This window comes from Anoplophora glabripennis, unplaced genomic scaffold (genome assembly GCF_000390285.2).
Source record: "Anoplophora glabripennis isolate ALB-LARVAE unplaced genomic scaffold, Agla_2.0 scaffold92, whole genome shotgun sequence".
In the NCBI taxonomy this organism is placed as follows: Eukaryota; Metazoa; Arthropoda; class Insecta; order Coleoptera; family Cerambycidae; genus Anoplophora; species Anoplophora glabripennis.
Window position 1 is genome coordinate 788,103 of NW_019416269.1, and position 60,981 is coordinate 849,083.

General features: G+C 33.1%; 2 protein-coding genes across 2 annotated transcripts; one reads left to right on the top strand and one right to left on the bottom strand.

The window, feature by feature from the left end:
* Positions 1–3,447: 3,447 nt before the first annotated feature.
* On the bottom strand, positions 3,448–8,729 carry LOC108903294 (tryptophan--tRNA ligase, cytoplasmic). Its single transcript, XM_018705420.2, has 3 exons — positions 8,488–8,729; positions 7,713–8,124; positions 3,448–4,246 (listed from the first exon to the last, which is right to left on the bottom strand). Exons 1-3 carry the CDS (start codon positions 8,618–8,620, stop codon positions 3,562–3,564), a joined length of 1,230 nt encoding a protein of 409 aa, XP_018560936.1. The 5' UTR covers positions 8,621–8,729; the 3' UTR covers positions 3,448–3,561.
* A 756-nt stretch (positions 8,730–9,485) lies between these two features.
* Positions 9,486–57,643, top strand: LOC108903293 (autophagy-related protein 2 homolog A). The gene is made up of 27 exons (XM_018705416.1): positions 9,486–9,731; positions 14,722–14,890; positions 15,552–15,698; positions 15,941–16,043; positions 16,101–16,506; positions 16,559–16,716; positions 20,649–20,803; positions 20,862–21,020; positions 21,072–21,342; positions 21,402–21,692; positions 26,316–26,528; positions 26,580–26,855; positions 31,675–31,856; positions 32,067–32,381; positions 32,440–32,787; positions 35,403–35,593; positions 35,650–35,837; positions 35,917–36,160; positions 36,227–36,527; positions 39,358–39,950; positions 44,983–45,150; positions 45,219–45,384; positions 49,263–49,485; positions 49,595–49,869; positions 53,495–53,649; positions 53,715–53,858; positions 57,279–57,643. Exons 1-27 carry the CDS (start codon positions 9,561–9,563, stop codon positions 57,507–57,509), a joined length of 6,243 nt encoding a protein of 2,080 aa, XP_018560932.1. The 5' UTR covers positions 9,486–9,560; the 3' UTR covers positions 57,510–57,643.
* The last annotated feature ends 3,338 nt before the right edge of the window (positions 57,644–60,981 follow it).

The following is a 60,981-nucleotide window of genomic DNA, read 5'->3' on the forward strand; positions in this document are numbered from 1 at the left end:
TGTATTGCTGGTTGCCTATTTGCTTACAGCCCTCCTAAGGGGGGAAACCAAATTAGGTTAAAAAAAAATGCATTTTTTTAATTGTATAAATTGTTAGTATAACTATTACGCTGCCAAAATTTCAAAACAAAATTCCTATTCATTCCGATTTTATGAGCCTAAAACCAAATGTCCATCGGGTCAGCGCTCGGGCGAACAGTAGATATGGTGGAGCGCTTGTTCAGGGAGTCACTTATTAAGCAAGAAAAGAAAAGATGTAAGCTCAGAATGATGCTTATGAGGCAGAAGAAGGAGTATTATATGGTCCTGGAATCCCTGATTGATCGGTAAGCACTCTACAGGGTGTTTGGTAAGTCGATGCATTCCTTGCAGGAGGCTATAGTACAAGTGATTTGTGATGTATTTCCTTAATATACTATATTCCGAAAACGCATAGTTTCCGATTTACAAGGTGTTAAAGTTTTAATAAAAAAATGCAGATTTATAAATATTGCGGAAACCGCTCAAAATATTTTAATGAAATTTTACAGGCTTTGACAGTGAACAAGAATACATGTTTTGCGATAAAAATATTGTTTTCAGTTCAGTTTTCAATAAAAATTATTTTTGAATTCATTATTCAATTTGGAAGAAAAGAGGTATCTTAACTGTTTTTCTTATGACTCATCGTTTTCGAGTAAAAAAAATAAAATCGATTTATTGCATGGCATAATTCGCTTTCAATAATTTGAAAAATAGCAGAAATTATGCACTTAACTGCCTCACACTCAAACACTCAAAGTGACAGCTATTATTAATTTTGTCAAACAATAACAAAAACGAGTGCACAGCCAATTTGCTAATTTCTGTTTAGATAGTAAATAGTGAATCTAAAAACTGATAAAATTTTTTTAGACTGATGTTGTTAACTGCGAGGAATATTTTTTTGTCGTAATTGGTAAAAAAAAAAATGCTGAGTGCATAATTTCCTATTTTTCAAATTATTGAAACCAGATTACACCATACAATAAATCGATTTAAATTTTTTTACTCGAAAATGGTGCGTCATAAGAAAAACAGTCAAGATAACTATTCTCTCTCAAATTGAACAAGGTATTCAAAAATAATTTTTATTTTAAGAAAAATCAGTGGCGTATCATTTTTTTCATTAAAAATATCCAAAGATGTGCCTGTGCGCACGCCACTGGTGAAACTAAAAACAATATTTTTATTGCAAAACATGTATTGTTGTTAATTGTTAAAGCTTGTAAAATTTCATTAAAATATTCTGAGCGGTTTCCAAAATATTTATAAATTTGCATTTTTTTATTAAAACTTTATCACCCTGTAGATCAGAAACTAAGCATTTTCGGAATATGGGATATTAAAGAAATATATCACAAATCACTTGCAATCCTGCAAGGAATGCACCGACTTACCAAACACCCTGTATATTGTTGATAACTATTTCAAATACCTAGTTTTTGGAAATTTTCAATCACGTTTTTCTCGAAAGAACATTTTTTTGATTCATGAGAATTCTAGCTCAAATTGTTATGAACCGATTATTATGAAAAGTGTGTTTCTTTATGAAATTACTAAAAACATGAACATTGAATTGGGATATCATAATTTTAAGTGTTTTTTTATTCAAAATACAGTGTAAACTCTTTATAACGTCGTTAGTTATAACGAAAAACTTCCTATAACTTAGAAATTAAGTCAATTTGGTTGGTTTACGTCAAAACTCATACATTAATACACTCTCTATAGCGCAACAGCCATTCTCTATTACGAAGAAATAATATGTTCATATTTAGACGCCAGCAAATATTTACAGAAGTATTTAATAGTGTAATTGTTTTTATAATCAGCTTATAAAAGGTTCCGACTAAATCTTTGAGGTGCCGAAATTTCTAAGAAAGACCCTGAGGTCGTAAACAACTGCCTTGCTTTTGTTATTGCTAATTGCCTCGAACACGTGTGTCATTACTCTTGGATTACATTGTTTCTAGGAAATTTTACATTCAGTTACTAAACGCACTAGGCACCTATTGTATATTATCAGTCGTAAACCTATTTTGAAACTGTCAAGATGGCCAGTAAAAGAACAGCCTTATGTGTTAACGAAAAAAAAGTTTGTTTGATATGTGCGATAGAAAAAGGAGAAAAGTAATGTTGGAAGATGTTTAGGCCTCAATCCATCTACTGTTGCTACCATTTGGAAAAACAAAGAAGCAATTCTATAGGCGGAATTGCAGGGATTGTCTACTAAAAAATTAAAGAAGACAAAATTCGAAGACTTAGATCAAGCAATGTTGTCATGGTTTAACAATCAGCGCCAGAATAATGTACCCATCTCGGGGCCAATTGTTAAAGCCAAGGCTGAGAAGTTTGCCGAAAAACTAGGCATTATTGACTTTAAAGCATCAGAAGGTTGGCTTGGAAAATTTAAGCACCGTCATAATATTACCTACGGTAAAATGAACGGAGAGGATTTTTCCTTCTTCCCTCCATATAACAAAAACTCTCTAACGAAAAAAAATCCCCGGTCCCTTAAGATTCATTAAAAAGAGTTTATACTGTAAGTGGAAAAAAAATGGTGAAAATCAATAATTTTTTTTTCAAACATGTCAAAACTTCAATTTTCACAATTTTTACCCACAATGAGGTTCATATTCTTAGAAAACATATGAGTAATGCAGGAAAACAACCATTTTGCTTTCAGATCAAAATTGTGACCTCCACATTTCCCGTGAACAACCAATTCGGACGACCTTCAGCCCATAATTTTGGCATTTTTAACACAAACGACTTGAAAAAATTTGTAAATATACCTAGTTCTTAATATTAACAAAATAATGTCAAAGTTTAATTAAATATTAATTCATTTGTCCCACTCAAAATAATTCATGAAAAACACCTGAAAATCAGCCTCCTAATGTGGCTTTCCCCGTTAAACGAAGGTCAATTTAAATTTAGCTTAATTTCAAAACTATGTATAAAGTACATATTTAACATTAATCATAAGCTTATTTAAAAATGTGCTTTGAAATAAATAAATAAATATTTTATAATAGTTAAAAATGCTGGTAATCATTAAATATTAAAATTTAGTTTCCGAGGTGTCATATACTGCTTCAAAACCTCATCCGTAATTTTAGCTCTTCTCCGTTGTTGTTCAATTAACAGAGGTGTGAGAATGTCAATAAGGATTTTCTTTAACTCGCCCGTTAACAAGGCACCACTGGTATANCGACCTTCAGCCCATAATTTTGGCATTTTTAACACAAACGACTTGAAAAAATTTGTAAATATACCTAGTTCTTAATATTAACAAAATAATGTCAAAGTTTAATTAAATATTAATTAATTTCTCCCACTCAAAATGATTCATGAAAAACACCTGAAAATCAGCCCCCTAATGTGGTTTTCCCCGTTAAACGAAGGTCAATTTAAATTTAGCTTAATTTCAAAACTATGTATAAAGTACATATTTAACATTAATCATAAGCTTATTTAAAAATGTGCTTTGAAATAAATAAATAAATATTTTATAATAGTTAAAAATGCTGGTAATCATTAAATATTAAAATTTAGTTTCCGAGGTGTCATATACTGCTTCAAAACCTCATCCGTAATTTTAGCTCTTCTCCGTTGTTGTTCAATTAACAGAGGTGTGAGAATGTCAATAAGGATTTTCTTTAACTCGCCCGTTAACAAGGCACCACTGGTATAGTCCCTCCTTATTTGCTCCAGTTTCTCATCATCTTCGAGGAAAAATTTCAAATACTGATACGATATATCAATATCACAGTTACCGCCCAACTTTCTATGATCCTCCACCGTCGCTTGGCCGCCGGAAAAGGCGTGTTTGTTTATTTTATTTTTTACTTGTTTGGGTGTGTCGTTACAGAAAATTGTGGTATTAGCGTCAGAGGCCGACATTTTAGTCTGAGCTCCCTGTAAGGCCGGGAAGAATTTCGAATGTAATAATGCAGGCTTCTTGAAACCTAACCGTGGACTCACATCTCGGGTCATACGAAAGTATGGATCTTGGTCTATTGCACATGGTATAAGACACTGTATCTTTTTATTGCCAAAGATATCAGGGAATGAGGTAGATAAACATGGAGTTGCTTGCACAGCTGGAAATCCAATTTTACCAATGACGGTACTGTCATCAAAGCCGAAGATCCCCTTCACTTGATTGAATGTTACACATTTTTGGATTCTGATCATATTCCTATAGAATTCTGGACACTGTCTGTAAATAAAATAAAGTTTATTAGTACTATTGATATCATATGAAAACATTTTTTATTGTCTGGAAGTAGGTACATACCTATTAATGACATCTTTTAAGAAACATTGTGCAATAAGGACAAGTCAGGGGTTGTTCTTAATACACCTGGTTTTGCTTACTTTAAAACAACACATTGAGAAGTAAATAATACGAAAACATGCTATCTCAAATTAAGCTTGGAAAACATACTAGCTCGGATCTTTAAGTAAAACATGCTATCTCAGTTTCACTAGAAGTTTAACTTGGCACATTGAATGATTGAAACTGTGCATTTATAATAAACTTATACAGGGATAGCCAGAAGTACGGAATAAAATTCATATCTTTTGAATGAGTAAATTTTTTTTTAAATGCCGAAACATGTTAACTGATTTTGATTTTTTCCCATCTTTCGGTTATATACAATTAATTTTTCTTCAACCCCCTTACCCCCAGCTACCCCTACTTTTTTTTTCAAATGGAAACATAAGGCATGAGGGGGCTTGTTGAATAGCTTATAGAAAACTGAATCCAGTCATACCAAATAAACAAGTTTTATTTTTTCAATAGCAAGGTTTTTAGGGTTGTATAAAACACCTACTTACACAAGGGAAATAAAATTTAATTATCTTCAGTGTTATCCTCCATGAATTTGCACAGAATAAAATAAAGAATTTGAAACTGCTAACGCAAAAAAGATATATTTTTCATGTTGCATTTTTTTGGTACTACTTACTTGCCAGGCTTTCTAGAAAATTTTTCGCTTTAGTTGTAAATTGGAGTTTGAAACGTTACTATTGTGTCAAAATCAAGTTATTTACTGAATTGCAATGGTATTATCGGAAAGGCAACGCATCGAAATCTTGATATTGCTTGGATGTGGAGACAAAATAAGAAGTCAGGCTGAAGTGCGCGATTTATTTAATGCGAAATATCCCGAAAACCAAATCTCGCAAGGGACAGTTAGTAAAATATTTCACAAATTTGAGGAACACGGTACAGTACAGACTTTGCCCAAAACTGGACGGGCACGTGCTTTGAATGAAGAAAAGAAATTAGACATTGCATTAGAACTTGTTGAAAATCCTCATACTTCAACTGTTTCATTGGCCCGCAATCACGATGCTTCTCGAACTGCAATTCGAATGTTTCTGAAACAAGAGAAATACCACCCCTATAAGGTATGTCTTGTCCAAGAGCTTTTGGAAGACGATTATGATAGGCGATTACAATTTTGTGAGGAAATGATGAGACGGTGTGACGACAATAATGGTTTTCAACGAGACGTACTTTTTTCGGATGAAGCTACGTTTTATTTAAATGGAGTGGTTAACAGGCACAACTATCGCTTTTGGTCCCAGGAAAATCCACACTGGACATGCGAATCGCATACGCAGCATCCACAAAAAGTTAATGTATGGGCAGGTATCATCAACAACAGAATCTTGGGCCCATTCTTTTTTGAAGAAAATCTTACTGCCGCACGCTACCTGGATTTCCTAACATTTGACCTGATACCTGCTCTAGCTGTGATTTTCCCTCATGAAATTGATCCAGATATACCGAATGAAAGAATTTGGTTCCAACAAGATGGCGCTCCCCCACATTTTGGTATTGATGTTCGAAGATACTTAGATGAAATGTTTCCAAATCGCTGGATTGGTAGACGGGGTACAGTTGAATGGCCGCCAAGATCCCCCGACTTAACACCCCTGGATTATTTTCTTTGGGGATATTTGAAAGAAAGAGTCTACCAGGACAGACCGGATAATATTGAGAATTTAAAGAACAAGATTAGGGCGGAGATGCATAATTTACCAGCTGAAGTCATTCAGAATGCTGTGGACAGCTTTTACTATCGTCTTGGAGAATGCCAAATAGTGAATGGAGGACATTTTCAGCATTTGCGACATTGAGTTTATTTTTGTAAATTATCTAGTTGTTTCAATTTCTAAATGAAAAAAAACTTGTTATTGAAAAAATAAAACTTGTTTATTTGGTATGGCTGGATTCGGTTTTCTATAAGCTTTTCAACGAGCCCCCTCATGCCTTATGTTTCCATTTGAAAAAAAAATAGGGGTAGCTGGGGGTTAGGGGGTTGAAGAAAAATTAATTATTATAATAACCGAAAGATGGGAAAAAATCAAAATCAGTTAACGTGTATCGGCGTTTTAAAAAAAATTAACTCATTCAAAAGATATGAATTTTATTCCGTACTTCAGGCTATCCCTGTATAATATATTTTTCAAAATGTTTATGTTCAGGTACACTGTTTAATTTATTCAACATTTTTCAATTAATTTTGTTAAGTTACTGTTATAAATGACAAAATTCTTAATTAATAAAATAAAATAATATGCAGTATGGTGCAACACGTACATTACTCGAAGTTTTTTGAAATAACAAATTATAAAAAAATTATGTATATATAAAAATTATTACTAAAAATTATTCGATTTTTTTCATACAAGTTTGCTTTGATATAAAAATTAATAGCGCACTCTTACCTGATTTATAGTCGCCACTCTTACTTTTATTAATAGAGTTAACATAATACCTAGGTAATCAGAATATAAATATAATGTATAAAGTTAAATGATATGTATATATCGATGCGACGGGCGCATATGCTATGCACATGCACATTTCCGCGGTTCCCCATGCACACATGTTTATCATCAGCAGATCATAAAGTACCGGTAATAAAAGTGTCGCATACCTACATTTCGTTTCCAAAGTCTATGCAAGGACTTTTTTTCTAATTAATACAATAAGCCTCTATGCAACCGTCAAAATATAAATGAAAACCCTGTACATTCAACTCAAAACATCTTTTAAAAATGATATTGAAAATTTTAATAAGTATCACAATATTTTCCTTAATACAAATATGGCCATAAGTATTTTTTAAATACGTTGATGATTATAAAATAAATCATGTACCTATATAATTGATAAGCCCACATGATGGTTATCATATAAATTTACTTTATGTTTATTTATCAAAATAAAAACTGATATTACAAAAATAATAATGCAAATCTGAACTGATCATGTCTTATTTATTTAACAACTTATCAACAAGATTTAAATCATGAATATTATCTACACAATGACATAATCACATTTCCTCAGAATTCAATACATGTTATCAAATCAATAAAACAATTTTTTTTTATATTAATTACTATGATATAAACTAAAAACAAAACCCTGATTCTTCCTTATTTTTATATTCTTTTTTCAAAATATAGGACACTCTAACTAAATTAGCAAAAATCTTTTTGTGATATACATTGAAAAATAAATTTCAAACTCAATAAAATACATTTTTTCGGTTTAATCCTGTGAACACTTAAATAGAGAGGACGTAAAAATCTCAAATAAAAGATTTGGAAGCATTATCTTTTGTATAAATTACTGGCATTGACTAGTTTCAAATACCTACCCTATATAATCCAAATCGGAGAAAATAAATGTTTTCTCTACATTAAAACCAACTGCGATAATGTCTTTTGCATTTTCATAAGCCATCTTATGTGCTTCTTCCAACTTAATATCCTTCCATAATGTTTTCTCGTCATCTGTCAACTGAATGACCAAAGGCACATCAAAAACATCCTGAAGCCATTTACACAATGTAAATGGAATAAGATGGCCTAAATGCATTGATGATGAAGATGGACCTCGCCCAGTGTAAAGATAAAATGGTTTGCCCGATTCATAGTTAGTTAAAATGGTGTGCATATCTCGATGTGAGAAAAATACACCCCTTCGTAGTAAGTGATGCACTTTTTTACCAGTTACCTTCTCAAACCTGTCAATGAGTTCCTGATCAATTTTGGAACTGCCAAATTTCTCTAAAATGAATGTATCATAAAAAAGACTATCTTCCAAGATGTACTAAATTATAAATATTTTATGCATCGGATATAACTTGTTAAAATATCAGCATAAAAATTGAAATTGCATCATATGCATTACGACAAAGAACTGATTGTAAAATAAATATTTTTTAATAAAAACAAGTTTGATTTTGATATATGTGGTTATTTGATACATTACTGAGTTTATATGTTAGAAAACAGCTGATAAATTTGCTACCTTATGGAGAGATCGACACTTAAAGAACAATAATGATCTTTGCATTTTAATAACAAGCTTATTATATTTTTCCTTTCAAATATATATACAGGTATATAGCTAAATTGTATTGAACTTACGTATTAATTTATTATAATCTACACCAGTCTCCGATTTACTCACTACATTCCAAGGATCTACTACATCTTCATTCTCGTCATTGTCGTTATTTAAATTAAGATGATTTATATTGTTAATTATTTCACCAGACATTTTAATTTAAAAATTAATATTTGTTATCACTTCAGTTAAATATTATATTACAAAAAAACCTTGTAGTGCTAATACAACAGATACCTTTCATTAGCAAAAATCTGTCACTATTTAAGGTTATGTTATAAATTCAACAATGTGGAAAGTCGACAAATCGCCCAAACTACATTTAATCCAATTCTCATCTCGTACCAGAGAGCACAGTCTACAGTAATGAAATTTATCATCATCGAATTTAAACTTACTATCTATTCCAATTACAATCCAAATAAAGTTATTGGATAGATGTAGTTTATTTGTATTTTATAATATATAGGTACCTATGAAATAACTGCAAATATTAATCATTTAAAGTTTCTTTCACGTATTGTATTATTTTCGGTATTTTTATATTTAATACCTACTCAGTTTTAAGTCCAACTGCCATCCAGCAATATAGGTAGGTAATATATAAATATAAATAATATTCAACAAACTACTTAAAAATTAATTAATTAAATTAAATTATTTAGGTTGGCTTAAATGTTTATATTAATAATTATTGTAACTCTTAATATTTTGGATGAGCATCATTTTGGATTCATTTGTAGTTAGCGGGAAGATTGAAAAGTGACATTTGCTATTGTACTTGGAGCATCAATGAAGTACTTGAACGATTATATAATCTTATATTTTAGATGCTGCATCTTATGTTTAGATATACTCATTAAAGGCAGAAATAATTTAATACCGTAAATATAGTGCAAAGACAAAAAAAGAGTGAAGCAATAAATAAATTTTCACGCATTAATGCAATGACCATGAACGGAAACAGCTGTGCAGTTTCGCGTTCTGTCAAAAAAATTAGTCAAAATTGTAGCATGTCGCGAAATGTCAGTAGACGCTAGGCTTCAAAACAAAGAAGTGTATTTATTTAAATGAGTTTTGCTAAAGGCTAACCATGCCTTGGTACCACAATATAGTACCTGAAAGTATAAAGAAAAATGTGTGTGCTTATCTCTTACAAAGATATTTGGGACAGTTCTTCGAGGAAAAATTAAACAGAGATCAATTAAATATAGACTTCTATAATGGTACGGGAACCGTTGAAAAAATCAGCCTTGATGTTCAGGTAGGCATGATCATAACAATCAGAAATTGTGTTTAAAGGAACACCCTGTTCCGAAACTAGCTCAGAATAGTACTAATTATTATTTCTTTATCATTAATATAATCAAAACTACTCGCTGCGTCATTTCTTCATACTGTACCTTCATATACTTGTTAGGAATGAACTGAGAACTGATTCCGTTTTAAATTGCGTATTATTTTCATTTACATTCTAATGGAATTATCAATTTACTGTTTGTTATGCACAGACACGTTCAATACAATGTATAAGAATTGGTTCATCTTTTTCCTTTTTTTTTTCTTTTATTTGGTATAGTATTTCAATTAAATTTTATGTGCTTTTCAATAATTTTGAATTGTTTGAGTTTGCATGTAGAAACCAATGTAAAAAAACAACTTTTAGTTTAAAAAATCATTCATTGTATTGAATACCTACTAATAAAAGTTTTAATTTTGGAAAGATATCTAACCTCAGATAAATCACCTACAAAAATATTCATCCAAAATTTAGGTGTTGAAATTGTTAAAATACATTTGCTGAACGATATACCTACATAAAGTGGTTTTAGAGCTTCACGGCCTGTGCTGATATTTAAAATACAATGTTTTTTTCGCGTTGTTACGCCTTTGCTTATGTACCTGGTCACCACCTCTTACATGCTTATATTGCACTTTCTTAATTATAGCTGGGAATCGTTGACCTGCCTTTGCTGTTCTCGGGCTAGGCTCTGTGGACGGACCCACTGTCAGAACCTCTAGGCCCACCATGATGTTTATTGTACATCCAATATTTCTAAAAATTGAATGTAACCAGTCACAGAGGCCACTATCTTTCTTTGAGGAGCAGTTCTGTCCGTAGTGACCTTAGAATCAACAACAAAAACCAAAATGAATGGCAGGATGGGCCTAGGTGTTCTGATAGTGATTTTGCTCCCACAGAGTCTAGCCCGAGAACAACAAGGGCAATTCAAAGATTCCTAGCTTAGGCTAAGGAAGTGCAATGTGAGTCTGTAACTGGCAGTGGCCAGTTTCATAGGTTAAGTCATAACAAGCTGAAAAAAATCATTGAACTTTAAATATTATACGTACATATATTTTTAATAATTATCCTCAACTTATTATGTATACATAAAACTGACTTTTCAGAAAATGAATTATGTTGATTGGAAGTAGGTAATAATACATCCTTTTGTTTTCTTGTTTTAATTTCCATACACTCTATTTCCATTACATTACATTCACAGTTAAAGTTAACTGGGACAAAGACGAATTTCTTATAAATACTCAAGGAAGTTTTGTATAGATACTTCAATATAGACTAACATGCCCATGTTCCAAAATATGGGTACCTCAAGATCTATTAATGTATTATCTAATTATAGTCTACAACGAGGAAATGTTCTGCTTTAGTTTTCACATGTATAAATAAATTACGGTGTAGCATTTTTAAAATTAATTGCTTTTATTCTGTATTAGGCAATTTTAAATATTTATATTTCGATTTACATAAAACTATTTATTGAGAGAAACATTTTGCTATTTGCACAATATAAGTAATGCCAGATTTGTAAATAGAAAAATTTTAATAGTTGGAATTGATATATTTCTTTATCTCAAATAAAACATTATCAACCATTTTAACAGTTTCAGTTTTATTTCACTATCAGCAGTGTTTATAAAAAAACCTATATATTTATTTCTTTACATATTTATAAGTTTTAGCCTTGATTGTTTATTTCGACGTCGAGGTTATCTTAAAAATATTTGAAGATATTCAGAATCTGTTAATGAATTCTTTTTCCCATGTACACTATTTTTTATTGAAATATACGTGGTGAATCATAACTTTATTTTATCGAAAGAGATTTTGCATGAACAAATTTTAATGTGTATTCTTTTTTAAATACGTTTTGTGTACTTATACGAAGTTGTTATCACAATATTTTCAATGACATTTTTAGATACACTAAGGCCCGATACTTTGAGTCTCAGTTAAGGTTTGATTAACTAATCAGGCGATTTGACTGTGATTATACATAAAATAAATCAGTATATGAACAGTCTAATCACCTGATCAGTTAATGAAGCTTTAACCGAGACTTAAAGTACCTACTGTTGTGGCTTTTTCCATGAATTTATATTGTATAATTTTCTACTATTTAGATTAGATAGTAAATAATTAATTTTACCTACGACCACTACTGTAAATACTTAAAAACACACCGTCTGCGATCAATGTAAGATTCCTATTACGTACGGTAAAAAAATCGCACAGTTTTCCTAGCAACCGCCTAGCAACGGCCAATACAATACTGTTTGTATTGACCGTTGCTAGGCGGTTGCTAGGAAAACTGTACGATTTGTTTACCAAGCTGTGCGTTTTTTTTACCTTACGACGTAATAGGAATCTTGCATTGATCGCAGACGGTGTGTTTTTAAGTATTTAAAGTAGTGGTCGTAGGTAAAGTATAGTACGTAATACGTGGTGTAATGCAATTACGCACTCATAGAATTACTCACTCGCCGCTAGGCGGCGTCGTGCGTAACTTTTCCATTCGTGCGTAAAATGCTTTTTACAACACTTATTACGTAATATACTATTATCAGCTAAACGTTATATAAGGATATAAAATTTTTATTATTAGGTATAGTTTCTTAATGATGGCAACTTCAAATCTGTAAAGCATTTATTATTTTATATAAATAAAGAAAAATGAAACATGTTCCTAAAATTTATGATTATTCTGTTCATTATTAATTTTTAAATCTTATAGGTAAACGGATAATTAATTATTCTCTATTATTACCTCATAGTACCTAATCTAATTAAGTATTGGATACAAGTATATTAAACTTACATTCCTAAAGTTAATGATCTGACTTAAGGACATTATTACTCAAAGAAATATAATATACAGGCCAGTTCAGGTTTTTATCACAAGCTGAAAGAGTAAAATATTTTAACCAGAAAGTTTCTTAGGAACATCGTTTGTAGAACGTTTTGTCCTCGAGTGTTAATAATAATCGAAGATGTTAATATTAATAAAATAAAAGTATATATTTCAAGGGGGAAACTGTAGGAGTAATTTAGTTTATTGTGGAAATTCAGGAAATCCACAGGAATAATTTGGTGTACAAGCTTGAATAATATTTGAGTAATACTTCAATAATATTTAAGTAGTAAAACAAATATTTCTGTCACATATGAATCACACATTTATCTGAAGCCACCACTCCTCCACTCTACCTCTTTTTTTATTACTTCTGAATAATACTTGAGTAATTAATTGTGAAAATGAGTATAAGCACAGGCTTTGGCTAGTGATTTCCTTCCTGGTTAAATTTCATGGTTTCTGAGAAGCGATTATTTTAAAATGATTGCAAATAATCCTTTTAAATAGAAATATCCATTTTTTTTAATTTAATAAATTTCTGTTCATATTTCCTACCCCTTACACTTTAAATTTAAGTTTCCCAGAAATTTAAATTACCTATTTATGCCATTGCACTTCCTTATTATTAGCTAGAAATCTTTGACCTGTTCTTGTTCTTGGACTCGGCTCTGTGAGGGCGGATTCGCTATCAGAACCCCTAGGTCTACCTTGATATTCATTTCAGTTCTTGTTGTGGTTCTAAGACAGACTGTCAGGGTATGAAGAAATAGGTACTGTATGATCTTGTATGTTTTTTTAATATTGGTGTAATAATCCAAAAATGGACTATAAACGTTGAACATTACTATACTTTATGGCTCAGAAGGACAGCTTTCTGTAAGAAGAAAAGAAAGGGAAAGCATTCTGTCTTTCCTCCCAAATTAATGCATATTATAGTGTCGATCATATGAAGGATACAATTAAAAATTCAAGTAAACTCCTTCATCTATCTTTTAAATTTGTCTGTGATGCATTTGGACTCTTAAGAGTTTTTAGTTGGGGAACCATTTTGATTTCTTTGATGACTCCTAAAACTAGGAATTGTAGTACCTTCTCTCAATAAACAATATTCAATAAATAAATATCTGCTAAGAATCGCAACTTCCACCACAGCTTGTTTTAAATGATTTAGGTGATTGGAAGAAGGATGTGGAATTGTGGAAAGGACTGGGGGCGATTTTGATGATTTCTTCTCGGTACTGCAGGATTGTGGTGATTTTCCAAGGAAATCATCTACAAATTGTGGATGATTTCCTAGGAAAATCTACACTAACTAAAGAACTAAACTAAAGAAAAATCTGTTTTAAAACAAACTAAACACTTGGTTGTAAATATTACTCACTTTACAAAACAAAAATTGATACTATTTTTTGTTAGATGTGTCATTATTCATCCATTTTATATACCCTTAAAAAATAAAAGTTACCATCTATAACTTTTCAAATTTTTGACATATCGACCATATCGTTTATAATTATATTTCAAACAAAAAATTCCAATAAATTGTCCTTATAGAACAAACAGTCTGAATTATGTGTGATATATTTTGTATGATAGGTTTATTTTAAAATAATAAAGATAAGGACTCTAAAATAAAAAATCTGTTTTTCTTAGAAATGCCACTTCAAAATGAAAATCACTAATAGAATGTTCATAATACTTAGTGATGTCAAAATATTGCCTTCGCATGTGTTTAAGTTAACTACTTATATTTTACTTGTACATAATAAGGTAAATCAGTGTTGAATCTGTACCCCGAAAATGAAGCTTTCTATGTGATAAAAAAAAAATTTCTAAACATAATTAAGTAGTTCTATCTCATGATGAGTTCCCCAATAAAAATCTAGACCCTCTGTATATAATTTCTTTGTATTCAAACCTACATGTTATGAACATCGATGCTCATAATCAATTTAAAATTATCTTTTTACTCATATACATATATTTACATCTAATATCTAATGACTACTATTTTTATATTTATCATTGTTTTGTGGCATAATAAATGTAATACTAATTACACTACAAATATACTTAAGTTGCTCTATTTTACTTAAGGCTCTCAATGAACTTGGCGAGCAGCAGAATTGGCCCATGGAGTTTGTAGATGGTTATATCGACAAACTCTACTTGAAAGTCCCATGGTCATCGATTTTGAAAGATTCAAGTTATGTAGAAGTAACAGGTTTGAAGTTGACGCTTCAACCAAAACAACGACATGAGTCGGGTAAGTTATAGCTACTTTATTTTTTCAAACTATGAATGTGAAACAAAATGGAAACATGTCAATTTATAAATATGCATTTTTCAACCCAAATTCTTGTTCTTTTGGTGAGGTAATTTGCTTTTAATGTATACACATGTATAAATGTGTGTTCTTTGGCAAATGAAATAAGGTGTAAGTAATAACAATTTAATATTTGACGATTCTAAGGCACAAATGAAAACAATTTAAATTTCGATTAGTTCAACACCAAGGAACTTAATGAGTCACACTTGTTGATAAACACAATGTGTAATCACATTCCATTTTGAAGTTTACTACCAGAGAGGCATATATTTTGTTATTCAAGTATTAAGTGTTCATTGAAAATGAGATTATTAGCGATTGATTTAAGTCATATTTTTTTTTTAAATTACATGTGCAATTTCAAATAAAAATCTAAATATTGGTCATTAAAAACACTACATATAAATACAATGGATACTCGTTCCACATTTTAAATAAAAAAATAATTTAATTCCTATAAACTTAATGATTTATAGTACACATTCAGAATTATTTGTTTTACTAATGTTACAAATTAAAAATAAATCGAAATATTTACTACTTTTACTTTTTCAAAGTTTGTTTATTTTGTTATGGAGGTATTTATTTTATATTATAGCTACATCAATGTTTGAGTCAATGTGGAATTCCATGACCAGTTCCATGCAACTAGCAGAGGAGTGTGCAAAACAAGATGCGGAAAGTGCCCCTAATGAAGCACAACCTTTTGAGGGTCTCGAACTCTTTGCACAAACAATTGACTCTAGTAGGTTGCCACAAATCCGTTCTTAAAAAGCAATAGTTTATTAATATTTACTTTAATCTCATGATTTAAAGAAATTACAGATATATTAATAGAATTTGTTTTTTTTTGATAGTAACACTAATAAAAATTTTGGTTACCCGTTTAATAAGAAATATGGATTTATTTGAATAAACAGAAAATAATGTTGATCTTTTACACCAACTACCATTTATTAGGTACATATCTATTTTTTTTTTTTTTAGTTTTAAATAGGGTGAAAGTAAAGTTTGTCGACACTGTCATACAGATTGAACATGTTCCTAAAGATAGCAGTACTGGTGTAGGAATCATCATAAACTTGGACATGTGAGTAATATTTTAAAACTGTCTTTGTTCGTAACTGTATATATTTTATTATTTTAGCATCGATTACTCGGATGAATCGGGTAATGACCCTACTTCTGATGAAGCCACAGATTTAACAAATCAGGACTCAAAAAAAGCCTACCTAGTGCAATCATTCACAACAAAAATATTTACCATACAAGGTGTTTCTATGTCCACAGTAGAGTTTGCTAGTAAAGCTAGAACATTTTCTCGGTCGGTATTATTATCACAGAGTCATCATTCTGATAATCAAAAAGACGACTCATTTGTAACAGTCTTGGAAAAAAGCAATTTAAATGATGATGGCAATGTTAGCGGTAGCAAAGGGGAAGATAAAAAAGTACCTATGAGTGAACGAGAAAATCTATCAGAAAAGCCCACCAACCCATTTGAAAGCGATAGGCACGTGATTTTGTTTGGAAAGTTTTCTAGTACACAAGAGGTTTGGGAATGATTTCTTACATTCGATTTTATATTACGTTGTGCTGTTTTAGATAAGAATTCGCTTGAAGCAGTCGGAAAACTTGTCTGGGCCAAAAGTTTCTATAGAAGTAAACTTGGGGTCACTAATAATGTTCTTCTCACCTAGACAACTGTATATTTTTATCGAATTAGCTAAAGGTTTAGCAACTCCAGAAATTGAGGATACCAGGTACAATGTCACTGAAAATTAAGAATAAAATTTTTTTTTAATGGTACATTTCCCATAACTAATACAAATTTATACACTTAAATCTATTGTAATACTATATGACACTGAGCTTGATGGGGTAAATTGAAGTCGTTTTTAATTGAGAATATACATTTACCTCCCTTTCTTACTAGTTTCAGCTATTATGCTATCATTGGGACAAAAGAAAAATGACAGTCATTGGAAAATAATTAGTTCCATAAAACAATTGAATTGGTGAGTTCGAAAATCGTTCATGTCTAAAAACTTCATTTTGAGAAATACTGACATGTACGGTTCTCCACGTCATTGATCAGTAACGACTTATTAAATACCGTTAACTGTAGCACTAGATAAAAGACAGCAGACTCGTCCGCCATTTTGGAGCCCACTTCGTCATGTCATCATAATAGATCTATCATAAACCCGATAGTGAACGGTTGTCAGCGGTTGTTTCCTACGGTTTCAATTAGAATTTTGTGTTAAAAATGAATGGGTATTCGGCTGTATTATTAATATATTCCTGATGTCGAATATGAGTAGTCAAATATACAATCCCTCCTTAAACATTTTCATAAGTTATATTTTTGACATGATTTGAAAAATGTTAAAATATGGCAATACAATAAACTTATATAGGTAACACCATTGTAACCCTCACGTTCACACATCTTTTTTACACACTGTACCTACACTTGACTAAGATGTAGTAATATTCTGGTGTATATTTTATTTGAATATTGAGAAAAATTTAATTTTAAGCTTTAAATAACCAAACAGTGTAGTGCTGTACGGTTAACGGTTAAGTAATGATTTTCATGCTCACTCGGTGAGGGAACATGTTTTATACAAAATGGCTATCTTCATTTATAATATCCAATTTTGGACTTGTACAGTTTTCGAACTCACCGATTCAATTAATAAATGACATTATAATTTTTGTGTAAAAATAAATGTATCACTACAGTGTAAACTCATTATAACGTCGTTCGTTATATCGAAAAACTACCTATAACATAGAAATTAAGTCAATTTGGTTGGTTTACGTCAAAATCCATACATTAATACACTCTTTATAGGGCAACAGCCATTCTTTATTACGAAGAAATATGTTCATATTTAGACACCAGCAAATATTTACAGAAGTATTTAATAGTGCAATTGTTTTTATAATCAGCTTACAAAAGGTTCCGACTAAATCTTTGAGGTGCCGAAATTTCTAAGAAAGACACCCTGAGGACGTAAACAACTGCCTTGCTTTTGTTAATTGCCTCGAACACATGTGCCATTACTCTTGGATTACATTGTTTCTAGGACTACTAAACGCACTAGGCACCTATTGTGTTTTATCAGTAGTCGTAAACCAACTTTGGATCTGTCAATATGGCCAGTAAAAGAAAAGTGTTATGTGTTAATGAAAAAGTTTGTTTGATATATGCGATAGAAAAAGGGAAAAGAAAAGTGATGTTGTAAGACGTTTAGACCTCAGTCCATCTACTGTTGCTACCAATTGGAAAAACAAAGAAGCAATTCTACAGGCGGAACTGCAGGGTCTACTAAAAAATTAAGGAAGTCTACTTCTAGTAGACAATTGCCCTGCTCACCCTTTTATAACCAATCTTCGAAACATAGAGTTAGCATTTTTCCCAGCAAATACAACCAGTATCTTGCAGTCGATGGATCAGAGTGTGATTAAAAGTCTAAAGGGTCACTATAGAAGGAAATTGTTGATGGAACTGATAGAAACTGACGGCAAAATCTCGATTAATATACTACAAGCAGTAAATTTCATATCGGAAGCCTGGAAAGAGGTAACAGCAGCAACCATACAGCATTCTTTTCATCACGTGGGACTATGTAACAGTCAGACAGTAGAAACAGAGCAGTTTGGTAGTGAGGACAATCTACCACTGATTGATTGGATTAAACAGTTCAGCATACAACCAAATCATTTCTGCGAAGATTTACAAACATACGAAAATATAGATCAGGACCTGGCCACAACCGCTTCACTCACTGATGAAGACTTTGATTCAATGTCAAAAAGTAAAGAGGAACCAAATGAAGAAAATGAAAATGGTCAAGTGGACGATTCTGAACCATCACCAACTGTTCAACAAGCACTTGATGCCGCCAAACTCATCGAAAAATTCTTATTGTTTCATGAAGATGATTCCACCACATCCCAAGACATGCATAAAATACTTAGGAAAATACAAAACAAATATTGGCATAGCAAAAAACGTCAGACAAAGTTAACAGAATATATGTGTTTGGAATAATTAAATTTTTACCTATTGAAAGTATATAATAAAATTGGAAATTATTGTAATTGGTGAAATTTGGTTATTTTTCCTTCTTCCCTCCATATCAAAAATTCTTTATACCCGATCCCTTAAGATTCGTTAAAATGAGTTTACACTTTATTTCCTTTTTTTCAAATCATCGTGACAAATTGATGACAAACAATATCATCGTTGCGCGTTCAACGTGAATTTTATCAAATTGTTCATTGGAGTCAAAAAACTGTTTCTTGGCTTTTTAATTTAAGAATTACAATTATTTTTAATTTTATCCCGGACAAGTCACATTTCTATAGAAAATGAGATAGATGTTTTTAACCAGATTATGCGGTTTAATGTCGTTTATCGAATGTGCAGAACTTAACAGGTTTTGCTGAAAATATTTTTTGTACAGATTGTCTGTTTATTGTAAAATTGGACATTCAGAGATAAACCTCGGTTTGTTACAATACTCTGTTATTTATAGTAATGTAGCACCGAGAACAAAATGTATGCAGAGACCAATGACANGCAAAAAATTCGATTTTTTAAATTTTTTTTACTTTTTTAATAAAATAATTTAGTAAAATCTTGAGAATTTAAGTACAATAAAGTTTATTAATAATGTATATACAGTGTGTCCACAGATGGAATTGACAAGAGGAGAAACTTTTGTTTTTGACTATCGAAAAATGTCACTATAAAAAGTTCCTTATAAAACAAATCTGTTTATAACCTCAAATAATGTCCGAATACAAATTTTTTATTTTAAAAACTAGACAAAAAAGTAAAAAAAATCAGAAAATCGAGTTTTTTGCTTTTTTTCAAATTGTTTATTAACGATTTTTTTGCAAAAAATGTTCCTTTTAAATTTTTTAAATAAGCTATTTCGATGGGAAATTCAATTCTCTAAATAATTTTTCCTATGAACTATAGCGAAATTTTGCTTCGTTTTCGAGCTACAATTAAAAAACTAAAAGGGGTGCATTTTCAACCCTATCTCCAATTTCCACCCTGTAATTAAATAGCACTCCACGGTTTATTTATCTAAAATGTCCATTTGAATGATTCATGTAATAAAATATCTTGAACGTCATAGTTCCTTTTAAAATTCTATATTCAACAGCCTATTACTAGTTTCAGCTATTATGCTGTAATTTTGATACAAAAAAACTGACAGTCATTGGAAAATATTTGGCTCCATAAAACAATTATTAATAAATGACATTATAATTTTTGTGTACAAATAAAAATATCAATATTTTCTTTTTTTTGAAATCATCGTGCCAAATTGATGACAAACAATATCATCGTTGCACCTTCAAAATGTGACGTGAATTTTATCAAATTTTTCAGTGTAGTCAAAAAAATTGTTTCTCAGCTTTTTAATTTAAGAATTATTTTTAATTTTATCACAGACAGTCACATTTCTATAGAAAATGGCTGTTTTTAACCAGATTATGCGGTTTGATGTCGTTTATCGTATGTGCAGACTTAACGTGTTTTGCTGAAAATATGCACGTCGCATTTCGAAGGCACAACAATGATATTTTTGTACAGATTGTCTGTTTATTGTAAAATTGGACATTCAGAGATAAACCCTGGTTTATTACAATACTCTGTTATTTATAGTAACGTAGCACCGAGAACCAAATGTATGCAGAGACCAATGACAGGTTTTGATTACCAACGTGTTGAGCAAGACTTACAACATCAGTTACAGTCTCTATCAAATTTCAATGTGGGTGGTCTACAAGGTGCTCACGGATGGTCTACAGCACCACTGGGTAAAATGTTTACATACATACATTTTTTATTTTATGGATAAATTATTTTCATTTCCAGACGAGAGTGACACAGATGACAATTTCCTACCTATGAGGAACACAGTTGGTGGAATGTATGACAGTACTTTATCTGGCATCAGTAGTAGTATGGAATCCAGTACAAATTCTAGCATAGCAAGTTCGGTTACGGAGCAAAGCCATCGGACAAGACGAAGAAGTAAGTGAAAACGACTCAAGTTAACGAATAATTATAACTTATTTCCTCCAGTAAACAACATAGAAACAGACCCCACAGCCGAGATCTCTCATTTCCAAATAAGACTGGCATCGCTAGCCACGGTATTACTACACGAAGATTTACTTGTAAAACCAGCTGATTCCAATCACATTTTGGCCGCCCCCAGTGTACATCAAATGCAACGCACTGTCGATCATTTCTTTAGCAGCTTAGGACAAATGGTGATCACTGCCTATGGGAATAAAGATTTTGAAAATACCAAGGCCACGTTCGAGAAGGCATGCAGTCTGAATCACTTAAGGTAAGCAACTCCTAGTTATAACAAAAAAAAAAACAAAATATTAAATTTTATCATTTTAGGTTGTTAGCTGCACCAGTTCAGATCGAGGGCGACGAAAAGACAACTCTCTCTGCATTTTCAATCACTGCCCAGATCATCGCTGCTAAAATGGAGCTCCTCGAGTGTCTTTATGCTGCTCCTGAGGGTCCTGTGGAATACGTACCTTTATTAACGTTCGATGATGCTGCTTCCTTGCAAACGGCTAGTCCTGTCACTGCCAAACCTAGCTTTAAAATGAACTTCAAACATATCGAAAAGACTGCAAAGAAAGGTAGTTCGAGAAGGAACAGTGGTCCTAGAACAGACATTTCGTAAGTGATACATTCCATAAACATATAGGATACAATTTTTTTTTCGAACTTCAGGTTTTTTTAATAAATACATTAATAGACTGCTCATCAACATACTAGAACATAACATCGTAAAATTACAAGTGTTCTCCGGACATCGAAAAGCATTACTTTGTGACGTCATTGCTGAACTGATAAAATCTAGCTGTTTATAAGCAAAGTTTCCTCTAACCCATGCACTAATTTTTCGAAAGTTGCGCAGCCGTTTTTCTATTGTGCGCACAATGGGCTTGTTCACCATTTTCAAACACAGGCACCACAGAACCTCCCCTTACACACGTCTGCATGTTTTGAACATTTTTGCTCCCATATCCTTTTGTACCGCACAGTTAGCGAAAAAATCAGAGGGAACATTTTTTATAAAATGTACTTCAATGTGCTTAATCAAAAAAATATTCCATATGTTTTTGAAACGTGGTTTCTGATATAGGAGATGCTAAAATTTCTTTAAAAATACTTTTACTCAACTATTTTTGAAGCACAGCATGATTTTGTCATTAACGACAGAATTTTTAAATGTATTTTAAATTTTTCCGTTCTGTCGGAGAAGAGTGCTGAATGCTATTATGTAAAAAAATTATTTGTCCGTGATATAATGCAAGAGTGATTACTTTTTCCAAATTTCTGCCCACTTTACAATAGTCTTGCAAAAATGCACACTTGACTATTTGGAAATATTACCGTTTAGAAAATAGAACATTTATTAAAAACATTCCTTAATAAAGTACCACAGTTAAAAGAAGTTGTAACAAGTTCTACCAATAAATTTTTTCACTTTTTAAAATTATTTTCTATAGAGCCTTCATAAATGATTACAAGCCACCAGTAATTTTGTTTAGAACAGTAATTTTATTTCGTTCATGCTGGCAATTAAATTTCGATAAAATTAAAACAATAAGATTACATTAAAACACACATTCTGTTTCACCGGCTGGTGATTGGTGTAATTTTTCACGAGATTTTATGCAACCAATCAGCGATCGTGTTTATCTCGAGCGTTAACGTAATGGTTTGCCATTGTTCATTGTAAACGAATCATTATTATTGCTATCTCTATGATTTAGGGATTTTGAATTGTTAGTAGCAGCCGTGAAATGTTGCTTGCCTAAGCTTCATGGTCAGGTGGCTTGTAATCATTTATGAAGGCTCTGTATTACAAAGGATGATCTATTTATGCTGGCCACTACTCTACCTCATTTTTTTCAAGTGGAACACTGACCTGCTTTGATAAACAAATACTGGTTCCATTGTTTGAGTGTTGATAGTGGGACTGACATAATTTCTATTATAGTTTTTCCGAAGTCAATTCTATAATTTCAAGCTATGTACCAGGCTCGGTCGCTAAGCAGCAACTCGGCATTGAAATATTTGAAAAATTTGTTTCCATATCTATTTAGCCATACCCATATATAGGTCTGGTCGAACTAAACATGCAGGTGGTAGAAATGACCTCAGTTTTATTGGGCTTCTGGGCAATAAATCACAGCAGGCGACAAGTAGTTCATAAATTGCCCAGCAGTGCAGTGCACCAGTGCGGAATTTGGTGTGAATCAGGCAATTTTGATTTATTATAGCCACCTTCTATCAATCATTCATATTACAAGTTTTACGAAAGGGAGAAATAAGAGGGATATTTTGTTAACTAATATTATCACAACATGGCATTTTGGAGTCCTTTTGAAACGGAACAAAACAAAATTTACCACCAATATAATAAAATTGTTTGACATAAATAATTAAAATATGTTGTTGGCCAAATGAACTTGTAATATAAATTTTCTACACATATACAAATTATTATAATTTTTTACCTTTCGCAGAAAATTTTTTTAGGGATGCCTATGAAACTCATTAAATTTTATTACCAGACTTTTTTTTGCATATTCAACTGACTTGGGAAGGACTATAACTGCAGTTATTGACCAAAAATAAATATATTTTATTCAGAAATAGTTAGAATTGACTCAAGAGCATTTTTGTTTTATTTTAAAATGATCAGAGCTTTTAAAAACATTTATTGAACTTGTATTTTGCCAGTGGTTTTTTCTTTATTATTTTGTTTTATTTTACTTTTTTATTAACCCGTTTTACTCATTTCATAATAGTTAATTAAAAATAGCTTTGAAGAGAAAATAATTGTGAACAAAAACTTACTACGTCCACTCCTAGAATGTAATTAATCTGTTTCATGCTTATACATTTGCAGACAATATCAAAAACTACATTTACGTGTAGGGTTGCCACCCGTCCCGTATTTCAAAGGACCGTCCCGTATTTAGGTCACATGTCCAGCGTCCCGCCATTAGTTCATACGGGACGCTAAAAGTCCTGTATTTTCGTACTTAGGAAACAACCCAAACAACCATTTTTTTACAATCATGAACCATCATGAGCAGACACTCTTCTTACACTCACAGTAGGATTACGTTAAAAAAATCCTAAAATTATTTCGTCTTAAGTCAAGCCTATGCCTCCTCTGGCAGCCAAATTCACAACATCTTGGAGATAGGGCACCTGATTCCATCGTTCTAGTATGAATTTTTACCAAACAATCTTGCAGAATGTTGCCTTCTGTCAGGGAAACGTTGCCGATACAATTTTTGAGCCGCCAGACTATTTCCATTACAGAAACCATAAATAAAATACATATCGACATATTCACTATTAGTAAAAGCATGATGGTTCATGGTTATAAAAAAATCAAATGAAATGCAAAGTCAAGCACAAAGATCACAACTGAGACCTAAGATCAAACGTAAGAATTGAAATTATGGCACACGAAAGTGACTTCAATTATAGGGTTTCTGGTCGAAACTTCTCGAAGCGAGAATTCCCGGGACATCTGGCCTTACTCGAGACGAGCTGGAGTTCGTTTCGTTCATGCGTTCAGTTCGTTTCTCGATAAATAACTGAGCGGTTAAAGTGGTTTCTCGACTAGCTCATGATTTATTTATTTTAAGTTTTTAAGGCTTTAGTTTACTTTGATGATTCTTATTTTTTTAATATACCTAGTTATAAGTCTGTGTAGAAATTTTATTATAAGCCTAATGTTGATGTTGATTCTGAAAATATTTAGTTCCTGTTCGTTTAGTTGATTATTTTATTTTTGTTTTGTTAATAATTAAAGGATTGTGATTATAAGTCATAAATTAATAGGAAGAACGCTTCTGTATCTTTAAATTAAAGCTTGTTTTTTTAAGATTTCTTCGGTTAAATTCCTTATTTACTATTTGTTTAATTAAAGGACTGCATGATTAATGATTATTAATAATTATTGGAAGAAAGCTATGATTCAAAAACATTGAAATAAACATAAGTATAATGAAAGTGTTCAATAAAAAAACAAGTTAAAGGTTTTTAAGAAGATACTCAAAGTTTAATCTAGTTTTGTTAGTAGAGGTAGAAACATAAGTAATTAATAAAAATACTGAATAAATAATAAATGTTAATGATGATTGTTAAGTATAATAGCATGTTTATATTTCACATTGCAATATCAAAATTATGACATTTTTAAGTTTTAGAAATTTCTCGAGAATTCGAGAATTCCCGGGAATTCCTAGTCGAGAATTCTCGAGTCCCGAGAAAAAAAGTAGGCCGAGAAATTAGAAACCCTAGTCAATTAGTATCATTACAATGAAACTGTCATCATAAAAGATGCCTACTATATGAAAATGTTAAAAAGGTTTGTGTTCTGAGATACATTATTTAAAAAATAATTTTTTCTGACTAAACTATGCAGAATTTGAAAAAAAAAGTAGGTACATTTTTTCTTCAAAAAAGTCTAATTCATTAAAAAATAATATTAGTTGGTTGATAATTCAAAGGAATAAAAAAAATTTGAAAAATTTCTATTAAGAGTAGTTAGAAAATTCCGATTTTGATGAAACTTATAATAGTTAAAAACCCTTATGGTATGATTATTACCTACAATTTTCATCCCATTATCTTAATCAGAAAGAAAGTTATTTTAAAAAATATCCAAAGAATAAGACCCTTTCGAAGGGCCATATCGCAGTAACGGTGCTCCGGAGGACCAATGTTCATAGGAACACTTTTTTTTACTATTTGTGGCTCTACTTTCACCTCCATAAATTTTGTACTAACTTTTCCAAACACCCTGTAACTTATATATTAATTATTATTTATTTATTATTTAAACGAGACTGAAGGTCGAATATGTTTTACAAAAAAAGATACATTTTTTTGTTGGTTTTTAATAATAAAGATAAAAAGTTGTGTCCCGTATCTTAAAATTGAAAAGGTGGCAACCCTGCATGCCAAAATTGAACAATATCGTTTCAATACTTTTTTTTAATTTAAATCGATTTTGTAAAAGAAATCAAATTGATTTGTCATAGTTTAACACCCTGTATCTCGAAAACAGGGCGTTTCCTGGCACACACTGATATGAAGCTTTACTGTCGATTTGTATTGTTTTATTTACATTCTGCGTAACAAACTATCATTATTTTAATTTAATTTGTTCCCAGATACACAGGATGGTTTGATTTTGTATGTTGAACTTTTTAAAAGTTGCATATTTTATTTTTTGTTTTAATAATTTCATTTTTTCATATCTAGCATATCTTTCAACAAATGTATGGTGGACCTCGACATTTCAATTGCGGATCGAATAACAGCCCTATTAAATCCCCCTGCAATATGTGTCATGGAAAAACGTGCATACAATCCTTGGGGTACTCATTCTCGGCCTGAACAGCTCCAGACAGAGACTCCCGTAGAATCTAGATTAGATCTGAAAATTACGTCACCAGCCCTTTATATAAAATTAAGGTAAATTGATATATTAAGTTTCTTGTAGGATATTAAATTTATAGTTTACAGATTCCCGATACCAGATTTTCGCCCTCCACATGACATGAATAGAACTCCCTGGTGGAAGAGACACGTCAGGCCTGATTACATTTCCCTGGTGCTATACGAGGCGCTGATGCACACAAGTTTCCAAACTAGTCAGATATTCCAGGAGTACGATATACAAAGTAGGGGATTGGATATAGTTTATTACGAATCGGAGAGCAGCGTTGGTTTGCCAATCGGAAAGGCTGGATTCGATGAAAAGTTTGCTTCATCTATGCAGGATGTACTTCTTCAGTCAAGGTCAGTGGAAAATTTTATTTGTAGATATATTGATTCTCATTGAATTATTAATAATATTTGTTCAGTCGAATGTGACAAAGTACAATAATACTGATTTTATTCTAATATAAAAAATAATCAAAGAAGCATCGGAACTAGGGCTTGCAATCCCGAAATGAATTGAAAATCCAGTATTTGCGGCACTTGACATTGAAATCCCGCGGGATCTCGGTATAAACGGGATCCCTCGATAATATGATATAGTATAAATACCCCCATTTTTTATATATTAAATAAAACAAGTATAAAATTAAACTTTATTTTAAATATGTCAGGGTTGCTTTCGGTGTACATCAAAATGAAACTCTCCCTCTCAACGGTAAATAAAAGTGTTTCTATTGAACATTAAGTAGAGAAAAATATATTCGCTGCAGTCTTTTTGATGTGGAGTAATATAAGTATTTGGTCGTTGGCGCCAATCTGTCATGGTCCTCTTCCGGGAATCATATCCCGCATTGCACATTGTTTCTTGTTGTTTGCAATGGTTAGGCCGTCCGGCGTCAAGCTGCCGCTTTTGAAGTAATACTTAAAAAGAACACCAAACATAAATAATTATGCAGATTAGGCTGTATTAGGCACTCCAACACAGCTTAAGATGTACAACATAAACAAAATGATTTGCATTTAAATATAAAATAACGATAGCTTCATTTATTTATTTAATAATAGTAAAATAATTCCGAAATTGAAATTAATTAATATTTCATTTAACAATAATTTTTGACATTTTTGTAATTTAAAAAAAGATAAGTATAAAAGATGCATTTTTTCTGGGGTTCAGGGCTATTCTACGAATTCGTAAATATGCCCATTGTTATTTTTTCGTCGAGCTACCCCAGTTTAAAAAAAATAATAAGTTTCTATGATGAATAGAAGCCGAGATATTGCAAAATTTACAGCGCGCATCAATTTGAACTTTGGAATTAACTTTTCTTGCGCGTGTGACTCGTTTGGACGAGCTTCCCCCACCACCACGCCGCCGGACAGTTTACTTAGCGAGTACCTTCTCTTGAAAGGGCTCATGAGTCGTTAATTTTCCACATTTTTCAATGCAATCTACGGGAAATCATAGTTTACGTCGTAAACTTTAATTTGCGAAAAATTCAAGTCTTAATATTAATAAACAATTGCGCTACGATTTAAAAAAAAATTCTTATCTTGGCTCCTGTTGGACGTAGAGGGTGTTTTTTTTTTAAAAAAATTGTACACTGACAAACAAATGAATTTTTGATAGCAAATGTCAAAACGCTAGTTACAATTTATAAAATACAAGAAATGGCAGCTCAATTAACTTCTGAGAAGAAAATTGAAATAGTTTTGATTGTGAGAGATAATTATAAAACTTATCGAGAAGCAGCAGTAATTTTTAATAACAGACATCCGAATAGGAATATTTAACATTCAACAGTTATGAGAATTTTAAATAAATTTAAGACTTATGGAAGTGTCAATAATAATTTTAATAAAAAACGCCAGGATCGGTTTGTAGATGATGAAACGGAATTACAAGTGATGCTATCAGTTGTAGAACATCCAAAAATATCTTTGAGTAAAAGAATGTCTTTTTTAGAAAATATTGTAAGTAGAGGTACAGAATGACAAATATTAAAAAATAAATAAATAAATAAATAAATAATAAATGATTTTGATAGACGGTTTGAATTTTCCTCATTAATACAAGGAAAGTTAGAAGAAAAACCGTCTTTATTAAGACATAATTTTTTCTGAAGGGACATTCTCCTCAAATGCTCCTCAGTTCACAAAATTGTCATTAGTAATCCCCATTTTACAATCAAAACTCGTGACCAATATTGTTTCAAGACAAACGTGTGGTGTGGTATCTACAAGAAGAAAATAATAGGACCATATTTTTTTCAACAGTTAATGAATGGTGAACGTCATCTATAACTTTTACAAAATGAAACGACTTTATAGACGAATTGTCCCTACAAGACCATCAACGTATGTGGTTTCAATAAGACGGTGTTACATGCCATAGTACAGTAGCTGTTAGGGAATATCTTGAAACTATTTTCAATGAAATTGTTACATAGATATTCCGATATGTTTTGTCCAGCTAGATCTCCAGACTTAACCCGTCTGGATTATTTCCTTTGGGACTACTTAAAACAAAGGGAAATTAAACTGAAGCAAAATACAAATTATTTAATTGCAAATAATGTTATGATTGTTACTTTTTAGTCAACTTGTTTAACTTTTCATTTGTAAAACAAATTATTATATTATGTTTGCATTAATTGTTTTAATGCAATAGCAAATTGTTACATAACTTACCAATGAATCTAAAGGTTATCATGTTTTTCAATACAATAAATGTTTTATGATTTGCAAAATTAAATTATAATTTATTTGTTTATTTCCTACTATGTTTATACTCAAAAATTATTAAAGATTATTTTTAATTGTAGATGGATAATATTGGATATCTCACCGTAGTTTTCTATTAGGATCAACTTTTCTTAATAACGATTGTCGATATTGTAAAAAAATAAAGGTACTTTACTCTTGAGCAAAATTTACATTTTTCAACAAACCTCGTATACGACGGCAAAAAATTGAAATCTGATTATTTTATTATCGGTTTTAGGACATGCTGAACTTTTTATAAGAATAACTTTTTTTCATAAAACCAATAATAAAAAAGTATACTTATATGGTGCCGACTTAATCGGACACACTGTATATTAGGGTGGGCAAAAAAAATCGACTATTTTTTTTTACTTTATACTCTGAAAAATAGGTTGCTAGACACCTCTAGAAAATTCTCTCCAAATATGGGCTCTTAATCTTAATAGGAAGGTCTTCCGCTTTACAGTTTTCCATTTTTTCCACAGTATTAGAAAAAAAAATTCATATCTCTCTATCAACTGTTCGTTAAAAATATCTCTCCTCATATACTTGTAGGAAATTGAACGCTCTACAAAAGAGGTCTCTTACAATGTTTTTGTAAACCTCACCGTTTAAAAGATATTAAAGGTTGAAGTTTGATTATTNTTCAACAAACCTCGTATACGACGGCAAAAAATTGAAATCTGATTATTTTATTATCGGTTTTAGGACATGCTGAACTTTTTATAAGAATAACTTTTTTTCATAAAACCAATAATAAAAAAGTATACTTATATGGTGCCGACTTAATCAGACACACTGTATATTAGGGTGGGCTAATCATAAGAGACCATTTTTGTAAAGCAGTTAATTTCCTACAATACCATGAATTGCGCATTTCATAATGATTTTTTGTTAACGAGTTATAAAATTCATAAGCAAAATAGAAATTTGTCTTAAAAATAATCAAACTTCAACCTTTAATATCTTTTAAACGGTGAGGTTTACGAAAAAATTGTAAGAGACCTTTTTTGTAGAGCGTTCAATTTCCTACAAGTATATGAGGAGAGATATTTTTATTTCGCTGCCCAATACGTCTGAACGTAGCTACCGCGCCATGCGCGAAAATTTACCGCGTGCGAATATATTCGTCTGGAGCAGTTAGACTACTTATATTTTTACATTATGTTGTGTTAAATTAAATTAAAATATGTTTCAACGTTTCAAAATAATTGTAATAGTTTAATTATTAATATTTCATTATAAAGCAGAAACTGAAAAAGAGATTAACAATCTTGGCATTATTACCAGTACCTCCTTTTCCATAAAAATAATTGCCACAATTGCTATAAGCTCCGTCCACAAAAATTCCCTATACCAGTTGCAACAACCGAGTCACTAATGCGCATGGTTGCGAATATATACGGTTTGAGCAGCCTGATCCAATTTAACTATTCAAGTGAATTAATTCGTCTGGAGTAGTTTGAGCTCTATAAATTTTTAGCGAATAAATACGTCTGGAGCAGTGAAAGGGTTAAGAAAAACCAATTAGCATTACACAAGGCTGTCCTTGCGAACCACAAAACAGTGATCTGAGGGGCACGAAGCGTCTCTCGGTCATTTCTTTATTCTTTATTTAGGAGTCGAACTTCTTCTAAATTTAATTTCCTCTTTAAAAAGGGTTCTCCCTCAATATCGAGTTGTAGTTATACAGGGTGTTTCTAAAATAGGGTTCCAAACTTCTGCTGCGTTTATAACTCATTAAAATAAGCCAAAAAGTTCCTATTAACATGTGTGCCCTAAAACGCACCCTTAGGAAGTTATATGCCCTTAAAAGGGCTTAAACAAAACTGTTTTTTTTTTTCAAATAAATTGCAGTTATGAAGGATCCGCTCATTTAATAAATAAATTAAACTGCAAAGCCCAATGGGCAGTTTATCAATAACTTAAATTGTTAAGCGTTGTGGCAACGTCAGTCTTTTATTTGCCATGGTAAACAGATTTTTATAATTTTTGGCCTAATAACTTAAAGAGCAGAGTAATTTTCAAACTCAATTTACTCGAAAACCATTGGAAATATCGATTTGGACAAAGATAATATTTTTTACATAAAATTGTTAAGATTTTATAAATCCGTAGAGAAAATTGTAAAAAAATTGAAATAAAGAAAATTACGGGCCGACAACCCCCTTCACCAACCTAAATGGGACGCATTTTTTTCTATTTATTTGCGACCGTTTTGTCAATAACAGAAAAAAAAAACAGTTTTGTTTGAGCCCTTTTAAGGGCATATAACTTCCTAAGGGTGCGTTTTAGGGCACATGTTAATAGGAACTGTTTGGCTTATTTTAATGAGTTATAAACGCAGCAGAAGTTTGGAACCCTATTTTAGAAACACCCTGTATATAGAGGGTATATCATTTGTTTTCAGACTGACTATTAAGGTGTTTCCTGTAAAAAATGAGGATGCAGATCAGTACAATTTACCAGAGCAAGATCCCATGACTACTTCATTTTACGGTGCCTTTGTGGATCAAAGAAATGAGGAGCCGGGACCGTTTAGTGCAAAAAGGGTTGTACACGAAAGCGATACTCCCCACTCTCCACAAAAAGGTTTGTAACACTTGAATCATTTTTTTACCAAAAATATAAAATTAAAATTACTAAAATTGCAATAAACAATTTTCACTTAATTCTGGAATCTGTGTTATACTTATATTTTTACCTAAGTTTAAGTATCAAAAGAAAAGTTTCCAATAAAACAAAATTAATCTTCATTTAATCCTCCGTCTTCCTTTCGAACTGAATCCTTTTATTTTGTAGATGATGCTGAAGAGTTAATTTTGCCAGGCGATAAACAGGAAATTGATGAATTCATAAAATCCACCACGGACAATTGTAAGATCCAGGTGGAAGTATTTCTACCGATGCTTTCGGTGCAGCTACATTCAAAACATATTTATGAACTCATCTATAATAGAATCAATAACGATCTGTTACTATGGGAATGTAGCGCCCCAAAACCCAAAAGTAACTTGTATGACACCCCCACCTACTCTAATTTTGGTGCTTTCGGTGCTGGTCTTGCCCCCGAAGGGCAAGACATTTTCAAAATGTGCAAAAGTGGAATTCAGTATGGTAAATAAATAGTATTAATATTATTAACTTTTAACTATTTCTTTCAAAATTTTTTTAGAATCGGAAAGTGATAGTGAAGAAGATTCGAGTGACATTGGTGGCAATATTTTCTATTCAACCTGCGCTAGCCATATGAAGTTCTCAAGCAGGTATCAGCCCCAAGAAACCGAAAATAAAAGCAAGGGACAAAGCTATTTGGTGTTAAACATTCAAATTGGTCAGGGCTTGGCCTGTTTGAACCCACCTGTGAGGGACGTGACGACCAACAATGTTATACCGGGACAGCAAGGAGAGTTCCTGCTGGGTCTGGAAGATGCCAATATTTTCATAGTTAGTGGATACAAGGGTGACAATGATTTGGGTTATGTCTGTGTGCAGGTTCACAATTCCCAACTTCATCATTGTGGTAAGTAAATGTTTTGTTTTTACATCAATTTTGACATTACGAATTGCCACATGGTACATGATGGTCCATTATTTTATTGTGGCAAAGTATGTAATTTGTTGATATTTGAGATACAAGGGGAAACCAAATATTAGAAAAAATCAATGAAATTGTCGCAAATTTAGGTAGGACCTTCTGTCATAGCCCCACGATGGGCGCCATGATGTAAATTTTACTCAGGTTGGCTAGCTTAAGGTGGAGTTGACCTACCATTATCTCCCTTTAACATGTTTAGAGGGCTATAGATCCTTATAAAGTGTCCTGAAGGAGCGTTTCTTGCCAAATCCCTTTTCACTTGCGGTACAGGGACGTTAGTCACCTGATTTTTTCGTTTCTCGCGTTTTTCCTTTTCCCTACAGGGAACATCAAAGAAAGATGTTGAGATCTTTGCTCTTTTTCCATTGTGAGTTCTATTTTTTAATTCAGGTTAATGTTCAAATCTCTAATTTGTTTTTGTTTGACCTAAGACGCACTTTGGATACTAGCACTTGATTTTAAAAAAAAATTGCATTACTTTAAACGTTTTTGTGTGTTTCAACTGAACCCTGTATATCACTGGGGGTCTGCTACTCTAGTGTCTAAAAATCAGTGCCCTGGCTAAAAGCACTTAAGTTTGCTAAAGTACGGCTTCGTTAGAGTGCCCGTACCTTAAACTTTAGAAGCTTTATAAGAATTGCAGCGTAAGAGCTGTATATCGTCCCTTTCATCACATAGTGGTGTATAATCCAAAAAATGAAAAATTCAGTTATGCCGGACAATTTGCCCTTTAAATAGTGCACCTATAAACATACCGAAGCGCAAATATGAGGATTTAGTTTCACTGTGTCAGGGAGAGACCCCAGTTGTAAAAATGCCATAATATTAGAAATTCTATAGATCCTCGCCACAGACAAAAGAATAAACTTATCGTTAGTGTTTTAGGAACTCTGTCACCATGCAACATTACAATATTGGATGTTTTTTGCATACTTTAGTGTACTGCAAAATTTAGTTTCTTTTTGGTCAAAAAATTATTTTTGTTATATTATCAGCTTTTCTTAGGATAAATGAAAGTTTCCTTATTTTAGTTAACCACATATATTACTTTAATAAACCAAGTCAGGTATCATGTATAGGTGTATGTGCAAACATCACTGTTTTAAAAATACACTGTCAGATACATACGCTGCTGTATGTCAATGTTGTAACATATACTTTGTTAGGTGTAATTCGAAAATATGAGTTTGATAATTAAATAAAAAAGTACCAACTACGTAAGTTGAACATATTTTCGTTTTTTATCTCTCCTATAAAATTCATAATATGCACATATGCCTCTACGTGATAAAAAGGACGATATGATTGACAGGTAAACAAACAAGGTAAACATTTCTTCTGTGTGTGACATTTCGTTTTGTATTTTATTTAAAACTGTGTTTAGTGTTCGTTTTTTGAACACTGTTATGTTAAGAAAATAGTTTGAGGAGAATTTCAGCAATTATGGATAGAAAGAAGAAACTGTCAAATTATTATTGTTCAGTTCAAGGTTGCTCATCATGGTCCAAGAAAAATCCAGAATTAAGTTTTCATCAAACCATTGAAGAAATTTTCAAAATATTATTGCCGATAGATAATATTCCCTGAATTTCATGAGGGTTAGTAAGTAAGGGCACTAGTTTGCAGACATAATATAAATTTCTAAATTTAAATTAACTTTGCCCATTTTCCCATATAGTACCAGCATTAAAAACTGCCTCTCCTTCTGATATACAACGAGAGTTTTCGTTGGCATATATGTAAATAGGAAATGTATTCCACAACGGATAAGTTCATAGTTATAACCTAATAAAATGTAAATTAAATTGTAATGCTAGAGACAAATAAAGTAGACATAAATACTTGCCTTAAAATTTATTTATGAAATATTTGAAACCTATAAAATAACACAAAAATCAAATAACCGCAGTTTGATAACAAAATTACTAATAAATAATGGCAAATAAGACAAATGTTGCTCAAATGAATGTGAAACATGAACGGCAATGTCAAAATTACCTTGTCTCGGAGCTTACTGCTTTCGCCGCTTGGTGCGCTTGCATCTTAAAAATTATCGCGGATACAATATGAATTTTGATGATTCAGATCGAGTACACACTGGCCAGGCATTCATGTTCTGGTTAATAAACTGGTTGGGTTGGTCTTCGCACCATACTTTTTGTGATATGCTAAATTGTCTACAGCAAATATAGTCTTTGTCTTTGTCTTTTATACATAAATGTCAATATGTTAAAATATATGTATATCAAATAATAAATGAGGTAGTGTAACTTTTCCACACTAATGGATCACGACGTGTGTATCGTTAGTTCATTAGCTCTAATAATAAGCTATTTAAGTAAAATATAATAATTAGAAATATTATTAAAAAAGTGAATATAGAAAATAAATTTAATGATTAAATTGATAATAATTGTAAAATTTTTGATAAAAATTGAACTTTAAAACTTAAATTTTGTAATATCAAAAGAAAATGTAATTTTTTTATATGAACTATAGAAAAGTTTTTTTTCTTTTAATATTTATTTTTTTTTAATTAGATATGATCACTATACCAAATGTAAGACCTCCACTAAAGGAGGTCGGGTCAGCACCGGGTAGGCACCTACATTGCACTATCCAAAAATCTGAAAGTGGAATGCTTGCAACCGCCAAAAATAGGGGTGGAAACCGAGAGATGTTAACTGTCGCAATGAAAATTCAAGCCAGTCATGAAACTCATAACGTAAAGGTATACATAATTCATGACACTACTGGCAGTTTGTTAAATAACAATTTTTTTATCAGACGATTCAAGTGGCTGTGGGCATAAACAAAGCAACTTTAAGACATCGAATGTGCAATGAACCCAACACATGGATATCACACATGTTGGACTTCTTTAATCCGCAAGATTACCCTATTCCTGGTTATCATGCAAAAGATGTGTTAATTGAATTGCATCTACATCTCTGGGACTGCTCCATTGATTACAGGTAACATTTCAGCTACGAATGTGTGAAATTGTTTCGCTAATATTTCTTCTTTCATAACTGACAATAATTATTATTTTAGACCCTTACATATGCCGATAAGGTGTGCCATAACAGTGGGGAATTTCAGCATGTCATCTCATCTGTCCGCTCAAGCTAATACTTCCACTCTTCGCTTTATTTTCGAGGAGTGCGGATTATTCCTGAGCGAAAAAGCCCCTCCAAGAAACGGGATTGCATCATCTGCACCCGTTGATTTAAAAAGGGACTATGTCAACGTTATCGATCTGGGACTATTTGAACTGAGCTTGAAAACAAACGATAAGGTAATAAACCGCTGATTTTGATGAAACGATCTAATCGATTTTATTTATTTTTTATTGTTATTTCAGAAGAGCGGCATCAACCCTCACATCGACTTACGTGCCTCAAATGACATCCTGAATATTCACACATGCTCCGATAGTGGACGGGCATTAATGCAATTAATAACATACTTTGCCGAAGACGGAGACATCATCAGTTCTTCGCCAGCGACATCCGACAAAACCCCATTCTCTAGTCCCAAACACCAGGTTGAGCAGCAGTTAGTCAATGTGGAACCGCAAGACGTCACTAATCTGTCGAAGAGCGAACACGAGTATATAAACGCTATGTTGACGGACGCCATGAAGGAAAATGAATGTGAAGAAGGTAGGTTATATTTAAATTGGTTGTCATAAGAATATAATTATTAGTTTTAATTACTAATTAAAATGTATCTTTTTTCTCATTAATCCAAACAACATTTGAAAAGGTGAGTAATATAACAGTAAACATTATGAATACGAATTATCTGAAAATTTAAGTAACAAATACGATCCTTAATTTGAATATTATTATAAAATGACAAAGCTCATTGTCTCTTGTCATAACCAGGTCATTTCAATAAGTGCTGTTAGTGTCATATCGGTACTCATAACCAGAGTTTAGTTGCATATAAATAAACAAACATCTCTTCTAAGACGTTGTAATTTGGAAAATTTAAGGAAGTGTGCACATTACAATTATTTTTCTTATTTGCATTTAAGGGGAAATACATTTTATCTAGTTGCGAAAAATTATGTGATTTTCATAAATTGCTTTTTAATCAGTGTAATAAATATTTATTGTAAAGTTTGAGGGTTGCTTATGGTATGCAGCAAAATAAAACTCTCAACGGTAAAATAAAGGTATTTTTATTGAAAACAAAATTAGTGAAAAAGAAGTGTTGTTGGAGCGAGCGTTTGCTGGAGAGTCTTCTTGGTGTGGAGTCGCTCGCAGGTATAATTATCCGGTCCTTGGCGACAATCTGCCGTGGGCCTTTTCCTGGAACCCTGTTGAATCCCACGTCTGTTTTTTCCTTGCAACTGTTAGACTTGCGGACAAGTTATTATAACTCCTGTGGAACGTGGTACAAAAAAATATATTTTCTGTCACATCTTTATAATGCATTTTTCCCAAGAAAAATATACGACACAGGCGGTTTTTTGTAGAAATTATCTTAAATTCAGGTACTGTTACGTTAAATTAATGAAAAATGTTCCTTCGTGTTTTTTAATAGTAGCAACTGTTTACGAGACATTTGGGCTTGTTTTGACGTTTTATTGAATTTTTCTTAAGTCTTATTTGATGAAATATTAAACTTGTAGTTTTAACCAGTGACGTACTTTTCCCAAAACAAGAATATGCCACTGGCCGTTTCTTATAGAAATATTATTTCTGAAAAAAAAAAATAAAAAAACTTAAAAAAATGTCAAACTTAATAATAAAATAACAATAGCAAATAGGTCGAGTAAATAATCAAGTAACGAGTCTACAACAATTGTTCAAAATGAAGTCCTTCTGCATCGACACTTTTGACATCTAATCAGGCTATGTATAGAGAAAGATTTCATGACATGATTTTCCCTGAAGAGATTACAGTTTTTCTCTATTCTTAACCACAATTTGTCTCTTGAGAAAAATTGATCTACCATAAACTTTATTTTGCAAAAATATCCAGACAAAATAACCCGTAGGATTAAGGCTGAGTGAATGTGGTGGCGATTTTACTGGACCTATACCAGGTACCTTAGGTTCATTATATCCTGGTGGAAGATGTCCGATCCAGCGATATCCATAATTTCCTTTTAACCATGTTTGCATTTGCCGACCATTGTGCGCGGGGGCTCCATCTAACTGAATCCAAGTGTTTTGCTTTCAATTAAGTGCTTCATCATCAAATACCTCGTCTCAGTTGCTGACTCATTTTATAGAAAATTGTAAAATAAAGCAGATTTCAGCCGTATAGTGAAGTGAAATCACTGTATATTTTGAGGTACTAAAAATTTGTTCATAACAAAATATTAAAAATTGAGAGAGCATTTCCTTGGCAAAGTAAGTACAAAATCATGTTTAAAATTTGACGTCTCTGAGTTTTGCATTTAAAATAAATTTTTTTATAACCTTTATCGAGCTGCACGCAAATCTTTTGATGTAGCACTCTCGAAGTACCTATAACTTTTTAATGAATGCTATGATTTTTATGAAATTTTGTGGAAATATTCTTGACATAAAGTACCTCCTCAAACAATATGCTATTAAAAAAATTCATTTCGATTAATCTAACTAAGTGTAACCCCTTAAGCAACTAACGCTGCCACTGGGTGTTAGCGCATAACATGGCATTACTACTGGCCTTTGTTGATGTGTCAGAACTACTAATGCAAATATGCACTTTAATATTATTTTAAGGAATACCAATGGAACATGAGAATCAAAAGTAATATTTATATAATATATAGTTTAGTTTATATTTATATTTATTTTGAAAAAATTGTATGTTTCTACAGGGTGAATCAGAACTTATCAAAAAAAAAATAATAATAATTTGGATGTACAGGGGACTCTTACAAATACAATTTACAATTAATTATTTATTGAAATTAATTTGTGGTTTTACTTAATAAAATAATTTGACATACAAATACAAATGTTCAAAATTTCGTCCACCGACGTGTAAACTGGACCCATCTTACACAGTTTCTACGAACTAACACAAATGTTGCCTTGCATTGTAAATAACACAAATGCTTCACAATAACACAAAGGTTGTCTTGCTTCATAATAAATTCGATATCCATCAACTCGGAGTTGTTATACACGTAACCCATTTTTGACACTTGGAAAAGTAATGTAGTACCTACTAAAATCGGATTTGAGTATTCGGAAGTGCCTGGGACCACGTGGAGAGAGAGTGCGAATTGTGTACAGCACACAACGCGAATGAGGAGAGACTACAGTAGCCCAGCTATGTAAGGCTTTAAAATATTACAACTTCTCGAAAATTATAAGGATTTTACAAAAAAATTTTTTATGATATTGACTTCATTTTTCATGTCTCATCTATTCCCAAATTTTTGGATAAGTTGTGAATCACCCTGTATATTTTTTAATTGATTCACGATTAATTCACCTGTGTAAACCAATATCAAGTAACATTTTGGTTGAAATGGATTTTTAGGAGATCCTGAAACGTTTGCCAGGGGAGGAGCGAAACTATTTTTCTTCCCCGACGAGCACCAGTTATCTCAGGATCCCCCCGCCATGCCCCTACCTCAAGTAACCGACGAATTAGGTGATGTTGCCTACCAGGTATGTACCTGCGAGGTTGAAGATGATGACGAGTTTTGTATAGTAGATAACGACGAGGATTTGGGGATATTCCCAAAGAGTGGCGAGCCGGAGATCATCTGGTTCACCAACGAGCCCGTGCATATCATAGACAACTTCATCTCGATACCCGTCGGTAGGATGGATGCCCTAAAAACTCCGGAGCACTTTCCCACTCCCAACATGAGATACACTCTCTGTGAAATGACTATTGTTTGGCACATGTACGGCGGGAATGATTTTAAGGTGCCAGATAAAGAGAGTAAAAAGAAGACTGTTAACTTCTCTGATACAAAGTTGGATACAATTAGTTTTTCTAATAGAGATGCAGGTTTTGTGAATATAACCAGTGCTGCGGATAAGAAACTGGAAAACATTCCATGGACACTGAGGGGTGGTGCTAGTAGGGATCACAGTGTGTTAATGGAGCTGCAACTTAACAAGGTAAAGTGATATTCAAATTTTTGTAGCGGCATAGGCCTATACTTTAGAACCAAGTATGCTCTTGAGAAATTGTTATCAAAGCTTATAAAAATCATTGTCATACAATATCTTTATTTGTTTTTTTTTTTATAAAACATATACAGGTTCGGAAAGTCCCCATGGTTCATCGGCCGTTACGTGACAGCGATAAAGTAAGTCATAGAAATTTGTGCGATAGACAAGGATGGTTACATTGAAGACGTTTCATAATCTGAATAGTTCTAACCCGAAACGGGCAGTGACTATTCAGATTATGAAACGTCTTCACTATAGCCATCCTTGTCTATCGCATGGATTTCTATCACTCTCACGTAACGGCCGATAAACCATGGGGACTTTCCAACCCTGTAGAACGCATAGGATGACAAAATCTCTGCTCAATTAACTGGGAACAAAATCGAAAATGAAAATGAGATTAAATCAACAATTTTTACCAAAACCACAACAAAATTTCTGGGAAGCAGATGAAAACGAACGCGGGTGAGAAATTGACCAAGATTCTTCTCATTCTGGTTACAGACGAAAAATTTTTAATTTGAAGTTGATCCCTTTTTTGTGCTAGCGTACATATACGTCATCTTCAATTTATAATAAAATTGCGGTCGTTAATAACAATGTTCCCTCTTAATTTTTTCATTGACTGCGCAGTGCAAAAGCATATGGGAGCAAAAATGTTAAATTTTTTTGTGAAATTTGGATTTGTATCATTTTTAATTGCAATTATTTTATAAAATGAAATTTAAAAAAAATTGGTGAACAAGCTCATTCTGCGCAGAACACAAAAACGGCTGCGCAACTTTCGGAAAATTAGTGTGCGGCTTAGCGGGAATGTTGGTCACAAATAGAGTACTGTATTCTGTATTCTAAGAAAATAAAAACAATAAAACATAATATTAATTAAAGTTGTTGCAAATACATTCTCGCCATCAGTATGTGAATACTTGAATACGTCCACATAACATCCAGCAGTTCTAACAATATTTCCTAAGTTAATATATTTGCTAAATTGTTATAAATTCTTATAGATATGTAGAACTCATGAGACACAGAAGTACAATCGTAGGATACAATATTTCCATTCAAAGATCTACTCTGTTATGAACAAGTAAAACAACTTATACCACGCTAGTCGCTATATATCTTAGTACGCAATAGATACACGCAAGTGAATTTTTGCGGCATACACACAAGTTATTTAGCAGCATATATATCCGTCATAATCACTATTTATTGACTTTGCTCGTGCCGATTATATTCATAATAAGCATTCAAGAACTTATGCGGGAAACCACATTAAGCACGTGTCAAAACTTCAATTTTCACAATTTTTACCACAATGAGTTTCAAATTCTTGGAAAACATGTTAATAATGCAGGAAAACAACCTTTTATTTTCACATCGAAATTGCAACCTCCATATTTCCCGAAAACGTGAAAAGTCAATTAAAATGTACTTATCAGGTTCTGGCGATAACTTTCACAGACTTTTGCTTACACCATTCAAAAGAGCGGAAAAAAATAAGTTGATTTAAAAAAAGGCATCTCGGTAGCAGCTTTCTAAGTGCCATAATCCATTTGTGAAGTAAGAATTTTGAGAAGCCGACTGCAGCTTGGGCAGTATGACATCACAGCACTCCGCTCTCCTGGCTACCGCTCAACCATGTGGGCTGCCGTGCAGATCACTCTGTCTTTAGCGAATGTTTAAATGGTCATTTCTTGGACAAATCCATTAAATCTTCTACTTTACAACGAGCCCAAGTTTATTATAAAATATTAAATAGAACAGCCAGAATACAGTTTTTAAGAAAAAAAAAATTATCTCGGCTCCTATTGGTCGGATCGAGACACTTTTTTTAATTCATGGTTTTTTAAGCATCCTAGTTACCATTTTTTGGTTTTTTGTTAATAACTTTTTTATTTTGCAACTGAAAAATCTGAAATTTACGCAAACGGGAGACAATGTAATTACCTTTCGATCCTTTTTTACTGAATTTCGATATCTTAGGCAGCAGATATATGCGCTCGCATTTTCGACTATAAATTTGCATTTTGAAATTGGGGATTCGGATTGAGGATATTTGTTGAGCACCCCAACAGTTATCTTTTCCTGTAGTTTCATCCAATTTTAGTTAAATTCATTATTTTTATTTAATGCTGAAAATTTTGCACATTTTTTCCATCACCGCTAATATTACAATGTAAAAAAAATTTTGCAAGCTTTTGCAAAAATCTATCCTTGTAGCAATTTCCTCAGGAACAAAATCGATTAGTATACCTCATGTCGATTAGAGGCTTATTTTCGAAGATATAAGCGAAAAACTGAAAAAAGAGCAATTATTATTTTTTTCTTTTGTTGTAAACAATATGACCTCGACCTCTACAAATACACAAATTTGAGCTTTTATTCTGGTATTTTTTACTTAATTTTAAGCCCATAAAATTTGAGTTAGGTCCGATTTTTGAAACAGGCATGTGTTTGATCTAATTCGCCACGATTATTCGAGTTAGCAAACTCATTGAAATGGTGTGTAGGTATATAGTCCACAGTACAGGCCCCCCCTGGAAAGTTGATTACCACATACTTTATAACTCCTGAGCAGCATCCTTTTGAGGAGTCTACCACATTTTTCCTCTACGACTTCTCGATTCCTCCGCTTTTCCACTCGGAAAAGTCCAAAAACTTGGCAATTTCCCGGGGTCTTGAAAACTCAAGACCACATCTTTTATTTTTAGCTTAAGTAACTGGAAATTTTGTTGCAAATGCCGATTTAAATTTGTCCGACAGAAATTCCTCCGACATTGACGTGTCTACCAACTAAACATGCCAAAATAACAGGGTATTGAAAATCAATTACCACATAGGTAATTTTTAGTAAAATTAATTGTAAATAATGAATTCAGTCAAAAAGTATTGTTGTCCGACAAATTTCAAGCCGCGTTTTTTCAGTCCGACGGCTGGAAATCGGAATTTTCACAGGGTATGAAAAATCAATTACCACATGTCGGACAAAAATAACACACGATAGAAAAGTGTTTTTTATAAGCAAAAATTGTAATGTCCGACAAAAATATATCCGCAAATCGTCAGTCCGACAAAAAATGATGAAAAAAATTTCGTAAAAAATGTGCACATGTATTTATAATTTCTAATAAGGTATTTTCATGTATTAAGCAAAATTCCATATAAATATACAATACAGGGTGTTTCAGAAAGACCTCCCGTAAATACAGGGGGTGAGGACGACAAAAAATAAGAATTTTTTGTCATATGAACTATATGTCTATCTCCTCTTCTCAAAGCTCAAGCTTACTTTGAGAAAAGTCACTTATTTTATAGTGTAATATTGTAAGAGTTTAATTAAAAGCCTTTTTTCTCGAAAATCGTCCACATTAGGAAGTTCTAACAAGAGTACATTATTTTTAGAAAATAAAATTGTACAATAGAAATTAGAGCCCGACTGGTAAAAAACCTAACCTTAAAAAAAATATAACTTAAATTGTAATAAGAATGTAGCATAACTAGCGCTTTCTATGAAATATACAAAAAATAATTAGACTAGCGTATTTGGCACCCTTAAAAACCTCGGGCTACCAAATTTCATAAAAATATTTCGCACTATTTGGAAATTTTCATAAAAATGTTATTTAAAAAATTTTATTTTGTCTCTCTGTATCTCGAAAACAAGAGGAGATAGACATAGAGTTCATAAGACAAAAAATTCTCATTTTTTATCATACTATCACCCTCTTTATTTACGGGAGGTCTTTCTGAAACACCCTGTATATATTTTTCGTTTTATTCTTGTAATTGTAAATCTCTATATGCTCAATTTAGCCAAATAAATATCGAGAAAAGAATTAAACGATTTCAAAAAAGTATGTATGGTGTAAAAAAATTATGCACAAAAGTTTTGGGATTTTCTTTTAGAAAAATAGGAAAATTTTTGTAAAGAAAAATAACAAACGCGAATGAAAACTTGAAAGAGAAAAAAGGATTTTTATATCAAGTATAATATTAATTTATTTAGAAATAATGCATTATGCACTAAGATAGTATTAATCGCCTCAAAAATAACTTCATTTGTTTATAACTTTTAAATTTTTAAGCATAAAATAAGCAATATTATAATTATTTATTTGAAACAAATAATAATTTACATAATAATAATTAATAACCATTTATAAATATGAAATTTTTGGAGTGAAAAAATTAAATTTCATCACGTTTATTGATTTATTGATTTTTTAATAATTTGCGGACATTAAATTGTCGGACACTTATATCACTATTTTGTATAGTAAATTTAAAAGTGGAAAAAATGAAAATTAGATATGTGGTAATCGATTTTTCATACCCCATGAAAATTCCGATTTCCAGCTGTCGGACTGAAAAAACGCGGCCTGAAATTTGTCGGACAACAATACTTTTTGACTGAATTAATTATTTACAATAAATTTTACTAAAAATTACCTATGTGGTAATCGATTTTCAATACCCTGTTATTTTGGTATGTTTCGACCGGTAGACACGTCAATGTCGGAGGAATTTCTGTCGGACAAATTTAAGTCGGCATTTGCAACAAAATTTCCAGTTACTTAAGTTAAAAATAGAAGATGTGGTCTTGAGTTTTCAAGACCCCGGGAAATTGCCATGTTTTTGAACTTTTCCGAGTGGAAAAGCGGAGGAATCGAGAAAAGTCGCAGAAGAAAAATGTGGTAGACTCGTCAAAATGAAGCTCCTCAGGAGTTATAAAGTATGTGGTAATCAACTTTCCAGAGGGGGCCTGTACTGTGGACTAATAGTACTAATACTAATACTAATACTAAAAAGTAAGCTGTAATGCCCTATGGTTCCCATTCTGAATCTCATTTACATTTTCGTTTCCATTCCCAGTTTTGAAAATTTCCTCAGAAAATTGCTATTTTATTTTTATTTTAATTTTTTTTCAAAAAAAACTGTCCTGGAGAGTGGAAGTTATGACATATATTTTTAGGTGCGATTTGTACACGAGATTTATCCAGAAACCACAAAGGAAGCCTCGAGGCAGGTTTTGACCATTTCAGAAGTAGAAATTAGAGATAGATTAGAATGCAGTCAAATAAATAAGTTCTTATACGAATACATTAGTCAGGCCAGACCAAAACAAACGAATTCTAACATGGTTAGTACACTTAAATTTACATTGGTGGTTCCATTCGTCATTAAAATTTCTGTGCATTTTGGTATTAGGTTGTTATCAAAGCAGTCCATATCAGACCCGATCCCAAGTTGAAAACCCAAGAGTGCATACTGAAGGTGTCCCTGTTGCCCCTTCGGCTGAACATCGATCAGGATTCTTTGCTATTCTTAATCACATACTTCCAAGAGCTTGCAGGAAGCACTTCGACGACTACAGGTAAAATTGATATACAAAATGCAGTTTATTATTAACATACAAATTAAATAAGAAATTAGAAAAATAATAATGGAATAAAGTGGAATATCTCTCTTAACCAGATACCACCATGACCATAAAAATTTGTTCGTCCAAGGGAGCTGTTCTAATATAAAATTGGATTTAATATATTTTCAAAGAGTGGCCAAATAGAGTAAATGTTTACCTCAATGGTTATACAACAAAAGAAAAATATGCTATTCTCAGGGTGTAGCATCACTACATCATTATGTAAGGTGCTCATAAATTATCTTTTTTATGATACAGAATATACATAATATAAGTACGTGTGATATAACGAAACGAAGTATGACACTAGTCGATCGAATTTGATCTGCTTCTGCGCAAGACGTCACATGGCGACGTGCCCCCACTCTTTTTCCATAAGAAACTCGGAAGGAAGCTTATTTTGGTCTTCTGTCAATAATTAATTAAAACGTATGAAAATAAATGAACTTTTATTCATAGCAGTAGTAGAATAACATATTTTTTAACAATTACTATTGTTTTAGCACAATCCAAACGATTATACGAGGCATGTTTTTTAAGTCAGTACCGTTGTGATATTCTGCCGCTGCAGCGCTGCGGTCAGTGTCCCGTGCATTCCACAGATGCCATTGCGGCATCAATCGATCGTGTTTACATTGGCTTTTACATATTGAAAATGCCTCTGCCGATTGAGAATCCCGCCGACAGTGAAATACACACTGTTATTTGTTTTTTAAGTGCTAAAGGCGTGAAAGCAGTTGAAATTCACCGTCAGATTTGTGAAGTGTATGGACAAAACATAATTTGTGATGGAATGGTACGCAAATGAATAAGAGCTTTCAAAGATGGCCGCAAGAATGTTCATGACGAGGAACGGAGTGGGCGACCTCCAGTGATCCTGACGATTTGGTGCAGAAAGTCGACGAAAAAGTGAAAGAGGACAGACGCTTCACAATTTCTGCGTTATCGGAGAAGTTTCCTCAGAAAATTGTGCTCAGAGTGGGTACCAAAAATGTCGACGGAGCCGCACAAAAACAAACGTTTCTTGTGCGTTATGATGCTGATGGTGATGATTTTTTAAGCCCAATTGTCACAGACAATGAAACATGGGCCTACGTTACACCAGAAACAAAACAACAATCTATGGAATGGCGGCATTCAACACCGCCCACAAGAGTGAAGTTTAAGCAGACAATTTCAGCTCAGAAAATCATGTGCACCATGTTTTGGGGATAGGAAGGGGGTGTTACTGTTGATTTTTTGTGGTGACAATTCCCAAACATATTGTGAGACCTTAAAAAAACTGCGCCCTGCAATCAAAAACAAAAAGTGTGGTATGCTGAATAAAGGGATCGTTTTGTTGCATGACAACGCCCGTCCACATACAGCCAATCGGACTCAAGAACTTATCGCATCATTTGGCTGGGAACAATTTGATCATCCTCCATACAGGCATACAGCCCCGATCTGGTGCCCAGGAGCTACCACTTGTTTCTGCAACTGAAGAAGCATCTCGGAGTTCAACGCCACGGTGATGATTTTCTGTGTTGCAGTGGCTGTCAAATCAAGCGGCAAACTTCTATGTCGACGTATTACAAAATCGTGTGACAATTATGTGGAAAAATAAATAAACGTGTGGTCTTCCATGTAAAAATAAAATAATTGTTACAAAAAGTTTACTTGTTTTTTTTTACATATCAAAACTGTACACGCCTCATATTTGGTTGCTTCTTAACATCTTAAGGAGGTTTATCTGATTTGGAATTGACAAATATTCATAAAAAAATTAATATAAGGTTATTAATATGAAGAAAATCCTCAAAAAAAATTATGACTAGTTTGGATAACTAAGAGACGAGATTTTAATAAAATAATTTTTCACGATTTAGTACGAAGTCTTATTAGAATGCAGACTTTTTTGGTCTGAACAGTTTCCACAGCAACTTGTATAAATAGGATACCGATATTTAAGGAACCGTATGACAGCTCGTAGAAATCGCTTATGTACTTGTAAGATACATATAGTAATTCTCCCTCAAACTGCTGTCGTTGACTTACTTAACTTCTATGTGCATGATAGCAGCAACGCCGCGGTCTTGACGTAACGTATTATTTGAAATTCGCAGGTCTGACATATATGTATATTTCAAGTTTAGGCATACAAACAAACAGAATGATAGAACGCAAGCGAGCGAACGCCGAGCTTAGCGCGCCAGCCAAGTGCAACGTTGACAAATCTAGAGGCTTACTACTTTAGTCACTAGTGAATCTACAGAAACTTTCGTTAGACGTTACATGTACCCCCGTACCCGATAAACCTCCTTAATTCATTAGTGCGTACCATCCATTTAAATGGTGGTGCCTTTACCCGTAATTTGACAATTTTGACATTTGAGTAGTGACATTTCAGGTTATCTTATCGTACACACTAGAGCGTTTGTTGAAGTTTATGTATGTTATTAAATTGCATTTAGGAGTCTAGAGGAAAATATAATGTTTTTTGATACCTATAAACAAAAGAAAAATAAAAAATAAAAAATACTGAATAAGTTTGGTGTAGCTGTAATTCTTTCATTCATGAAATTATTAGGTTGCAGGCCTAGAAGTTCATTTTTCAGGTTTCGGGCATAGTCATCCTTGAAATGTAGTGAACACACTCTTGAATTTGGGACATTGCACGGCAACACAAATTTTTCCAAGTTTCGCATAACAGAGCGTCTGTGGGGAATATGAAAAACTTGATGTTGGAGTCAAAATTTCGGCAATTATTGTTTGAATTACGCTCAAACACTGCACAACACATTTTAATAACTATCAGTATCACGTATCACTAAATAAAACAACTATTTAACAACGAAACACTACAGTTAAACACTAGTAAATATTTTGTGGTTAAAGGGATTCTGACAGATGACAGATTCTGACAGCTTATGTTCATCTAAATGGTGCGAAAAGCGAAACACACGGTAAAAAGAAATGGACCACAATACGTCATCAAACATGGCCGCCATATTCGCTGTTGTAGTTTATACCATGATAAGTACGAGTTAAGTAATAATAAATAGACAAAGCGGTTGGTATAGGAAGGAAGAAATTTGTCAAGGTTTCACTTTAATTTGTGACCGGCGCCACGTTTGGATAATCACAGTCCTGTTATTAAATTTTATTGTGGCGAAGTGCATGGGGCTATCTATGTGCAGTCATCGGAACTACGTAGTAGGAAATCTTTCGAGTGCCTGAACAAAATTTCATTAGTATAAATGTATCTACTACAAAATTATAATGTTTTGCATGAAGGAACTTTTTAATAGTTGTCGTGGAAACGAGTATTGAACAACGTACAGCATTCAAGTTCCATTTTAAAGCTGGTAAAACAGCCACGGAAACGTATCAACTGTTGTATCATGTCCGACTGTATGCCTGTGGTTTGAGAGGTTTTGTGATGGCCAAGAGAGCATGCACGATGATGAGATAACGGGGTGTTCTCACACAAGACAAACAAACAAACACATTGAAGCTGCGCGTTCTGCGCTAAAGTATGATTATTATTGATTTATCGATCGATCGTACATGGTAATCCGGCAACATTCTGATGGTCAATTAAATATTTAATACTCTGTTACCATTAGAATTTACAGTGTGTTTTTCTAAAACACCCTGTATATTGAATATCCTATGCTAAAACATGTCTCTGTACATTTAGTTGCCAATTTCTTGAAGTCGTCTTGGTAAGAACACCATTCAGTTTAGCAGGAAAATGTAAAAAAGGATAATTTTTTATTTGTTGAGAAACTTTCTTGGATAAACAAGTCTGGCTCTGTTTAAAATTTAATTTTTTAATTTCTTTGTAGAAGAGAAGCAGAACCCGCCTTCCAAACATGGTACACCCACTCATCAACCACCAGTACTGTGTATAGGGGAAGGTAATGAAGAAATGATAAAACAACATGCCAAAAAAGTAGTAAACGAGAATTTAATAATGCTTATAGAGGAAAACAGAACACAAGAAGAATCAAGCGAAGACACTGGTCCCTCCACCAGTTCCGTTTCTGATGACTCGCCCATATACTTTAGGTAATATTTGATCAAATCATTATTATGATCTTTCAAATATTACAGACATGAGCTATTACCTAAATTTTTTAGGTACGTTTTACAAGATTAAAAATAGATTTTTTTATAGGTCTATAATATTTACTCCAGACGTACCGATACGCTTGGACTACCACGGTAAACGCGTGGATATGACACATGGTTCTCTCCCTGGCCTTCTCATGGGACTGGGTCAGTTGAATTGTTCAGAGTTAAGACTGAAAAGTGTGAGTTATCGCCATGGGTTGCTCGGATTTGACAAATTGATGTCGTTCTTGTTGCAAGAGTGGCTGAATGATATCAAGAAGAACCAACTGCCCAGTCTGCTTGGCGGTGTCGGCCCGATGCATTCATTAGTTCAGTTATGTGAGTATTATTTCTTATTTCCAACATTTGTTTTAATAATGAAATAAAAAGCACGTTAATATCTAGGCATTAATGTTCCTGCAAAGAAGCCAAAACAGAAGTCTAAAAATTGAGTGTCTTGAGTAAAAATTCATATTGCTTGTAATTTTTATTTTATTTTAATTTTTTCTTAAAATTCAGATATACAAGGGTCGATCAATAAAAGTTACCCATGTTAGGAACGATGAAGTTTTTGACAATTTTATTTTCTATTTTCGAATATTTTTCCCAACTTTTCTGCCATTTATCCTGCCCCTCCAAAAAATATTTGTCAAATTCCTCAAAATACAATTCTCTCTCGGCAATAACCTCTTTTGAGCTGATTTTTTTCCCTCGTGCCATGTTTCATGATGGGGAACAGAAAGGGAGCCATGTCAGGCGAGTACAGCTGGTGCGACAGCAATTATTCCTAACCGATTTCATGCAATTTTAGCCACGACAATTCCGGATGAATGTGCTGGTGCGTTATTGTCTTGTTTAGTTAAATGGGACCATTCTACTTCAATTTCTTATCAAATCGAACTAATAATTTGCAGTAGTACTGCCACATGATGGTTCTTCGTTTGCAAAAATTCGGTGAGAATTATTCCCTTCGAATCCCAAAAAATTGTGGTTTAGTTAAATGGAACTGTGTCTTCTTCAATTTCTTATCAAATCGAACTAATAATTTGCTGTAGTATTGCTGCATGATGGTTCTTTGTTTCTGCAAAAATTCGGTGAGAATTATTCCCTTCGAATCCCAAAAAATTGTGACCATGACCTTTCTGGCTGATGGGACCGTCTTTATCTGCTTCGGAGCAGATTGACCTAGAAAAATCCATTGTTTTGAACTGGCGTATAATAATGTATCCAGATTTCATCAACGGTGGCGCCTTGATATAAAAGCTCCTACAAATTTCACTTAACACCAAACACTGCTTCAAAATTGTCAGCTGTAGCCTCTTATTATTCACCGTGAGCAAACTAGGCACCTGTGTGTCAATACTCACTTACTTTATCATGTAAAATATTGATTGCCGTTCTGAACAACACTCCTACGGCCTCTTCTAACTCGCACACTTTAGTTTGGTGATCAGCCAGAATCATGTGGATATTCTCAACGATTTCCCTGGTAACCACATCTGCCAGGCCGCCTGGCCCCTCGTCAAAAACAGATGTACGACCACATTTAAATTCGTTGAACCAATATCTCACTCATAGATGGTAAAGAATCCCCATAGACAGCATCCAACCTCGCTTTTTATTCCTTGCATGTTTTCTATCTAAAAATAAAAAGCGAATTACGAATCGATTGCTCTTTTTCCATTTTATCGAGTAACACGAAACACGTGATACAACTGGCTGCTAAATAAAAACTGACCTATGAATCAGTCTGAAATTTAGTTTGGTGTCTTTTGACAGATGGCAGTACATGACAGTAATGTCTAGAGTCACTAGTGACTCTAGTAATGTCAAGTTCTCTCAGCAACATCACTTTTCTTCAAACACAGCTTATTGATCGACCCTCATAGTTTTAGAATTGTCACATTTCATTTAATCAACTAATAAAAGTTCTCAATTTTTGTGTGACCTAAATATCATCGTCAGCTCATCAGTTCATGGCAGTTTATTAGAGACGGCTTTGATGAACCATAAAATGTGTGCATATATTTTAACTGCGTGTATGATTTATTACATAATTGCGTCTGGTGAATGTTATTTTTCAATATTGCAAATGCATTTATGCATGTATACCAATAAATTTCCAAGTCATGTATCAAGGAAATTATTAAGAATGAGTCCTCAAACTTTTGGTGTCATACTGCTGGCCAAGTCTAACTAGAATGCCGTAAGGAGTTTTAGTTTAAAAGTACTAACTTATTTTAATAGCGAATTAAAGTCAATTCATGAAGTAGTCTTAACCCAAATTTTAACTTAAACACAATCCAAAACTGTGTTAAAAACAAATTTTAAAGATGTCAAACTTAAAAACTCGGTAATTTGACAAAAAGGTTAAGTAAACGGGTTAAATTACAGGAGTAAAGTAGGCGGTGCTATACTAGGACTTCTTGATGTCTTCTGTTTCATAGGTTCTGCAATCAATGTTTTTTTTTAAATTTGCAGATTTTTTTAAAATCTTTCAAAGCGATTCAGTATTGTAGAGATGAACTGTAGGCTTAACCCTTTCACTGCTCCAGACGTATTTATTCGCTAAAAATTTATAGGGCTCAAACTGCTCCAGACGGATTAATTCGCTTGAATAGCTAAATTGGATCAGGCTGCTCAAACCGTATATATTAGCAACAATGCGCATAGTGACTCGGTTGTTGCAATTGGTATGGGGAATTTTTGCGGGCGGAGTTTATAGCGATTATGACAAATATCTTTGTGGAAGAAGGTACTGGTACTGATTGTTCATCTCTCTTTCAGTTTCTATTTAGTACAGCTGTCGATATACTGTATTTTATTCAAAATAAAATCGTAAAATTGATCGTAAATCGTAATTTAACACAACATAATGTAATACTATAAGTGGTCTAACTGCTCGAGATATATATGTTCGCACGCGGTAAACTTTCGCGCACGGCGCGGTAGCCACGTTCAGACGTATTGCACAGCGAAAGGGTTAAGAGGGGAAATACAATTAGACGGTTCGAAAAAAAACGTTTTTCAAGATTTTTTTATGAGTAATTTTTACTTAATCGTAATGACATTTTGTAGGCTTGTTAAGAGGACGTTGAAGTAGGTATATACTTTCTTTTTATTTTCAAACAAAATGGCAGATATATGTTATTACACAGAGGACCTACAGGAATTCATTGTGTTGATTCTGGACGTCGTTTTGATCTGTAAAAGGCCAGAAAAAAAAATTATGTAAGAGACAGTTAGTCGCTAAACTAAAAAAAAATATACTAAAATTTTGTTGTTTGACAATGCTTTTTGAAAAAATTTACAATTTTCCGAAATTTTTCTTTAATTTTTGCAATAATTATTGAGTTTTGCAAAATAAAATTTCAAATTTTTTTAGTTTAGCTAGAAGCTGGTGTCATAAAGGAGAAATCCTGCGAGTTTCAGCTAAATCGGTCAAACTGTTTTTAAGTTATCATCAACGCAAGCTTCAAAAATGCTGTTTTGAGAAAATTGCGTTTAAAGTTTTGACTACCAAAAACGCATGTTTACATCAAGTGATAGAGCTGTACTAACTGTTACACATGAATTTCAGTGTCGATGCGTGCACTCCCTCTGTAGATATATACCGACGCTTATAAATAAATCCATCCCTGGGTACTTCAAAACAAAACACAATAGACAAAAGGTCCCCTGAGTTGACAGAGTTGAAATACGCTCTCTCTTCAACAAAATACGAAAATAAATAGAAGGACTTTGAATTTCATTTTGAAACTTTACATAGGTATTCCACTATAAATTTACTATCTTTTTAAGTAAAAAGAAAAAAAATTGTTTTTTTTGGCCAACTGATTGTATCTCCCCCCTTAATTTTTTCAGCAGTAACTTAATAAAAAGTAAATTTAGGATATCTCTATAAAAAAAATTCATTGGTTAGAAAAATATATCGTTAAAATATCTAAATAATCGTTCGTTCCAGTCCAAGGTGTCAGAGACCTATTTTGGTTACCTATCGAACAGTATCAGAAAGATGGACGTATCGTAAGAGGACTTCAAAGGGGAGCGAATAGTTTCACCACGTCAACCGCTATGGCTGCTTTAGAATTAACTTCACGAATTATCCATCTAATACAGGTGAGCAGTATGTTTTTCGCAGCAGTTTTAATCATGTTATTTATATAATATATCTGCCTTTTTAGGTAACTGCTGAAACCGCTTACGATATGTTGTCGCCTGGTCCTAGTGTAAGGCGAAAGGGCAAGGCCAAGGGCCGCAGGAAGAGGTACCATCAGCCGCAGGACATCAGGGAGGGCATGACGAATGCTTACAATGTCGTCAAAGAGGTAAATAAAATGTATTATGAAATAGTTTTTTTTTTGTTAAGAAAATCTAAAAATTCAAAATTAGAGATGTATTTGTGGTTTTTGGGTTTTTACGGTCCGTGCTGTTACTTAACTTGCGATGGTTTTTTGGGTTGCTATGCACTTTAGCCTTAAATACGAATCTTTGACCTGCCTTTGTTCTCGGGCTAGACTAGCGGATCCGCTATCGGAATCCCCAAGCCCACCATGATGATATCGATTCTTATTGTTGCTTCTGAGGCTACTACAGACAGAAAACTGTACAGGTACGGCACGGGTCTATCACACTCAAAACGTACCTGTACGGTGATAGGTACGCATAGTTGCTATTGAAAATGTACATTGACGGTGCACGACATGGGATTGTAAAACCGAAAATGTACACGTACGGTAATCAGTCTTCAAGGACACTGTTTTGCAGTGGATGTACAGCTATTGCTTGACTATCGTACAACATAAAACGTAGAAGTATGGCGTCGGGCATACAAAATGGATAACATAAATCGGATGTGTACGGTCATCATCCGGAATAGATTAAGACCTCTGATTTTGTGGGTATTTCAATGTTTGATATTAAAAAATAAATGGGGAAATCCGTATCTTATTCTGCAGGGTGATTCACAAATGTTGACCGAAAATGAAACCTCGTATTCTCTGGTGAATTTTAATGGTGAAATTCATCACTTTAGTCATCATTTTAATGGTTTTATTTCAGTAAATGCTCAAAAATACCTTCATTTCCACGAACACAGGTGCGACATCCTTTCAGTAACGAAAATGTAATTTGTTCGAAATTTATTGTTGCTTCAATCTGATGAAAAGCATTATTTATTCTTTCTTCTAACCGCTCAAAATGTCAAAGTTGCTGTCGGAGCCTATTATGTAATTTTTAACAGTATTTTATTCAAATATCGATGTGTATTTTCAGTTTGTTTTTTAAGTTTTACTCGAAAATCACTTTTTTTAAAAAACACAAGGGAGTAGTAATTTGTAGAAAATTGGAAGACGAATCCGAAAATATCAAGATGTTTACCTTAAAGCATACTATTTTATTTAAAAAAATATGCCACCGATACCCTGTATCTCCGCCACTGGAGCATCTAAATTTTATGAAAAGATTTTGGACAATGTTTACGTAAATACATGTGTGCCGTTTCAAATTACAGTATAGACTCTTTAATCCGAATATCCACTAATCCGGCCCGACGAATGACCGTTTCGATGGTTCGAACAATACTCTAATTCAAACAAAATTCGGTTTAACGTATATAGTTCGGATTATAGAGTCAAGACTACGTAATAAAAAGTAACTGCTAAAAACGTAATTCCCCGGCAGTCTCGGGGAAACCCTTTTATGCGAGTCGGACCCTTTCTCGATTAGATCTTTTTAGTTAGTAAAAAAAAAGAAACCATCACGTTAATCCTTTTGCAAAGAGTGGATATTCTAAATAAATTAGACGAAGGTGAACCAGCAACTAAGTTATATAAAATGTATAATGTCAGAAAATCTACTACTACAGGCATTAAGAAAAATAAGGAGAAAATTTTTAATTTTGTCGCTTCTACTTCTGAAAATGGACCCAGCGGAAGAAAAACTCTCAAAGCATGTGAATATCCTAATATGGAAAGCGCCCTTTACACCTTGTTTTTACAACAGCGTGCTAGAGGTACTCCGATTTCTGGTGACGTACTATGTGAAAAAGCCAAGTTTTTTTCTGTGAAACTAAATAATAAAGACTTTAACGCCAGTGGTGGGTGGCTGCAAAAGTTCAAAAAGAGATATGGAATTCGCCAATTAAGTGTCTCAGGAGAAAAGCTGTCTATTGATTTTAGCGCAGTGGAACTGTTTAAATCAAAATTTTTAAAAACGCTTCAAAGATTAGGACTAAATTCTCATCAAATCTACAATGCAGACGAAAGTGGGCTTTTTTGGAGGATGTTACCCAAAAAAACGTTGGTTAGTAAATCTGAATCATCGGCACCAGGAAGAAAATTAAGCAAGGAAAGGATAACTTTCATGCCATGTGCAAACGCATCAGGAAGTCACGAACTACCGTTATTAATTTTGGGAAAGGGAGAAAATAAGCTTGGATAGTAAAGGATCTGTTTAAGTACTGGTTTCATTCACACTTTGTGCCATCAGTAGAAAAAAAATGGTGGAATTAGGATTACCCAAGAAAGCTGTGTTAATTTTGGATAATGCTCCTGGCCATCCCGATGCTTCAGAATTCATGAGTGAAATTAAACAAATTTTTGCCATGTATGTAATTCAGGCTTTCGCAAGAAACTTCTTTCACAAATTATTGATTCTGATGATGATATTGCACAGATATTAAAGACTGTAAATTTAAAAGACGTACTTTTTCTCGACGAAGCATGGCAAAGAGTACGAACTGAGCTGTTGAAAAAATCCTGGAAACGTATTTATCGCGACTTAACTACAACTGAACAAGATGTTGATTTAGCTATGAACAATGACCAGACTGAAAAAGACCTTACTGATGATGATTTACCATTCCTTCCATCTAATAAAATTGAGTTTAGTAATGAGCTGATTGAAATCTAGGAAATGTTTGGAAAAATCGGTGAAACTGTCTCAGGTCAGGATATACAGGAATTGGTGCAAGGGGAAAATGAAAAGAGTGCATTCCTAACTGAAGAAGACATAATTTATGATGATGTCGCTTCTGATACAGAAAATGAAGAGGATGTTGACAATTAAGAGGACGATGAAGGAATGTCAATAGTTAAACTTGTAAAACACGAGGAAGCTGTGAAATGTTTCACCACATGTTTACGATGGGCCGGTGAGAATAATTTACCTCCTCAACGAGTAACATTGCTCCACACGTTGCAGGCAGAATGTATCAAGAAAGAAATGAGTACCAAAAACCAAACACGTATCACCGATTTCTTTTGTAACCGTTAAACTGTCATTGGTTTTTTTAGTCTTTTTTATTTTTAATAAATGCATATCTATATTTTACGGTAATGTTTGGTTTTATTGTTATTTTTTGCCTTCTCAGTAACACTTAAAATCTAATTCATATTGTATGTATGTACATAAACAAATTTACATACGTACATATTTACTATCCAGTAATCCGAGAATATCGGTAATTCGAACTTATCTCTTTAAGCCCGTGTCGTAACTAGTTCGGCTTATTGAGTCTATACTGTATTTCACTTACAAGTTTTTAAATTGTTTAAAAAAATTAAAAATATTTTAAGTTTCACATCCTGTATCTTTTTAACGAAAAGTCCTAGATAAAAACTTTATCTGAAAGACTTCCCTTAAAATTCACCAAAGAATATGATGTTTCATATTTGGTCACCGTTTATGTATGACTCTGTATAATTTTTTTTTCTTTTAAATAAAATGAAGCTTTTTCGTATTTTCAGGGAATCGGTGAAACATCAGACAACATCTTGCAGGTGGTGTCTCGGGAAAAAGAACAAAAGGGCTACAGCGGTATGGTGGGTGGGGTACTGCGCCAAATCCCTCCGACAATTCTAAAGCCCGTCATAATAGCATCTGAGGCCACTAGCAACGTTCTAGGGGGTATGAGAAGTCAGTTAGTTCCTGACGCCAGAAGGGAAGCTAATCAAAAATGGCGGTGTGATGATGGATAAATATTTTGTGATATACTTAACAGACTGCTGTTTGTGATTATTTTTTAAATTTGTAAGGTTTATATAAGTTTAGATAAGAGATATATGGTAAAGATTTTATTTTAACTATTACAATAAACAGTTTTTTATTTTAAGTTGGTGTGTTATTTGAGGAAGGAATTGGGATTTTTGTGCTTGTATTGCTTCCGTTACTTCTGCACACGTATAAAAAATTACTTTAAAAGTACCACTGAACTCAATTTTTGTGCGAAGTGGGGTTAAATAAAACAATTGAGAAAGTATGACTTAGTTTTATTGACACATTGAGTGTGTATGACACACCTGTTGCGTCGCAAGGGGTAGGTTCCGATGTGCGAGTGACGCACCTGGTGGATCAATTTTTGGGTGTTACCAGTCATTTTAGTAGTGACCAAGAAGTTTCCAAAACAAAGTAAACACTTCGATGTGTAGAATAATAATTTCTGATTCTGTCACCAGTGCGTATGACACACCTGGTGCAACATGTACAAATTGAAATTGTGCAAATTATGGACTTTCTTGAAGTCTTTGCCAATGTTTTTTGGAAAAAAAAGCATTCCGCACAGGGCGGGTGAAACGGGAAAATACTTACGCAGTGAACATGTTAAGTAAACTGTAGGGTCTTCCCATAAGCACTTGATCAAAAAGGTGAAAATGTTACGATGTATTTTAATGGGAAGTGGTAAATTCTTAAGTGTCTTGACACAAGAATTATCAGAACTTTTTATTTGGTCGCTGGAATCAATTCATCTTTTTTTTATTGATACTTCAATCCTTTTTTCAAGATTTTCATGCTCTTGTTAAAATCTTGTAACCCTCATAGTTTTTACGCAATAAAATGTCTTCAATTTTAGATAATCATTATCACACTACTCAAATACAACAACTGCTCACTACAATCACTACTATCGTAGTAAGCGATGACATCATTTTATAATAAATGAATTGTCAAATTTTTGACGAAGGGGAATGGTGGGTATATCGAACATGTCTTGTAATTCTATCATCATCTATCGTATCTATGTAACTATCGTCCAGTTTCAATAAAGAGAATTATATCTTTCCTAAGTATGTCTTTACATTTTTGCGTGTTAAAAAAAAATAAATCTAATGAAATAAAATGATATTAAATCTGTCATGTCGTGACTGGCTTTAAAATTGCGACCATTTTACTTTCAATATTGATATCCTAAGTAAAAGAATTGGCATAATTATTATTAGAGAAAGCCGCTTCTTGTAAAAGTACAGATTTACTGCGATAGGTACATCCAAAATTGCTAAGTCGCAACGAAACAGAAAATATTTTTTTGTGTAAAAACTGAAGGCTACAAAATTTGACCAAGAGCACGAAAATCTCGAAAAAGGATTGGTGCATCAATAAAAAAAATGAATTGATTCCATCAGCCAAATAAAAAGTTCTGGTAATTCTTGTACCAAGACACTTACGAATTTACCACTTGCCCAAGGCGAATGAAGGCGGTTGCTTGACCAAAACATAAGTCTTACTTAGAAACAAGTCCACAACAAGTTTCATTAAAATCCATTGTAACATTCTCCAGATATTACAAAAAACATAATTTTTTTCAAGAACATTGACAATCAGTAGCAGAGGAACCAGACAATTTTTCTTAATGGAAGTTAGGTGAGATCGTCTTCTTTTGAACCAAAGAATGTCGCAGTACCTTTTTGATCATGTGCTTATGGGACACCCTGTATAATGTAACAAAGTGATTTTTAGGCAAGTTTCTGACATACCTCGAATTGTTATCTATTTTATTTAAATAAATATCGCACCGCCATTCGCATTTTTCAACATCGTCTAAACATGGCACAAGCGCAAAATTGGAGCACTTAGCCCATCTTGCAGTTAGAATCTAAATCAGTACACAGTCATCAGCCAGCGAGAGCAGTCCAATCCTTCACCAGCCCCAGCAGTAGAGAGTAAAAAAATTCTTCCAAGCCCAACGTGTGAAGTCTGCGTAGCCACCACCAATTGCTGTAGGAGCTTGACACGAGAGTTCACTTACACCCATTGCTGAGAGCAGTCCAGTACGTCACCAGCACAAGGAAGGTTGCCATTTGAAGTAAGTAGATTTTGTTAAGTCCAGCTTGTCAAAACTGCACAGCTGCCATTGTTCGCCGTAGAAACTATGTAGTTAAGTTGAATTGGAAATTCAGTTGGCCATCAGCTATCCGGCCGCCGAAGTAAATTTCGAGCATATTTAATGCGTAAGACTCTTGAGGTGACTGGATACCTAACAGAGGTGATTCGAATCTCAGAGTTAGTTCCATTCCGTTGCAATAGTACAGACGTGATAAAGAGAGAAAATGAGTGAAGGATTTATGTAAAGACATGGCTACTGTCTATTTTGTTTTAATCATACTTTATTTTTCAGCTATCCGCCCATACTAACTAACCATTGGTTGCTTTTCAGATATCTGCTCGTACGATCCCGTGGATAGGTGCACTGTCGCAATATCCGGTGTACTTGATCCCACTGCACGTTCAGATCATGGGTTGTTGCCTTTCCATGAGCTGAAATGCAGGTTTTCTTTTCAGATATCCATCTGTAGGACATCGAGGTTAGGTGCATTATTGTTACAATATCCGGTATACTTCATCTCCCTGTGTGTTCAGGTCGTAGACTATCGCCTCTCCTATCCTTTCTATGAGCTGAAACACACATAACTATACTTTTCTTTTCAGATATCTATCTGTACGACACCGTGGCTAGGTGCACTGTCACAATATCCAGTGTGCTTGACTTTGCTACACATTCAGGTCACAGTTTGTCACCTTCCCTATCCTCTCTATGAGCTGAAATGTAGGTCGTAACTAATTATGTTTTTATTTTCAGCCTTGTCGGTTGGGCTATAGCTCTTGGGTACCTGGCATATCTCCGTCAAAAATGAATATAAAAATCTGAAATTTTAAGGGTGTACTCTAGATGGGGAGACCTAAGAGCGCACCTAATTTCAACTCACCCCTTCCACCCTAGGGGGGCAAAAGGGGGGAAGGGGAGGTATTTTTGGACGTACCTTATTTATTTTGCGATTTTCGGATTCTACGCATAAAACTACCCCCGGAAACGCGTTCTTGCGACGAACTAGAATCCGAAAAGTATTTTCTAATCATTATGTACAATTTTGAGCTATTTATTAAAATTTACACTTTAATTACTCGAAAAACATAAGATTCCATGTTCCATTGATAAACAAAAAAATTACAAGTCGAAATACAGGGTGGGCCACCAGTAACGCCTCGGTCGCTAGTGACCAAACGGCAAATGTTACAGAAACCTGTTTAGGTGGGTATGTGTAGGTTGATTACGGCTACATTTTAAAAATATTTGGAATATACAGGGTGTCCAGGAAAAGCGTACCATATCAAAGTTATGTATTTTTAAGTGGAACACCCTGTATTTTACTGCATTTTTGAAAGCACCGTAAAAAA

Bases quoted from the DNA above. Each gene is read 5' to 3' on its own strand.
- LOC108903294 (XM_018705420.2), bottom strand. From the start codon at position 8,620: ATGTCTGGTGAAATAATTAACAATATAAATCATCTTAATTTAAATAAC. The intron at 8,125-8,487 runs GTAAGTTCAATA...CATTCATTTTAG, and splicing joins AGATTATAATAAATTAATAC to AGAAATTTGGCAGTTCCAAA. The intron at 4,247-7,712 runs GTAGGTATTTGA...TTTTATTTACAG, and splicing joins TCCGATTTGGATTATATAGG to ACAGTGTCCAGAATTCTATA.
- LOC108903293 (XM_018705416.1), top strand. From the start codon at position 9,561: ATGCCTTGGTACCACAATATAGTACCTGAAAGTATAAAGAAAAATGTG. The intron at 9,732-14,721 runs GTAGGCATGATC...ATTTTACTTAAG, and splicing joins AAATCAGCCTTGATGTTCAG to GCTCTCAATGAACTTGGCGA. The intron at 45,151-45,218 runs GTTAGTACACTT...TTTTGGTATTAG, and splicing joins AACAAACGAATTCTAACATG to GTTGTTATCAAAGCAGTCCA.